The following is a 72,089-nucleotide window of genomic DNA, read 5'->3' on the forward strand; positions in this document are numbered from 1 at the left end:
AACTCATAGTCCTTGACACTCTCTCTCTCTATGTGTCCAAGGCTTACTACAAGTGCCCACGACCTTGACTACAGTGCTCACACATACATCTACCACGTGGCCTACATCATCGGTGGCTCAGAGGTGGTTTTACTTTGTTGGGGCAGGTTACATTGGGTTGTGGGGTCTCTCTCTCTCTTTCTCTCAGAGATTTTCACATGGCTTCTCACTCTTTGGAGCCTCACATCTTCTCTTGTCTTCAGTCTTCTTGTTGTGGCAGTTTCTCTCCACATTTCTATTGCATAGTGTACCTACATGTAAACTACCTCTTGATTCCCTACTTTCTCAAGAAATCATTGAACTCATTGGAGAAATATTCTCCCCCACCATCTGATCTTAGGCATTTTATTTGCATGCCCTTTTCCTTCTCGACCAAGGCTTTAAATCTCTGAAAGTGAGAAAACACCTTACTTTTCTCCTTCATGAAATAAACCCACACTTTCCTAGTGTGGTCATCAATGAATATGTAACATAGTACTTGCAACCTGCAATTGTTGCAGTCTTGGTCGGTCCCCATATATTTGAATGTATGACATCCAATGGCCTTGCACTGACATGCTTTTCATGTGGGAAAGCATGTTTGGCATGCTTACCAAGTTGGTATGCTTCACATACCTTATGCATACCGTCAACCTTAAACTTTGGCAAACCTGCAACAATATTTTGGGCGGACTTCAGTCATATCTTCCTCTTCTTTCAGTCTTCTTGTTGTGGGAGCTTCTCTTCTCGTGTCCATGTCTTCCTTCAATGCTTCCTCTAGATCTTCTTGGTGTGGAACTTCCTCTTGGAAAGAGATGTTCTTCTTCTTTCATGGCTGGGGCCATGAGCTTATCCGTCAGGTCTTCTTGCTCCATGTGAGCAACATGTTTAAATGTTTTGTTGACAGTTCTTTTGGGCTTTTGATATTTATCTTGTATCATTATGCAATGCAAGCCCAAATCTATGCGGGAGGTCTTACCTCTTGCCTTATTTTGGACAAGGGCAGTGTCTGATTCCATTTTTACACTAATGTAATGTGCCCAATACATAATGCATATAGCATTCATTCTTATGCACATTCCCAAATGCAACTCTGGCTGTGAATAATCTTGAATTTGAGTGTGATTTGCAGGCATTAACCAAGGGTTAAATGCAAAATGATGATTATCACAAATTTATCAGCATAATTTTACCAGAAATTACATTAAATCAAGGGTAACCAGTTTGTACGGAATGGTTGGAGTATCAAACCAACTCCGAATTGCAATCTGAAGTTATAGGGATCTGTATCAGATACCTAATGGTTAATTTGAACCCTCAATTGCACCAAAATATAGTGATTAGCACTGATTAATCATTGATTAGCAAATCAATCCTCTGTTTTGTGTGTAAAAAACAGAGTATGCGGGGAGCCCAAATCTGAGGCCTTAGAGTTCAAATGAGCTCAAATCCTTTCAAGGCCATCAATAGCAATTAGTCTAGTAGAGGATTAAGCCAAGAAACACAAGATTTAACCAAACATTGAATGCTTAATCTTTGTTTTACCAAAGTCACCTGCAGATTTGATGAAGCGCTTGGATCTCACTGTAGACTTGATCAAATCAAATTCTGACTTCACCAGCTTGTAGAGCATGCTTGTAAACCCCTGGAGCTATGAGGAATTTGACCAATTTGATTTCATGAAGTAGAAAATTCAGATTTCCTCCAAAAAAATGGTGCCTGCAATTCGTGCCGCCGCCGCCGATGTTCTGCGCTGATTTGCTTCAATTTCTTTGGGCTATGTGTAGGCCCTTGAGTCTACTATGAGTACCTAAAAAGGCTTGGGCAATGGTTGAGCCTACAAGGAGAGGGAGCTCCTCCACTGACTGGGGGTGCAGGGGTTAGTTGAAAAAGAGGTAAAAATAATAATTTTCTGTAAGATAATGGGCTCACAAATTGAGGATTCTAGGCTTGGCTCTGATACCATGTTAAAATTACAGCAATGTGATGAGCTATGGTGGATCAAAAACTAGAATCAACATCATTAACAAAGTGATTAGATGATAATTAAGACGTGATTAGTGAGTAATTAACTAATAGCTTAATGTAGGCATGGATAATCAAAAACCAACAAATTCTCATTAGGACAATGCCTCAATTTATAGAGTTATCCAAGCATCTAATCCCACTGATTTCTCCTTGATTCACTCCACCTCCTTTGCTTGATTCTCTCCACCTCTCCCAGAATATCTCCACACTTCCTAAATCTTCTCATGCTACCCTTTATTCTCTCCCAGTAGATTCTTCTCACCTTTTCACAGATTCTTCTCACCTTTTCACAGGTTCTCTCACATTTACAGATTCTCTTTTACAGCCTCTGACCAAGGGCTTGTTCCCGCACACACCCTATTCACTTGTATATTTCAACACTTACTCCGAGCACACAAGTGGCCATACAACCATTGGTTTGTAAATCAAAGTTTGCAAGCAATAATATTGTTTATTCTCCGCTTCTTTTTGTAATTAAGTGCTTTGTATTATGAAGTTTGCTATTGTGTTTTACACATTGATGCATTTAATTGTTGGTTTATGTCTAAGCCACTACTTTGCTAGTGTTTATAATGTGAGTTTATGTACATGATTGTTGGTTAAGAAGATGCTAACTACGTTTCACGCAATGTGAGCTTACTTCGTTAAAAGCAAGACTATGGAAAGATGCTACGTTTTGTCTTTTAAGAAAATAATAAAGATGTCTTTCTCTTGAGTCCTATATATAGTCATGCTTAGCCCCATTAAATAATATGGATTGTGTTCACGCAACTTCTTTCATAATATTTTATGGATACCTATGAAGTTATATTGTTATGAGGAAACAATGATGTGCCCTTGAGTACAAGATATCAAGAACCTATACAATATATTGTGTCACAAGCAAAGACTGAGGGTTTTAGTACACAAAGTAAGAATGGGTGTTTGTTTATTGTATTGTACACCAAACTTTTCCTTGTATAGGGTTGCATTCCATATGTTCACTCACTTAGTTCTTGTCACATACTTTACATCAGAGCTTACATGTAGAGTCATTTATTGGTGTGATGTCTAGCCAAACATTTGAAGTTTTCATTATAAATAGCAACATTTATTGTTGTGATGTCTAGCCGAACATTTAAAGTTTTGGTTACTAGCTATGTAAATTCCTATTGCAACTTAGAGGACATGACCATGGCAAGAGACCGAGACATGATGTGATGTGTAGCCAAACTACCAAAACAAGGACACCATTTGAAAGGGGCAACTTAGAGGACATGGCCATGGCATGAGATGTGGTCTAATATGTAGCCAAACTACCAAAACAAGTATAGTGTCACCTTAGTATTTTGTTGTCTCGTAGAGGCTCATTTTCACTTTGGGTGCACATTTTTTTTGGGGTTTTCGTGTTAATGGGAATTAAAATGGTTTGAGTGAAATTATCTAGTGCATTAAGCATTTTTTAAAAACTTTTTATTGGGTGTGCAAGAGGCGTGAGTTTTGAACTAAGCATGAGCATGAGCATGAGACTGCTAGGCTAGCTTCCCTGCCCCTGACAAAGTAATTACTAAAAGCACAATTAGCCAATAAAAGAAAAGAAAAAGGAGGCTGTACTTTTTTCGTTGTGCGATAATGGTGGGGGTCCATCGTCTTACTTCCCGGTGCGGCAACTTTATTAGGCCCCTTACCTTGAACATTTGTAGGTTGGAAGGGGAGTCAATGACATGCCCATGAGATGTACCAAGACAGGTTTGGATGTGAGATGAGATTCAAAGGTTGGAACTTGGGGGGGAAAAGAAGGTAGGGCAAAGAAATTAAACTAATTTATTTTATTGGGGTGGTTAAGGTTTGAAAATCTATTAATTTGTATTCACTTGTGTAGAGTAAAAGGACGTTGGAGGGGTCACCATGCTCCCGCCTTCAGGTAAGGCTGTCGCTGCTGCTCGTGAAGGCAAAGCAAATACAAAAAAAGAGTAGCTCTACTCCAACAGCAGCAAATAAGGGCCCCCTCCAATCTTCCTTTGCTTCTCTGCCAGGCTACCCCCTCTTTTCCAGTGCCCTAATTTCCACAGTCTTGCATCTCTCGCCATAGCCACAAGCTTACATTATAACTTCACGCCATTCTGCAACTCGAGATCTGCTCCTGTCTCCTCTTCTAAACCCTAATTTCTCTGTCAAACCCTAATTTTCCTCCCCCCAACACACACACATTGCTTGATTCTCCCTCCGTGTTCTAACATTTATGCTCAGATAGCCATTCCCCCCACCTCCTGCAAAGGACAGCTCGCTCTCATGCGAAATTCGGCCCCTCCGCAGCAGCAGCAACTATGTCTTCATCATCATCCAAGCCGAGAACGATCTCGCCCTTCCGGTTCCAGAAGCCCGCCTCTGTCAATGGCAAGCTGCCCGGGCAGTCCCCTTCTTCGACGACCTCCTTCGGATCTAGCTCGGTCTCTAAAACCCCCTCGTTCTCAGGAAGGTCTTCTACTCCGGGTCGAGGTAGGGCCTTGCCGCCGCCAACCCCTCCCACCCCGCAGAATTTCCACCTGAGCTCCACCTCCTCAGTCGGCTCTGGCAGTCCCAAATCCCCCACTTCGGAGAGAGTGGATCATCTCAGCAGCACCACCAGGTCCAAGGAGAATGTCACTGTTACCGTCCGCTTCCGGCCCCTCAGGTCTGTTCTCAAAAGCATCACATTTTGCTTTCATTGGCCGTTCTTCTGTATTCCAAACCAATAATTTGTGCTTACAATGGTCCATCTGCCTGTGATTCAGCTCAAGGGAAATCCAGAAAGGAGATGAAGTCGCCTGGTATGCAGATGGGGACACCACAGTTCGCAGTGAATTCAATGCAGCTACTGCATATGCCTATGGTAGGTGATATTTCCCTTTATACACGATTGTACACATTGCTGCTTGTTTTTGCTGTGAATTTGCACTCTGTACCATGCTTTTCAGAGTTGCATGGCAACTGCTCAATCAAATCAGATCTTACAAAGGGCCACAAACGGGAATGTGCAGTTAGATGTACATGTTTATTCTCAATGGTAAAAGAACTTATCAATCTGTGATCTCAGTACAAATAGTCTAATTAATCCACATGGTTCTATGTAGAAATTAGGCACTGTGGGGTAGGTAGCTAGCTATGGCCATGTGCTTTCAAGGAACTGCAGGAGATGTGGTTTAGGAAGGCATCAGAGAAGGGAGTAAAACAGGGGGAGAGCAGAGCTGAAGTAGCAAGAATGGTGAACGAAAAATAATCCTAAAAAGTACTAATTCCATACAAGTATGGCAGTGATGATGAGCCAGTGCGTCACATGGCACCTCAATGCATGGGTGTATGTGACATTCCCTCTGGCTTAGCTTGGTGGTAGTTGCATGGCTTCCAAGTAGTCTGCCAATAACCTGTCGGTACTCTTGGAAGAATTCCTTGTCGAGCTGTTTGCCAAACGGCTTCGTGAGTGCCTCCGTCTCTGAACTTGGTATAGAACTGTATGAGTCTTTGAGCGTAACCATGCTTCCACTTGTGGAGGAGGATTTGTTTAGGCTCAATAATTTCTACTTCGTCGACCACTTCAGGCTGCTGCTTATCCGAAATCGATGGTCCAACATAAGGTTTCAACCATGAGACATGGAAGACATCATGCACATTCCAACTGTCTTGCAACTTCAACTTCATGGAGACATCACTAAGCTTCTTTACAATAGGGAACATGCCAAAGCTTCGGAAAGAGAGCTTGGGACAATGCTTGCCCACTTGCTTTAACCTTTGCTTCATGCCTCGGAGAAATGCCCAATTTTCATCTCTGTAGTTAACGTCTCATCTAGACTTGGTGGCTTGCTTGGTGTATGCCTTTGGCTAGGCCCTCTTTCACGGACTCGATAATCACTGAAATGTTTATGTGGTTTTGTTGGCCTCCAATTATGGCGACACCATCTCGTAAGAAGAAGTGAGAAAAACCAAATGCTGCCTCTTATATGGAGTCGTGCCAATATTGGATGAGTGTCATTTATGTATGCTTCTTGTGCTTTGGCTAGGCCCTCTTTCACAGACTCGATAATCTCTGAAATGTTTGTGGTTTTGTTGGCCTCCAATTATGGCGACACCATCTCGTAAGAAGAGGTGAGAAAAACCAAGTGCTGCCTCCTATGGAGTCCTGCCAATATTGGATGAATGAGTGTCATTTAGGATAGTCTACACTGAAGGAAGATATTGTTCCCATTTCGACTGCTTGTCATGGCAATAAGGTTTGAGAACATCAAAGCCCAACTGATTATATATTTATGTTAGACCATTTGTTCGTTGATGAAATGCACTAGCAACTTAGTCCCAAAGTTATTAAACAATGTCCTCCAAAAATGCGTAGTAAACTTGGGATCTCTGTTTGAAGTAATTGTCCATAGTAAACCACAAATGGGGTACCGAAGTCGAATAAACAATCAAGCAATATCTTTTGCTGTGGCCGTTTGCTTGCACTGAATGAGCATGCAAAACTTATTGAATCGGTCAACAATGGTCAAACATTGTGTATTCCTAGTTACCATAGTTGTTGAAAGAGGGCCTACGAAGTCCATTCTGATATCTTGAAAAGGTCCCTTAGGAACAGGAAAAGGTTGAAGCAATCCAGCTGAGGTCAGGAAACCAACTCGAGACCCATGGGGCTTTGGGGGTATGCTTGACCGCGCCACATATCATGCATCTATATCGGAAGGAAGTGTAAGGAGAGGCGAAAAATGGACCCTAGGCACACATAGAACGCACTCACGCACCGGGTAGGCACATTAGGCTTCTCGGGTTGCCGTGGGGGTTACATGGTGCTGCGTGCCTCGGGGGTTGCCCTCCCCACCTTGACGACGATTATGCCGAAGCGGAAATGGAACCGACGGAAGGAAAAATGGTGGAAACGGCGAAGCCGTTGGGACGGCGAGCCATGTTGAGCCGACGGGCCAATGAGGTCGGGCCGGTTGGATCATGGATTCGAGATGGATGGAATGACCCGAGACCACAAGGCCGTGGAGCCGGGCCGGGGATACATGAGATGGGTGTGACCCGACAAGGTCTTGCTTATGGCCGATGGAGCCGAGTTATATGACACATTGGCATGATGGGACGCATGTATCCCATCGTGCTGTGATGCATGATGGAGCCGAGTTATATGACACATCGCGCTGTGACGCACTCAATGGCTGATGGAGCCGAGTTATATGACACATTGGCATGATGGGACGCATTGCGGCCCGATGTGCGGGACCCCGATCAGAAGCAATCCAGCTTGCTTCTTTGAGTGTGTAACCTTCACGTGTTGGCAAATCTAGCATGCGTGGATGATGTACCTTCTCTTCTTTGGCCAATAGATTAACTGCTCTAACTTCTCCAAGGTACAATTGATACCACGACGATCCCCAACAAGAGAATCATGGGTATCATGAAGAAGTTTTCTTTAATACGCATAGTTGGTTCGTGTAGAACAACCAACAGTCTTGCGTTGTATATAATGACTCCGTTCTAAACCGAGGGGCAAATTGTATGGAGTCCGAATTCTATCGAATCCACATACTTTGTGTCTTCATACCATCCAAATCTTTACCTTGAATTTCTAGCATAGTGGACCCTTGCAACATCTGAATGGTGGATTTCTAACTAAAAACATCAACAACATGGTTATTCTCGCCAAGGATATACTTAATCATGCCTCCAAATTGTTGGAAGATTTGATTCCACTTGGCTTACCTATCACTCCATTGGACACTAGGCATGGTTTGCAACCATTTAAGTGCCTGGTGATCAGTCTTCCTGTGAATTTCCTCTCATAAAGGAAAGGTTGCTTGAGAGCTGTGATTACCCCTAATAGCTCCTTGTCATACACCAAATAATTCTTCTCGGCATCATTTAGCTTGTAGTTGTAAGAAGCCACTATTATGGCAAGATTGCTAGGGTCAGTGATAACCTCAAATGGGTCATTCCCATGATGCCAACTTAAGAGCTGGTGATTCTGAGGCCACTTTCTTTAATGTCTCAAGATCCTTGTTCTCGTAACAAACACTTTGTCGATGTGTCTTCATGTCCTTGAACAGAATCCAATATAGCCTGCACCTTTTAGGGTGAAGACAAGTACCAGAAGCACTGATCACGTATCCCATATAATGGATCTCTAATTGGCCAAATTCGCTCTTCTTCTCATTGATGTAGAGCTTTTTGTCCCGCAAAGGTTGCGAGACCTTCTTCACATCTTGCTTATGTTGTTCTGTAGTGGCAGAGAAGATCAGTATACCATCCAAGAAGATGAATACACACTTTTCAATTAACTCTATGAGTACTGAGACATCATTTTATTGAACATCGTTGGTGCATTGGTGAGACTGAAGGGCATCACCACGAACTCATAAAGGTCAGGTTCGGTTTGGAAAGTTGTCTTTGGAATGTCGAGCGAAAGAATCCGAACTTGGTGATAGGCACTCTTGAGGCCTATTTTTGAGAAATACTTAATAACATTGAGACGCTCCAGAATGTACAATCGTGGTCATTGGGAACTTATTTTTAACGGTGAGTTTATTCAATGTCCTGTAGTCCACACAAACATGCGGTCTTGTCTTTCTTTTGCATGAAGAAGATGGGTGTAGCAAATGACGAGGATGGCGTGCGGGATAAATCTAGCCCAAAGTAACAGAGATAACTGCTGCTCTAGTTGACCCTCCAATCCGTTATAAAGGCAATAGGGAAACTTACTGGGTGGCTGTGTCTTGGGGACCAACTCAATGCGATGATCCTCGGGATGAATGGGTGGGAGCTTGGGTGGGAGGTCATCCCTCAATAGGGAAACTTACTGGTTTGCTCTGTCCTAGGCATAGTTGCATTCCGTATCCGTACTCATATGATGTGTACCTTCAGTACTTTCCATACCACTCCATACGTACCGTGCCTCGTACAGATAAGGTCTTCGTACCAAATATGAGGCTCAATGTACAACACTTATTTGGCCCATTTTTTAATTATTTTAGTCAATGATCATTGCTTAGTAGTTAATAGATTAGCTTTCATTTCAATATTACCATTGTCTTTCATGCTCTTTTTGTATGGATGCTAGATATTTCTTATTTTATATACATACATATATACATATACATGTCATAGTTGCAATGAAACGCGTTTCATTCAGTTTGAATGAAACGAAACGTTTTATAAACGTTCAAATGAAACATGTTTCATTCGTGTCCACCTGGAAACTATACGATTTCTTTAGGTTTAACTTGAAAACATGTTTTGATGTGTAAATGATGCATGTTTAATATTGTTTTGCAGGGAAGGGAACATATTTTTTACATATTATAAACTTATATATAAATTTTGGGGCCTGCAACCCCCCCGGTTTTGTATGAAACACATTTGAAACATATGGGATTTGAAAGAAACGCTTATAAAACACCTGGCAACTATGATACATACATACATACATGCATGCATGCATATATATATATATAAAAGTATATATATATATATGTATACATGTATACATATACATGTATATATACATGTATACATATACATGTATACATGTATACATGTATATGTATACATGTATACATGTATACATGTATACATGTATATGTATACATGTATACATGTATACATGTATACATGTATATGTATACATGTATACATATATACATATATACATATACATGTATACATATATACATATACATGTATATGCATACATACATACATACATACATACATACATACATAAGTTGGGTGGTGTCCATTTGTGAGCTCTAGTTGTACGATAGGACAGAGGCCTAGAGAAACTTAAGGATTAAGGATGAGAACAAGTAGATTAGGAGGGTCAGACGTAAATGAGACACAAATTATATGAGAGGTAAATACTATTGCCATGTCCCTCTCCTCCCTTGTGTTTAGGACACCCTCTTCTTCCCTCCCTCCCTTCCCCCTACCTCTCTTTCATGATCACAACCGGGAGATGACCACTCCTATGTACCCGTCTTTAACATCCCCTCTCACATCTTGGTTGTGGGCCAACAACCACCTTCTGAAGTAGATGCTCAAGCTGATCTCATGGCAGTGCCTTCGTGAAGATATGTGCTACATTGTCCTGAGATGGACAATACTCTAGAAAGATATCATAGTCAAAATCTTCTCTCGGGCATAGTAATACTGCACCTGTATATGCTTTGTCCTAGCATGGAACACTTGGTTCTTGGCCATAGCTAAGGAACTTTGACTACCACACTTATAATGGTAGCAACATCTCGACAACATGCTTAATCTTGAGAGCCAAACAACTTCACAAGTGGCAGCCCATGCTTCAGTGGATGAAAGCGCAAATGTCGCCTGCATCTTATTGCACCATGAAATGAGACCAAAACCTTGTGAGAAACAGTATCCAGTAGTTGATCTTTTGGTATCAACATTACCAGCCCAATCCGAGTTTGTATACCCTGACAAAAGTGCTCCTATGCTCTACAAAATGCCATAAGTTTGTGTCACCTTGCTTTGAACACGGAGACAAGCTCTCTAATGGTTTTGCTAGGGTTGAGAAGAAAACTAACTCGAAACCCCCCACTGAATAATTGATGTCTGGACGAGTGTTAGCTAGGTAGATCAAAGATCCAACTAGTTTCCGGTACAAAATAGCATTAGCCAAAGGGGAATCATCATACTTGGACTTCTTGCTACCTGGATCCATAGGAAGAAAGGGGTTTGCACTCAGCCATCCTAAAAGCTTGAAGTACCTCTTTGCAATAGCACTACTGAGAAAGAAAGATAGAGTTGGCTTGCTGCCAAAACTCCATCCTGAGGAAGAAATGCAGAAGATCGACATCACTCATCTCAAACTCTTGATGTAAGCTTGCCTTTGTAGCTTAGATCTTCTTCTCATGGTTCTTTGTGATGATCAAATCATCTACATAAAGTATAATCAATGCATGCATATCCCAAGGTGGAAAGGTATGCAAGGTACGGTACGAATCAGGTACGTAAGGTACACATTCAAGTACGGGTTGAGATTTTGAGGTACATTAAATATGTAAAGTATGTAAAAACATAAAACTATACTATATAGTGTATATATATACACAAAAAATGAATGAAAAATTGCAAACTTTAAATTTGAAAAACAATTCATTTCTGAACAGCAACACAATTACCAAAATGAGAGCTATCAGTAAACAAAAGCATAAATAGGTTTCAGGAAATGGAATCAAACGTTGAGTAGCATAAATAGGTTTCACGAAATGGAATCACTCAAACGTTGAGTACCCATGACTGAAATGCCACGGGTTACATTCTATAAGCAATCAATCAAAATTTATAAGTTAAAAGATAGTTTACTATCTAGAGAAGCCAAAAAATAATAGTTCTAGTCAGTAGTGTCACTATCATTGCACATTGCAGAGCGCTCAATGATCAATCCACTTCATCACCATCAGATGATGAAGAAGATGAAGATTCAAGATCTCCATCTGTCAACATGTTTCCTTCGTTATCATACTCTCAGCACTGGCTCTACAATGGCGGTGACTGCAACAGCTGGCACCACATCATCATCTCTCGTTGTAATGTTTGGATCAATGAGAGGAATGACTATGTTCGCACTTTGCTAAAATCGGCACAATAGCCGACCTAGGATTTTTTTTGGTCCAAAATGTTTTTAAAAACTGCCATGTACTTGCCAATGAGATGATAGCTCAAGTGGTGAAGGTGTTTGCCTAGGACCAAGAGGTCTTGGGTTCAAAACCTCCCTTGGTGCTCCCTCGGCAGTTGGATAAATAAGCGGCTACAGGTGGGTCCCTATGGGCGGTGAAAAATTGGTCACTACGGGAGGATCTTGGGCCAAAGGCCAATTGAGGGAAAAAAAAACTACCACGTACGGATCGGTACCATACAGTACTGTATCGACACTAAAATGTACCTTAGCATAAGGTACGTACTTACGGATGCAACCTTGGCATATCTCCCTCTGAATATACATAGGGGTCTGCGCTGTATCACTTGGGAAATATTATAGCTCTCCCAATGAGGCCTGAGAGTAGGGATCCTATGCATCTGTCGAGTGAGGAGAAGCTTGGCATTCCGAACAGTGAAACTGAAAAAAGGAAGGCTTTTCAAAGGATCGAAGGTATCAATCCACTCCCACTCTCATGGATCCCATTGGAGATATCTGATAGGACTGTCACCATATAGCCACAAATACCAAGAGCCATGATGATGAGAAACGCGGTGCTCATGATAGATCAAGTGTGTGGAGAGGAGGCTCACAAAATACAAGAATAATATCTTGCTTATTAAGTTGCTTATACATACAACTAGGCTTTGCTCTCATGCAAAATGCCTCATGGCCTCACCTTTAAATAGGTGAACAAGTGGACCTCAAGTCCATTCACACTCACACCCTTCTCTCACCCTTCTACTCAACCTTAGTCACTTAATACCCCCCCTCAATACCAGCTATGGAAGGATGGAATAGGTGGTATTGGACATAAGATGCCTTTATAACATTAGGCGTACAAGGCTTGAATATAGGTGTGGTTATCTAGGATTTACAAAAGTGTTCCTAGAGCCTTAGAGGCTATTACATTGATGCCATCTAAGTCTTTATTTGTTTGTCGATGAAGATGTACACCTCAATGATGGTGCACCCCACTCTTTGTGTTTACTTGGCTTCTTGTAGATGACATGCTTGAGAGATACATGCCATTGCTTCCACCATATGCTTTCCACCTTAACCATTCTCACACAATGATCATGACAAGGCTGCCACCCTTGCTTAAGTGGTTTGCTTTTAGATGGTCCTCCAACATGCTTGATGCTCCCTTGAATAGTATATCTCCTCCATGAGTAATGAGGTAGATTTAAATGGGGAAGGGAATGGGAGGGTCTTACCACTTGCCTTATGCATTGGTCAAGGGCAGTGTCTACTCCACAATTACAATAGCTTTTATGCATGTTAGTTAAATGATACCCTTTAGGGTTTGAAGTTACAAGCTTAATGAGTAATTGGTAGAGGTAAATACTCAAACAAATAAGAATTATCATCTTTGGCTCAAGAAGGAGAGGACATGGCTCATAATGTTGCCAATGCCTCTTACAAAAGTAATGCCAAAAAATGCTTAAAATCATGACAACCAATAAGGTAGAGCATTTAGGGATTCTATGCTTAACCTTACAACTCATCTTATGCGATGAAAAATCAGAATATGCAGCGGAATGAAGTGCCTTGGGCTTGGGAAACGAGAACATATGGCTTATGGCTTGCCTATGCCTCTTACAAACAAGGGCCTCAAGGGTAACACACATAAACATTGAAGATGAGCACTTAATGTACATGTGCCCAACTTTAAGAACACTCAAAAATCTGAGTTTTATGATAAAAAAACAGAATTCTTCAACCTCTTTAGCTTATGAGATGAAAACAATTGGTTCATGGTTGCACCATTTCTTTGGAAGAAGCGGTTTGTTGATGAAGACTTGAAATGTAGCACTTATGGTGTGTGCCCGGCCTCCATGTTGATGTGAAGAAGAGCCTCCGTAATGTAGATGACCTCCTCCTTTGATGGTTAAGACCACCTTAGTGTTTAGCAACACTTTAGTTGATGATTAATATCACCATTTGTGTGTATAAAACACAATTAGTGCTAAAAAGCACATTTTTAGTGTAAAATAACACTTATTTTGGTGATTGACTCACCATTAGTGTTTAATAACACTATTAGTGTTTAAGAACACTTTCCCTTTGCTGGATTTATAAAGTAATTAGTGTTAAATAACACAATTAGTGCTTAGAAGCACACTTTAATCACTTTGAAAGTATAAAAATTGGTGTTGATGTTGAAGCTTGATGGGTATGAGGTTTATGGCTACCTCATGTAGATGGAAAACACTTCAAAATCAAGATAAGGACCAGCAGTACTAATGCACTCTCACACTTGAGTGATTAGAGGAAGGGAGAGATGATTAGAGAGAACAAAACCCAAAAAACTCAAGCTTTAATAGAAAGCTTGAGTGAAAATGAAAGAGGCGCCTGGTTTTTCTCCTCCAGCCAGCGCATCCGTGGACGAAATAAGCTGAGATTGCAGCTGTGGAGTCCTCAACCCTTGGGCTACCAAAGCCCTAAGAGGGCTTAGGTTATTATGGCCTACAGCCCTTGTATGGCTGTACGGCCATCGCATGAAGCAGAGAAGGGCACCGGTGGACTGCAAGTGAAATGATGCGGCGCAGCAAGAGGGTTTTCAAAAATTGCATGTACGAAATGAAGCGCCCGGTGCTGCTCTTCAACTTTCATGAAGAATGCGTGGAGTATTGAGCTCTCTACACGCCTGTGGAAGGCCTCCAAGGGCTGGGGGTTGAGCTCCACACAAAGAAGATGAGGAAAAAATGGATGTTTTTGACCTAATCTACACCACAAGTGGTTCAAATCACCTAGGCTCTGATACCATGATGAGAAACGTGGTGCTCATGATAGATCAAGTGTGTGGAGAGGAGGCTCACAAAATACAAGAATAATATCTTGCTTATTAAGTTGCTTATACATACAACTAGGCTTTGCTCTCATGCAAAATGCCTCATGGCCTCACCTTTAAATAGGTGAACAAGTGGACCTCAAGTCCATTCACACTCACACCCTTCTCTCACCCTTCTACTCAACCTTAGTCACTTAATACATGAGTCACTATATCTGAGGAGAAGGGTCAATGAACCAGTGCTTCCCCGAGCGACCAACAATCCTCACTGGACTAAGCCTAGTGTTTGGTATGATCTCCTCTATACTACATCTCCTCAATCTCCCACCAGGCATGATAGAATACATAAGGAAATCTGTATCCTCCTGGCCTGGCAGAGCAATGATCTGCAGAGGTATGCCTATCCTCGAAAAAACTCCCAGCCAACTCGGATGATAGTCTCCGTGAAAGGTCCCAGAAAGCCACTCATGTGGAATAGTTGCATCAATCTGATCAATACGAATGCGAGAGCCCCTAAGATGCTGAGTGGATGCAACTCTTTGATCCTCCGGAAGACTCTTAGAGGTCTTCCAAGAGCAAGAACTGTGTATGCGCATCTCTCCCATCCTGACCATTGCGTATAACGAGATGCACCAAGTGGCCGATCAGCCTCATCCTACCACATAATAGGTTGTCGGTCAGCCTCGTCCAAAGACCTAGGAAGCCTTTGTTGCAAAAAATATCTCATGCTTCTCCATGCTCTGACAATGGCTGCAATAAGAGGGGAAGATGGTGCCCTAATATCAGCCTCTGTGAACAAAAAACGTGTGTTGGGCATCCAGTCTCTCCCGACCCTAGGTGTACATTTGGAAATCCGAGACAAGAAAAAATCCTTCCAAGGCTCAGTGCCTGCTAGGAAACCTCTGACCACAAGTTTGCAAAGCAACGCCCTGCATTGAACATCCGGATTGATAATATTCAAGCCCCCCTCTCTTTTGGGCTGAATAACTGTGAGCCAAGCAACCCTGGCACGAGTGTCTGAGGTGCCATCCAAGCCCGACCAGAGAAAATTGCGGATCAATCTCCGCAATTGGCCAATGCATGCACGAGAGAAGCACCAACAAGAGGCAATAAACCAAGTTGAAGCAAAACTTGATTAGCCACCAAAGTTCTGGAGGCTAAATGGAGGAGCTTCTTCCGGATACTCATAAGTACCGGAGCAAACTGCTGTGCAGGAGAAATATCAATCCCAACTTGGCATCCCAAATATCTAGCAGTACATCCTCTGTCATTGATACCCCTAATGCGAATGACAAAGAGCAACTTTGCTTCAAGATCGACATAGAAACCGCCCTTCAGCTTAGCTTCTCGCTTCAACCTGATGAGATCTTCCTCCTGTTGTCTATACTCCTTGATATACTGCTCGGCTCGCTTGAAGATGACTTTCCTGTTGGCAACACTCTTCAGTTTAGACTCCTGGGCTGCTTCTTCCGTGAGAGGGCCCACTGCTCATCGCGCTTCCTCTTCTTCAGAACCGACTCAGGCACAGTGGCAAGTGGGGCAGCAGCCTCCTCTGAGCTCATGGTGATGCCCCTCTTTTGATCTGATAAACAACTGCTTCGTCGTAAACCCTAACCCCGCTCGCTGTTGAAAGAGTTATTCGGACAGTTCTTGCCCTTACCTCTTCTCAGTGTAGTGGCCAATGTATCAGATGAATGTGAAATTTGTGTTCCTGAATGGTGACTTGCAAAGGAGGCGTATGTTGAGCTCCGTCCAAGCCTTGAGGTTCCGAGATCAAAAGGTATGGTCTACAGGTTACGGAAGGTCTTGTATGGTCTTAAACAGGCTTCCAGGGCTTGGAACCAAAAGATTGATTCTTTCTTTCTTAGAAAGGGTTTCCAGAGATCAGTTGCAGATCCGAACTTGTATCTCTTTCGGGAACATGGTATGATCACCTTGTTTATCCTCTATGTGAATGATCTTATTCTCACTGGCGGTCATGTGCATAGCTGCGACGATGGCCTTGTCAAAGGAGTTTGAGATGACGGATTTAGGCTTATTTCATTTCTTTTTGGGATTGGAGATTTGGCAAACCCAAAGGGGGTTCTTTGTTTCTTAGTAGCGGTATGTTCATGAGTTGCTGCAGGCCTTTGGGATGGAGAACTGCAAGCCTATTTCATCTCCGATGGACCCGAATAGCAAACTTACTGAACATGATTCTTGTGAGCAGGTTATGCCTCCTTGTATCGAAAGCTTGTCAGTTCATTGATTTGGTTGCTGAACACCAGATTGGACTTGAGTTTTCCAGTGGGGCTATTGAGCTCATTTTTGCAGACACCTTTGAAGACTCATCGGGACGTAGGATTGCAGATCTTGTGGTATTTGCAGGGTACGAAGGATCTTGGACTCTTTTATAACACTGGAAGGGGAACGGAGGACCGAGTCAGTGTCCGAGGTTGGAGTGACTTTCATTGGGGAGGAGATCTAGACACAAGGAGATCTACTTCAAGATACAGCTTTACCCTTAGCTCAGGAGCGATTTCTTGGAGCAGTAAGAGGTAGCTAACTATTGCCTTGTCTTCTATCGAGGCAGAGTATCGGGCTGCTTGTGGTGCTGCTTGCGAGGTGGTTTGGCTGCGGAGGTTACTTGGCGAGATTGGGTTTCCACATAAGGAACCCACGGTCATCGAGTTCGACAACCAGAGTTGTATAGCTATTGCTCGGAACCCGGTCTTCCATGCCTAGACCAAGCACATAGAGATACAATATCACTTTGTTTATGAGAAGATTTTGGCTGGTGACATCTTGCTTATCTTTTGTTCGATGGAGGACAATGTGGCGGACCTCTTCACGAGATCTCTACCTCAGCAGATGCTCCGTCAGCACTCTAGCTCATTGGGGTTGGTTCCACATCCAAGAGCTGAGACGGGGTGTTAGCAGTCATCTCCTGTCTGCATCATATTACACTATAGGGAGTGAGGGCCAGTGTTGTGGGTGTGCCCGCCCGTATATGAGTTTCTCCATTTTTCTAGTTGTGGGGGTGCTGTTTTTCCCTGTCAGCCTGTAGGTATGTCTGGTCAGGTGGGGCCCATATTTTTCTGCTGGCCGACTTGATTACTTGCAGGCTGACTTGCATTTTGTGCTGGCCGACTCGATATTATCCAGTCGTGGGCTTGTCCAGGGGCTGTTGGCCTGTTTTGTAGTGGCCGACCAGCAGCCCCAGCCCATATATATGTGGGCCTTGCCCCCCACTCAGTCTTGTACCGGATATAGTGTATATAGCAGAGTTTATACAGTGCTTCTCTCTCAGCAGTTCTGTGTTTCATTTCTCTCAGGTGTTTTGTCTCATTTCCGCTGCCCATTCCGACAATCCAGCATGCCCTACATGCTTGATTGCCTCTGAGATTGTACATCATTGTCTTTGGGGCTGCAGAGTTGCACAGAGGATATGGAGCTCCATAGCCCAGACTGAGAGGTACTATACACATCACCTGAGGCTCTATTGCATGGCTCACTCAGTCGACCACAGGCTCTCTTTGAGGGTGAGGACCATGACTCTGCCAGCATGATCCACAGAGGGATGGGCCAGAGCTGCACACTTCAGGATATTCCTTGATCACATGCCACATCGTCCCTGGGAAGACTTGATACCACCTGGGAGATTATTGCCAGCATCACTGCCTGGCAGTTTTGGAAGGCTAGATGTACTGAGGCGATCGAGAGCACCCAGATTTATGACACTCAGTGCATTTGTACCATTTGAGGAGATATTATTCATACCCTAATGGCCAATTGGTCTGTATACAGGGACCTTCTAGATCACTTCAAGCAAAGAGCGTCTTCCTCATGAAGGAGTGGGTTGGGATTTTCTTCTCTTTGACTCCCACTCTGGACTCTCTTGGCATCACTGCACCCCTGACTGGCTGTTACTACCTTACACTCTGTGTGATGAAGATTTCTAGCCATGATTTTGTAGACTCCCTTTTTCGCAAAAAAAGTTAAACAGGACCATAGTTGAGGTTACAGAATTGAATTGAAGCAAGATGCATAAGAAGTTTAAGGATAGTTGTTTTCTTCTGTATTTTTTATCAAATATTTCTTCCTGCTGTGCAGACCGAGTGTTCGGTCCTGCAACTACAACAAGACATGTGTACGATGCGGCTGCTCAACATGTGGTCAGTGGTGCAATGATGGGAGTCAATGGTAAGAGCTTTTTTTTTAGTAGAATAAGTGTATTGCCTATTTTACTTACTGTTGTGTAATTTTTGGGGCATTTCTAATCAAAATGGATTTCTAAATAATCAATTTTATCTGAAGCAATCATATTTCGATAGCTGGAGCATAATGCTGGTCATGCTCATATCTTCTTGCTTGTGTGGCTAATCTACCGAAACACAGTACCCAATGTTCTTGCTATGTCTTTTGATCAGGTACAGTGTTTGCATATGGTGTCACTAGCAGTGGAAAAACACATACGATGCATGTAAGTCTACCGATTGGACACACCCTTAGTAGAGTAGTGTTGATTTGAACAAGCGTACATCCACCGTGTTACTCATTCTATATTATGACGATGTCATTTTAATGGGATCATGCACGTTGTGTGTTTAAAGAATGGACTCATTAGATTTGTTGTGTTTGATTTACCTTGGCAGGGTGATCAAAAATCTCCTGGGATCATTCCATTGGCAGTAAAACATGTTTTTAGTATAATCCAAGAGGTACCTCTTCTGACCTTCAGATACTCGGTGGCTTTACGAGGGTTACAATTACTAGAGATTCTAGTTCGTTGTGTTATCTTTGTCCGCTTCTCTTGGAAAATAAATAAATACGCAGTCTAATTCCTAAAGCATCATATTAAAAGGCTCTTGCTATAGGGCGATGGAGATCATTTAGTGTGGATGCCTTATTACACATGGGAGTTGGTTTTCCCGTAATGTCACAAACAAAGATCTCTTCGGCTCCTGATTCATGTATTACTGGCTCCTTGACCTCCCTATTTGCCCATTGGATTTGGTTGGTTTCAAACATCGTTTCCGCTGCCTGTCTAAATTTTGCCCTAAGGGACTTGCCTTGAATGTAATAGACCTGTACAACATGCAAGGAGATTTGAACTCTAATGATCAAGTAACCCACAATTAGGTACCAGTTAGTACAAAAACACACCACACTAGAAACCACTGTACTGGTATACAAAAAAGTAACTTCTGGGAGTGACTGGGCCGAACCTTGTATCTCATTCTCTGCTCGGTCAGTCATATGCATCCAAAAGTTCCAGATAATGTAGGGGCAAATATGAGTGTAGTGTGTCTAGTAAAGCCCTCAAGACCACACTTCTTGTCAAGTAAGCTTCCATCCATCAGTGTCGTATAAAAATACAAAACCATCCTCACAAGAGGACTAATTTTGTTTTTGTGTGCATCAAATCGTTCCACTATCAAGGTGGCATTCTTTCCAGCTTGAAAGGTATTAATCCCTTGTAACCAAAAACCTTTAGAATATCCAGCTAAAACCGATCCTGCAGTCTCAACAAAAGAAAACATGGCATTATTTTGACAACATTTCTTAAAAAGTGATCTTATTTGATATCAAAATTCACATTTTACAATCACCACAGCTTGTCTGATGTGACTTATCTGCAGCGGACAACCTGTCCGCTCTGGTCTGTTAACCAAAAGAGGAGTGTAACCCCCCCGCCATTGCCCCCCTCTGCTGTGCCTTCTTTCCTTGCCCGGCTCTTCTTCCTTGCTGCCCTACCTCGGCCTGCTGCCCGGCCTTGGTTTGGGCCTTCCCCCTTCTTTTCCCGTTTAGCCTCAGTGTTGGAAAGTTTTTCTTGGTGTTCAGTCCAGCCTCTTTTCACTCAGATTAGCGTGGCAAACCTTTAATTTTATAGAAGCTGAGCTTGCGAGCCTCTTCGCCAAGATTGAAAAAAGACACTAAAACGACCCTCATTGCCAAAATCTTCAGGTCACATTCATCCCATCTCCAGGCGTGTGGTTGGGTATTTGTGTCAGCATTGCCCTTCGACTTCGTACTCCACTTCAAAGATGTGAGGTTGCTTGGGAGAGGTTTTTCCCAAGTGGACTTCAATGCTGAGGAAGATGTTAGCTGCCAGGATAGCTATCGGCTGAAGTCAGCAGAGTGGACAGCAGCAAGCGCATCAAGAACATGGATAAGATCCAGTCGGGCTGCATTAAAGGGACTTTGATGAACTTGTAACTGGCCGACCAGCAGTCGGCCAGTTCACCATTTATTCCAAGGGGCTATAAATAGCCCCCCTTGCTCAATGTCTTATTCATTCAATCCCACTAGGGGTTTGGATCCTTAGAGGTCCCATAGGGGACAGATTTTAGGGTTAACCACCTTTTTATGAAGGCAGCCCATGGCTGCAGATATGTACCCTTTTTGTACCATAGTATATACTGAATTTCCAGCACTTCTCACTCTCTCTCTCTACTCTCTCTCTACCTGCGTTTTTGCATCAGATGGTGCGTTTTTGCATCAGAAGGTTTCCAAGAGTGTTTAGGGCTGAAAGAAGACTACCCAGAGCTTCCGCATATTGTATTGGTATCAGAGCATCAGGCTCAGCCAGGCTAAACGCTGATTCAGTCCCATATGATGGTGTACAGGTCCAAGGTACAGGATAGTACACGGATTCAAAGCCCAAGGCAAGAACACAGATCGGGAAGAACTCCCAGGAGGTTTGTTGGTGGTGTTCCACAGTGCCAGATGGGGATGGCAGTTCCGTGAGCCAGATAGGTTCTCAGGTAACGGTCCCAAGGGAGGTTGATCCTCCAAGGGTGATGTGAGAGTGCCAGACTCAGTTCGAGGAATGAAGACCAAGACGGTGTTCAGAGTCAGGGCAGGAATGGATTGTGGACTAGAGGAAGACCAGATGCATAGATCTTCATCAGAGACAGAGTGGTTTGGAGAACAGACCGGATTTTCAGAGAAAAAGGTTTTGCCAGGGATGGATGATGACAGAGGGACTTCGGAACAAGATTGGGATGATGACAGTCATCCAAGAGCAGGTTGGATTCCCGTCATCAAGTTTAGCAGAGGGGGATGTCATGTGCATCATAGATGCCATGGACATTCTCAGGGCTAGATCCAGAAGAGGCAAAACAGATAAAGACCATGAACCAGTAGAAGATAGGTAGAACCAGAATGTAGGAGCTTCAGGTGTAGCATCTGAGGTGAGCATGGAGCAGGACAAGTGGGATCATGGAGGGAAGCAGACGGTTGAAGCACATGAATCCAGACAGAGGTTTGTGACCTTGTTGTGTCTCTATTTCGAAAGTTTTATATGTCAATGTGGACATGGACTGAAATTTTATGTAGGTGGTTGAAATTTCTGAGATTTTATGTATTTTTATCAATGGTACGTATTTTTACGTACCTTACATTTTTTTCCGTACCAAACAACGTACAGTACGTACGGATCCGTACAGTACATAACGTTTGGTACCACCTTGCAGGCAACTGTTTCTTTGAAAGATATACTCCAACCCAAGTATACCCACACACACTTTTATTTTTTGTTGTAAAAACCACTATTTTATCTTATATTGGAGAACCCTCAAAATGAGAGGCTCTCACTAAAGTACATCTAAAAGCAGTGGAAAAACACTTCGTAGTTTTGTTGATCAATCTGTTGCAGCTCAAAACTATCATGCAATGACTGAGATAATGATTGACGGAAGTAAATATACTTGGGCTGGCCAATTGGCAGAGTATGTCTTGTCTTAATGTATACCTGTAATAGCTTCACATGAGAAAGAGGTGACTTATCCTGTGCTGTCGGATTTTGTTTTGTAGACACCAGGGCGAGAATTCCTTCTTCGAGTCTCTTACCTGGAGATTTATAATGAGGTTCACGCTTTTCTATTGTGTTTCTATTTCCAATTATTTCTTCATTTACTGATTGTGGATGCAATGTAGTAGCGTGTTCACGGTGACAATGGTAGCATGAGATTCTTAGAGGTCTTATTGACTTGAAAGACATCGAACGTAGTAGTGGATGCAATGTAGTAGTGTGTTCACGGTGAAAATGGTAGCATGAGATTCTTAGAGGAGGATCTGGTCATCGAACGTTTGTCGATTCTACTAGGAAAGCATGAATGAAACACGTCTTGTGCTGTTTAGCCTTCTCATTTCTTTAGAGCTAAATTTTGATTGGTTGTTGTTATTCAGGTTATAAATGATTTGCTAGATCCTGCAGGACAGAATCTAGGAAAGCATGAATGAAACACACTTCTTGTGCGGTTTAGCCTTCTACTTTCTGTAGAGCTAATTTTTTATTGGTTTGTTGTTATTCAGGTTATAAATGACTTGCTAGATCCTGCAGGGCAAAATCTGAGGGTGCGTGAAGATGCACAGGTCAGTACAGCCAATTGGTGTCCTACTAGAATCTAGTGATGAAGATGCACAGGTCAGTACAGCAAATTGGTGTCAATGCATGTTTCAATTGGTGGTATTCTTGTCATGCTTGCACACTAACAAGAAGAACCGTTGCCATGCTTGGTTTCAGTCAAAGACACTGCCTATGATTTCTTGATTTCTCAAAACTTGAAATCATATGGGGCTGTAAATGTGTCCTCTTCATGGTGGTGTAGGATCTGTCACATGGAACCATTATTGTGGACTCTCCTCTTATAGCACTAACTTTTATTGTGCAGGGCACATATGTTGAAGGAATAAAGGAGGAAGTTGTTCTTTCTCCAGCTCATTGTCTATCTTTGATTGCAACAGGAGAAGGTGATGATAGCTTGTTTTGGATGATCTCCAGTAATTTTATGAAGATAAAAGAGTAGTTTAAAAGAAATGGAGTCCATATTCTCTGTCCAGCGTTAAATGTCATGTTTGTATGATCTTTGATTTGTTTCACATTCAATTTCTGGTCTAATCTGCCTAGTTTTCATTTTGTGCTAGAGCATCGCCATGTTGGATCGAACAACTTCAACTTGTTGAGCAGCCGTAGTCATACGATTTTCACCTTGGTAGCACCAAAATTTCTAGTTTTGGTGCTTTTGGGAGATCTATCTAGATTTTGTGAATTTCGTAACACTAGGTTTTGAAGTGTAGCAAGGGTTCAACCTCTTTGATTTCTTTGCAGACAGTTGAAAGTAGTCCAAGAGGGGATTTCTTTAGTGATGAAGAAGTGACCCTTTCACAGCTGGTAATTGTTCCCTAAGCCTTTTCATGATGCCTTTTTTGGGTCAAACATAATTAGGACTCACATGCATTTTAGATGCTTTTGTTGGAGCATTTGCATTGATTTTTCTTGGGATTGATCTCATGCAATTTCTTCATTTTACTAGAATCTCATTGATCTGGCGGGCTCTGAGAGCTCTAAGACAGAAACTACAGGGCTTCGGCGAAAAGAAGGTTCTTATATCAATAAGAGCTTATTGACATTGGGAACTGTAAGGCTGACTTCTTTTGGCCAAAGCATTGGTCTTTTGGTCACATAGTGTTTCAAAACATCCATAAGAGATGCTATGGTTACATAAATGCAGGTTATATCTAAGCTAACAGATGGGAAAGCAACTCATGTACCATATAGAGATTCAAAACTGACTAGGTTATTGCAGTCTTCTTTGAGTGGGCATGGCCGTGTATCGGTAAAATTTTGACCCTATTTTGCAGACTTACATAAAGTGTATGTGGCAGCAGCACATAATTTGTCAATCTGTTTGCCTGTATCAGCTCATATGTACTGTCACTCCCGCTTCTACCAGTAATGAAGAGACGCATAATACTTTAAAGTTTGCTCATAGAGCCAAGCACGTGGAGATTCATGCTTCTCAGAACAAGGTATGCTGCAAGGCTTCTGTCAGATTACTGCCCCTCCAGTTAAAAAATGATAATACAATGATCCTTGTATGAATGGTGAGGCTTGTAACCTCTAAAGAGCTCAAGTTTATCACATGCATGCATGCATGGACACATGCACACATCTCCAAGTTGTATGAAGGCTCAACTCTCATGAATTACAAGATTGTAGTTTCACACAAGGACTTTAGGCAAGGTAATTTAAGATTTTTAGTTTTTAGTTTTTTTTTTTTGGAGTTTTTCAGAAGGTACACTGAAGTTCAATTTGGAACCTGTCTGTTTTCAGATAATCGACGAAAAATCATTGATAAAGAAATATCAAAAGGAAATTCTAAGCTTGAAACATGAACTAGAACAAGTCAAGAGAGGAATGGTCGACAATCCATACCTCATTGGTAGTCAGGAAGATCTTGCATCACTCAAGCAACAGGTTTGGAGTTTGCTTCTCTGTTATGTTTTGGTTTCTCAATTTCATCTTTATCTTCTTGTGAGATCTTTTGTCTCACCTGTATGTGGGTTTTCAAAAGTCTTTTATAATGTAAGTATGTGTATGTTGCATCCTGTAGCTCTATGGTAAGCCAAATACTTAGTCCAATAGCATAAACAAAAGAGGGCTTCCTTGTCTTTGATGTTTAAGCCATTTTTCATCAACAAAAGATATTCCCATGGTGGTCTTGACCTCCTCTGCCCATATTCTTCATTGTAAATGTAGGGCCTGCTACTACGTGTGGGCCTATTTTCTTTTGGCATTTTTTATTTCCATAATTACGATCTTCAGTTTACACGTCTCTTTGAAGACATAGCTCAGGTGTCCGAACCTATGCAATAGCCTAGTTCCCACATCGACTCAAGTAGTTTTTTTTTTTCCGGAAAAGAGGCTGCTAATAAAATATACAAAAGGGAGATTTCAAACCAAACAAGAGGAAATCTCGACCAATCAGATACCTTGTGCCACCAACAAGGTCCCATATGAGTCGGAGTGAAAAAAATGCAATAATCCCACTGTCACTTGGAACATTTTTTGGTCTCATTGACCCATTGGGTTTTTCGTAGACGTTCATGAAATCTTTCTTCACTCCCATCATCTGCAACATGCAACAGCTTGACGAGCTTGGTGGACTTCTTTGAAGTGATCCGTTTGGAATGCTGTGGGCCACAGCTACTTGTATGCCATCGCCCAACCAAGCAGAGTACTTGGGTGCCCTAGCGGTGCTACGGGGTCTCTCCATTGCCTCTCTCTTGGGCACCACTGCAGCCAGCGGTTCTACCAAAGACACACCATGAAGGGTTGTCTTCAACTTTGAGGGGGGAGGGGGGGGATTTGGTGGTCGTGGAAGCCCACTATCCACATCTGCTGTTTGGAAGCCCTCAGAAGGGGTCATGTCCATGAGACCAAAATGATGTACACAGTGTCCATAAATCTCGACATGGATGAAATAAGAAGAAGCAACAGTAAACTAAAACTGAAAACTGAAAGCCTAGATCTCAGACTCTGAGATTATAGAAGATGAAAAATCTAGAGAGTGAGAGAGAGAGAGAGAGAGAGAGAGAGAGAGAGAGAGAGAGAGAGAGGGCTTGCTTGCGACCTGCTCGACACTGCTTGCATGCGACCTGCTCGATTCTGCTCACCTGTGATCTCCTCGACTGCTCGCTTGCACCTCAGACCTGTACATATTGCGAGAGAGAGAGAATCTTGAGCCGCCTGCCTGCGACCTGCTCGACTGCCTTCTTGCGACCTGCTCGACACTGCTTGCATGCGACCTGCTCGATTCTGCTCACCTGCGATCTCCTCGACTGCTCGCCTGCGCCTGTGACCTGTACATATTGCGAGTTGCTTCTTTCGACCTGCACATCTTCTTCTTCAGACCTGCGACTTCTGTTCTTCTTGCAACCCTTTGATTTTTGCCTTTCCTTTCTCTTCTCTGTACATCCCCTTCTGAGTGTGTGTGTGTGTGTGAGAGAGAGAGAGAGAGAGGGTCTGTGTGCAAACAATAAAGGTGCTGAATTAGGGTTTGAGAGAACGGGTTTTCTTTGCTTTTGTACATGGATTTGGATGACCCGGCTGCTGCTGTTGGTGGCATGGCTGCCAATAGCCTTGACATGGATCTTATTGAGGAGATGATCGAGAAGGATGTGGGTTATGCTTCAGATGCCTCGGAGCAACAAAAACGTCAAAGGCTTGATGTTGATGCAAGCTACACTCCGGTGAATGTTGGAGAGAATGCAGAGGAAAGTTCTCAGGTACCTTCTCCGGAGTTTGCACATTTGCTGCAGATCACTGCTGAGCTTCTGCAAGAATATGTGAAGGCAAATAGCGTGCAAATGGCTGCAGTAGATAATGGTGGTGTGGCTGATGTATGCATGGAGACTCCTTTGTTGCTACAACAGCTAGCAGATTTTCATGATCGTGTTGCTATCTTCTTCTTTACTGAGCATATTCCGTTGTTGCCTCGTCTTAGAGCATGGTTGGGCCGCTTGGTGTCGCCTGAGGCACTTGAGGAGATTTATGATGGTCCGAGAGGCTTTTATGAAATACTTTTTCGCACTTCGGAAGTCCGTAGGGCAGTCTTGGAGCAGGTGCCACTCTTTTTGGATCGGCAGTTGGTTCATGTGGTTCCGTGGAAGCCTATGGCAGAGTACCAAGATATGTTGCGCCAGGCTTGCCCATTTTGGGTTGAAGTGAAACAATTCCCATCAATGTTTTGGCGTGTTTTACCAGGTCTCATGCGAGGTATCGGTGATGTCTTGGTGGTGCCTCGAATGACTTCTAGAAACCGAAATCGTCTATGCATGCTGTGGGATACTGGGAGACCTAGGCCGACACATTCGCGTGTCAATATGGCTGGGTTGCAACCTTTAATGTATGAATTGAGGTGGGATACATTTGCTGGCCACTGTTTCAAATGTGGTAAGATGGGCCACTTTGTCTCCGAATGTCCTAAGAAAGAACAAGTTGTTGCTACCAAGGATATCGTTGATGGGCAGTTGCCCGTGGAAGATGAGCATGATGCTCCTTTACATGATGCCCAGCACATGGATGTACATGTGGATGTTCAGAATGAGGTTGAGCAGCCATGGGTAGAAGTACGTGGTAAAAAGACACGATTTGTTGCCCCGCGGGGGGATTTCTCAGATGCTGTTTGGTGGGGGCCTTTGCGTACTCATCAGGGGCCCTTACATACATATGCTCGTCGCCCTTTGGGTTCAGGTGCCCACCAGGATTGAGAGGCCTGGAGGCAAACTTTCTCAGGGTACAGGGGCTCTTGGGGTGGATAGAGTAGAACGCTATTCTATTAGAAGTCGCCTAACAAAAAAAGCACAACAACAATTGCCTCTTGTGTTTGGTTCAAAGGGTGAGGTCATCTCGCCATGGGATGGTCATTACCCTTTGGCACGTGCTCGGGAACTCCAAGGGCAGTCTGAGATCACAAATACCATGTCTAAAAATGCAATGCGTCAAAAGGTTCGTGATTTGGCAGATTGTCCTGGGCCTAGTACACGGCCTTGTTGATTCCTTTTCTGGGAAGGCTTATGAAAATTGTACAATGGAATGTAAAGGGTATTTCTTCGCGCCAAAAGCACTTCAGGCTTTGGCGTACAACTTTTTATCATGGTTGGGATGTTTTGTGTGCAGTTGAACATAAGCAACATAAGTTGGCTGGCAAAGTCTATGTATATAAGGGGTTTCATGTTTTCTACAGCGGACATCCTGCTTCGCAGTCAGGTGTTATGTTTGCTGTTCGTTCGCAGTTTCAGCCTTCTCTTGTGATTCAAGATGTTCATGGAAGATTTCTAGTGATACAGATTGTTTGGGATGATACGCCTTTATGGTTGTTAGGGGTGTATGCTCCAAATAATGCTCGTGTACGCCGTTTGCTGTGGAATGACTTGTGTGCTCTTTCAATCGCTCATCCTGGCTTTGTGATGGGAGACTTTAATATGTGTGTCTCTAGGGAGCAAGCCACGTCGCCTCATTCTGTAATGGATGGCCCAGAGAGAATGGCGTGGGAAGCTTTTGCAGCAAGGTCGCTAAAACAAGACATGTGGTCTTGGTTGCATCCAAATGAAAGGGGTTACACTTATGCCTCACAACAGTTTCGGGGCACTTATGCTAGATTGGATAGGATGTATATTTTACATCAAGATCTCTTTTTGCCAGAGGTTCTTACTATGATGGTTGATCAGCAACAGGTTTTCTCGGATCATTGGCCGCTTGTGTTTGAAAAGGTCTATCATCCTGTGGATGCATATAAAGGCTTGTTGAGATGCTTGCCTTTGCGCTTAAATCACACTTTTTTGGAGCATGAAGTTTTTGATGTTTATATGCGTCAGTTGATCCGACATTTCTCCGCAAGAGTGTCCGTGGCTGATTATCATGCTTGGCCAGTGTTCCTTACTAACACTCGGAAATTAGCGCGGCATTATGGTCTTGCTAATGCCTCTATGCCTCTATACAAAAGCAGCATGTGGCTCTTCTTGAGTTGCTTTTAAAGGGCTTGCAGGCGTTCATGTTTACTGACTCTATGGATGCTGAAGTTGTGGATGCCATAGAATGGCTGAAAAAGGAGCTATCTAGGGTGCAAGAAGCACAATATGTTCGCTTTAAACTACTTGCACGTCTTGATGCTTTGCGGGATGCTAACTGTCAATCTCATCGCTTCTATGATAAGTTGCATCAAAAACATATGCGTGAGAATATTGTTAGGCTGATGGATGCCCAAGGCAACCTTGTTACTCAACCTTCTGAGGTTATTCAGCATTGCATCAGGTTTTATGAAGGTTTGCTTGCCCCTCGAGAGCATGTCTCGCCGGCTGTCCTGGTTGCAAGGGAGTCATTGTTTGCTGAAGTACGATATCAAGTTGACCCTGATGTGGCGGTTCAGCTTGATGCTCCTGTTACTCAAGGGGAAGTGGAAGCTGTTCTCTCCAAACTTCCCATGGAAAAGAGCCCTGGTTGGGATGGTTTGACAAATGAGTTTTTCCAAAAATATGCTGATTAGCTTGCAGAGCCTTTGACGCTTATTTGTCAAAGGGTTTGGGATGAGGGATATATACCTGCCGATTGGAAGTTGGGCATACTTCGTTTGTTGCCCAAAGTTCCTTCGCCTACTTCTTTGGCTCAATGGCGCCCGATCTCACTTATGGGTATTATGTATAAAATCTTTACAAAGATTTTTGCCAATCGCTTACAGAAGGTGCTTCCTACTCTTATTCATCCATATCAATATGGATTTGTGCATGGCAGGAATATTTTGCATAATATTCTTAATGTTCAAATTGGAGTGGATTATGTCAAGGCAAAGAAGCAAGAGATTATGATGGTGCAGCTGGATCTTGAAAAAGCTTTTGATCATGTCAGCTGGTCTTTCCTTTCTCAGTTAATGACAGCCATGGGCTTTGGTCCCAAAATGGCTAATTTGGTGCATTTACTTGGCTCTGGCTCTATCACACTGATTATGCTCAATGGAGGACTTTCGGATGGTATTTCTCTCACCCGTTCTCTCCGGCAGGGCTGTTCTCTTAGTCCTCTTTTCTTTGCCATTGCCACTCATCCTATGTTATCTCGCCTAGATGCTATGGCATCGCATGGTGAAGTGGTTGGTTTGCATCTCCCTCGTGGCAAGCAATTGGTTGCTCAAGCCCTTGCGGATGATACTTTTATGTTTCTGAGGGCCGAAAAAGCCAATATAGATCGAGCAATGGAAGCTTGGAATAATTTTGCATTGGCTTCTGGGCTGAAAATAAATTCAACAAAATCAGCCCTCATTGTATGCACGGAATTTGATCTTGAGGCATTAGGGTGGCAAGGCCGTGTGGTGCATACAGGAGACATTGTTCTTTATCTTGGGTATCCGGTGGGTGTGGATGTGGACCCCCAAGCGCTTCTTGCTTGGATTTTTGCTCGGATCTCGGATAAATTTGTGTATTGGAAAGCTCAAGGGTGGCCTATGCACGTGAGGTTTTAAGGTAGCTCAGGTTATTATGCTTAGCATGATTTCCTATTTTTTGCCTTTGCTACCTTGGACGCACAAATCTCTTCTTCGTTTGGTTGCTCCCATTCGGTTTATGCTGTGGAAGAGGCAAGGAAATATTATGGGTCAAACATGGATAGCTTGGAATCACATTACGACGCCCAAAAGAATGGGTGGGGCTGCTTTACTGGATGTCCGCTTGCATATGGTGGCGCGTAGGTGGGCGCTTTTTCAGGATATGTGTTTGCAGGAGCAGCCTTGGGTATTCATGGCTCGTGACTTGATCGAGTTGGAGGGATTGTCACATGGACGGACACGTGTGCAGGCTTCATGGTGGGACATTGTGAATGCGGCTCATCCTGTCCGTATTCGCTCATCTCACATTTTATCGCATATTCTCCTTTCTTGGCATGAAGTTCTACTATTGGCTCGGTGGGATCCTGGTCATGAAAGACTACTTTTGAACTCTTTGCAGTTCGAAACATTTGTGGAGTCGTGTGTCATTGTTTGGCCAGATAGAGATGCTTCACGCATACGACTCAACCGCATGGTCAGGTTAGGCTTGGTTAGAATCCGAGATGCTGTGATACCTGGTCGTCACAGGCCATATTCGTTTCATCGTATTAGGCAGCACTTTAAGGTTCCTCGGACATTTCAGCCACTATGGGTTGACATCATGCATGTAGTTGAGCCTTTTACTCCATTGCCTCGGCCATCTGCAGATCAGCATTGGCTTGATTAGGCACTATGTAAATCTGGTGACTTGATATCACTTTCAGCTAACCAGTTCTATCATAAGCTCGTATCAAAGAAAGATTGGGTTTCAACCAAGGCCAATAAGGTGTGGAGATTGCACAAGTCTAAATCATGGTGGTAGAAAACTCTTATGCGTGGTTGGCAGTCTAAACTCCCTTACCAAGGTAAGGTTTTCATTTGGAGGATGTTGGTGGGAGGGTTACCTACACGGGATCAGCTCAGCCGTCGTAAAATTACATTGGCCTCTTGCTTCTTCTGCACGACATGCACTGAAACAGTTATGCATCTGTTCATGAGTTGTCCAGTGGCCCGTCAGATTTGGTCTTTTGTCTCTCGCGTTTGGGAGGCAGTAGAGAGGTCTACTGTTTCGGCTCATCAGTGGATATTTGGGATTTGTCCTCAAGTCATTGCTTCGGACAGTCACCTTGTGATATTCCATTTCCTTAGATGGACAGGACTTTGGCATATTTGGACTACACGGAATGGGTTCATCTTTGATTCCTTGTCTGGAATACATGGGCACATTCTATGTATCCGCGGTTTGCTGCTTTGGCAGTTTTCTTCTCTTCTCTCAGCTCAGCTGGATGCAGATGTTATTTCATTATGGTCTATGGCGGCTCGGCTGGCTCATCTTTGATGCTTTTATCTGGGATGCTTATTTGGCTAGGAGGCTTTCTTATTAGTGTACAGGTTTGCATGGTCATGATCCTTTAGAGGATCTTTTGTGGGGGTTTTTTTGGGGCCATAGGTTCTGTGTGAGCCATGTGGCTGATGTATATTTTTTAACATATAATATAAAACACCATTTCACGAAAAGAGAGAGAGAGAGAGAGAGAGAGAGAGAGAGAGAGAGAGAGAAAGATTTTATTAACGTCTTCCAAAAGACTGAACTCGGCCTATGAGACGAATCGGTGTACCTGTATGGGGTATCCTCTGTCATCCCAACAAAATGTATGTGGTAGAGAGAAAGAAGAGCAAGCGTCATCACAAGCTCATGGTGTTACAGCACCTGCAGGGAAGAAAGAGAAGAAAATCTCCATGAAGGTGGCAACTGCAGCAAGGTACAAGTGGTGGTTTCCATGTTTTGCATAACCAGTGAGTAGAAGCCATTTGAGCTTCATCAACAAGCATTGGCGAGCAGAGTAGAAGTGGCCCGATTCCATCTCTTGAAGTGGTGTCCAAGTAGAGAAGCTCTATTTTTCCTTTGTTGAGAAGAAAACCTAGAAGGGGCTTGTGTTAAGAAGGGGTTACTAAAAAAAAGGTTTTGTGTAAAGGTTCAAAACCCTTAGTAAAAAGAAAGAGCTCTTTAAATAAGGGGTTGTTCACTTGGGTCCCATTCACCTGCCTTTATCGAGAACGGCATGGGTGTCAACTTTGGAAGAGTCTCTTCATTGACCTTGAGTTTGTCATCGATGATCGACATCAGCATCAACAGATTGTCACCAACAAAACTTTTCCCAAACAACCAAATTTTACTGAATTCTCCTCAGCATGGTCATATTGCTAGAGATTGCTAGGGGACAGTTAAGGTAACCCACATCAAACACAAGTTAAATGATCACGATAGAATCTGGCTAGCGACTCTCCTCCAAGCCATAGCTTCCTTTCCGGAATCACACCTGAGCTTGAGGTTTAGATTGCTGTGAGTCAAGTCTACCGTGAGAATCCCACATAATAATCATAGGTGAGCCCATGGTTCTCTTTTATAGTCTAGTCTTGGCTATTATTAGCACCCAGCCATATTATTAAGCGACCCAAGGCCGATCCAAACGTCATCCTTGCTAGCCCTTAGCCTCAATGGGAGGGTCCTATCAACCCCCATGCCCGGCAAGAAGCCCTTACCTTGATTATGGGTATCTTTAAATTAAGACTCTGTACTGGATCCAGTTTTCATCATAAAAGGATTTCCTTATTTTCTCACTTTTATGCTAGTTGTCTCCTCTCAACTTTCCTTTGCAAATTTGCTTGTTTTCTTTATAAACATGAAAGTGATTTTGTGTATTGTGAAAGCTTTATCTATGCTTCAGTCTAATTATTCGTTTAACTTCTTAACTGTTCTGATAGCTGGAAGCTGGCCAATTTAAGCTTCAATCGAGACTCGAGGAAGAAGAGCAGGCGAAGGCAGCTTTATTGGGTAGAATCCAAAGGTTGACTAAACTTATACTTGTTTCAACTAAAACCACAGTTCCTCAAAGCATCCCTGAGAGACAAGGGAATCGACGAAGGCACTCTTTTGGTGAAGAGGAGGTATTAATAAAGGGCCCATTTTATTTCGATATATTGTTTATTCCAACAGCAGTTTTGACCTTTGTAATGCAAGCACATGCTTATGCTTGGTAGTTTTTATATGGTAACATATTACAAAGCCTCTGGTTGGCATGCATGTGTGTACATTTTTGTGTGTGTGTGTGTGTGTGTGTGTGAGTGCGTTTGGAAAGAGTACACTTATTACTCCAGAGGGGTGACAATTTTGTGTTTAAAGTTTCTTGTGTATGGAGAAGGGGTGGTTTCAAAGGTGTTTGTAAGGTTGGAAGGATGTTATCTCAATAATGTGAAGGAAATAAGTAGATGTATCTTGTTCTAGTGTTGAGACGAACACACTAACTACATTTTTGGACAAAGTCAACACAGACATGGGAGGATGTTATCTCATTCGTTACACATCCATTTGCAGCTCGCATATTTACCAGATAAAAGGCGTGAACTTATTTACGAAGATGACGATGGTCACGAGTCAGAACTCTCTTCAGATGGAAGGAGTGACAACATCATTTCAGATGACCTTTTTAAAGGAGAGAAGAAAACGAAGAGGCGAAGTATGCTGGCCTGGTTCAAGCTGAAGGTAAATGCTCGAGCTTTCATTGCTTGACATGGAGACATGTTGGATGCTGTTTAAGTTTGTACTCCACTGTTCAGTTCTCATAAACTTTGAGCGCTAGTCTCTTGATGGTAGACTCATTTTAAGAATGGATATCTGTCTGCTTAAAGGGTATGGAAGACTTAGGCTTTGGATAGTACATTTGTAATGCAAATCGACTTTGTCAGATTACAGTTATATAAAAATTCATGGGTTACTGTGCAAATGACTAAGCTTTTTGTTTTACATGTTTTTCAAAGCAGAAAAATGAGCATGCAGCAAGTTTGGAACTAGATAATTCTTCCATTGCATCGCATGCAACAAGTGGATCTTCTCTGGTGCAAGTAGACCATGCTATTGATTTTAAGGGCCGTCGAAAGTCAGTTAGTCGGAGGGTGGATGAGATTGCTCCTGTCGATCCCTTTTTTGAACCTACACAGGCTGGTGAACTTTTTAGTGCTACAGTCCGAGGGCGAAGACTGCCTCCTGTAAGTTGGTCAAAATTTTCCATCACATGAAACCTGGTTTGAAACATTTTCTTTTCATGTAGTTCGTATTGTATAATTCTCCAGTTTAGGACACTCTTACAAATTGAGAAGTAATCATGAATTTCTGAGCATAGATACTATGCACATGCTGAAGAGCATCTTCTGCGAGCTCCACCTAAACTGCCACAGGATTGGAAGTAGATCCTCATGATTAGGGGAAAAGCCCTGCTTGAGTCCCCCTTGGCTTACGAGGCTTTTGGCGCAGGCTTGGATGGGGAATAGTGACAGTCCGCGTTGATTTGCTTTAGGTGAGAAGTTAGAACAGATGTGTGCCTCCAGGTAAGATTACTCAACACTGGTGCAGCACCGAGAAGCCACATGGTGGTCGTCCTCAGAGTGCAAGTAATATAGATCCCCTGCTCTGCTGCAAAGTTGACGTGGAAGAAGACGAAAAGGTGAACTTGCTCTCGCTTCCATGCTGCAAGCTGTCAGGTTCTGTGTGGTCGTGCCAATCGAGCTCAAACGTCCTCATGGCTTGCCGGCTAAGCTTTGTTGATACCAACTAGCTGAGAGAAGCCGATGGCTTGGTTCCAGATGGTGGCCGCCATTGATATACTGTCCTACTCCGTGTCAGAGGCCACACTCTGCGGGAAGGAGAAGGTGGCTGCTGCTACCTCATTGTGAGGGAGGCGAAAGTGGTGCAAAACCATGTAGATGGGGAGTGGGTCATCCACGTGGACATCTGAGCTCGTCTCAATTGGGAAGCACATGAAGCAGGTGGTGTAGTCCACCCAGTATCCCATGATCCAAGGGCTAGGAAGAGAGCTGATACTGGAGGCAATTATCGTCTCTACTGGGTTTGAGAATCGTTGGATTGATCATTGAGCGACGCTTGGTGGGGCTTCTAGGTTTGAAGGTTGTGGGTGGCGAAGGGGTTAAGAGGTACGCTTCCTAGAAGGGACAGTTGGGAGCGACCTCAGTTGGGGAAGTTGGAGCTGTTGCCATTGATTCGTTGGGGGAAGGTGAAACAAGAAGCTACCAGCTAATTCCAAAATATAAGAGTAGGGGTGACCGAGCAGCAACATGGGATGGAGAAAACAGAAGTGGAAAAGGAAAATGTGGGCATGAAATGAGAAAGATGGAAAGATTTCTAAATGCAGACAGCTCAGACACATCGCAGATCCTGGAAGAAAAGAACTAGGCCAGAGTATGGCAAATCATGATGGTTAGGTAGTTGTTTGCGTCCAAGGGGTCTCCTGCTTTATGTATGGGAAAAAAGGAACGTGTGGTCCATGATGAAGAGAGGGTCCTTGGCTCTACAGTTATGCAGCTTTAACAGGGCCTTAGTGACATTGCTTGTGGTAAATAAAGTGGTGAATGTAGGACGGCGGAGGGGATGTTAAGTCAGGTAAACGCTTGATTTGGGAAAAGTTTTGTGAGTCCTATCGGCGGGCAGTATTCGAGGCAGAGATTGGTGACATGGTAGCAAGACATGGACTACTACACACATAATATCTTATCCACCTAAGGGTGGGTTCACACAAATAAGCACACTTACACATAAGTTAGTGTTCACACCCCTTTACACACTTTTTTTTTTTTGGGGTGAAAACACACTTTTTTTTTTGGGTAATACACACACACACACACACACACACACACACACACACACGTACTTTTTTTTTTTTGGGGTGAAAACCACTGTTTCATTATAAATGCAATGTACATTCATAGCTGCCCCAACATGGAGCAGCTACTACGGGAAAACTAGAAACAGTGATAAAACACGTCCAACTGGGCCGTGGAAAGGTCTCCAAGAAAGTGGGCATCTTGGAGAGACTGGAGCAAGGAGAATCTGAAAAAGGCGAAGACATCCACCGAAGTGTGCCCGAACAACTGAGTGTTTCGGGCGTGGTATAAACTCCATAAGGCCCAATAACGGCACCACGAAAAAAGAGAGCACAATTAGGGGTAGAGGAATATCTACCAAACAGCCAAAATTGTCTGCCGAAGGAAAGGCTGGGAACCGGGCATGGAGAAGAACTGTCAAATGAGCCAGGAAATCTTGAGCGGTAGGACAAGCCCAGAGAAGATGTAGGATCGTCTCGCGCGGATGCGAACAAGTAGGGCAAACCGAGGAGGCAATATGTCGAAGGACACCCACTAGGAGGGCCCCCACCTGACATCGCCACAAAAATCACGTGTGCGCGTGCACGCGCATGCGCGCGCGCGCACACACATTTATTTTTTGAAAACAATGATTCTTTGAACAATGAATTATGTAACTAAAGGCAAGTCCATCTTCAGAGTACTTCAGAAGCAGTGGAAAAAACACCTCAAACTGACTAAAAACAGTGTCCTCCAACTGTAAGTAGTTTAACAATGAATTATGTAACTCAAGGCAAGTCCATCTTCAGAGTACTTCAGAAGCAGTGGAGAAAACACCTCAAACTGACTAAAAACAGTGTCCTCCAACTGTAAGTAGTCATGGAGGGATTGTCGCAAATTCATCTTGAAGTAAGCATATGCCTCTGGAGGAGTGTGCCCAAACATAGCATTGTTTCTCATCTTCCATATTGTTCGTAGAGCCCAATTCTAGTCCATAGGAAGAAAACATCAAAATCAGGAGAGTTGGGCACACCAGTCCCAAATATCCAGAAATGCTTTCCATATCGCTTGCCAGGGAAGCGACCTGAGATATCATCAGCCAATCTTCGAAGAAAATCCCTTCTCTTCTTAAAATGCCATAACAGATGTGGAACAATCTCTCTCACGCGTGCGCACGCACGCTCGCACATACGTGTACATGGGGTACCTGCACTTGTACACGAGACTCCGAAATACCCAACAAACATCTACAGCTGTCCCACTCTAATGGGATCTCATGTGATGATCAGGTGATCAGGGGTGGGTGCACGCGCGTTAACCCGTCTATAAAACCAAACAAGCGGAGGTTTGGAGGCAGAAGGAGGTGGAGGGGCTGCGAGTTGTGTCACCTGGGGAGTGCATTGTGCCGTCTCCTAGTGTCTAGGACAGTGTTTGGCAATGTGGCCCTGTTGTTGGCAGACATGGCACTGTTCCGGTCTACCGACAATCTCCATCTCTTGTTTGAATAAAGAACCATCTGGTCCTGGCAACATCACATGATCATATTAAGACAGAGGTCACTGGTGAGTATCATGACTTGTGGTAGCGTGACAGCCGGCCGTTGTAGTCGTGGTGGAAGGTGTCTCTGAAAGGGCGGGGACTTCCAGAACCTGCCTGTCCAAAGGCTGACCCTATGGAAGCCAAAAACTTCCAAAGATCTGAGGCAGCCCAAGGAACCCAAGGAAGATCCGTCAAAAGGTGCGGTCCTCTTACACTGGGTCAGAAAAGGATCGTTCTTTCCGGCCAGTGGTGGTGGAGGATGATTGGCTTGGGCAGAAGTCATAATGCCAATCAAAGGGTGGGCGGATGACATGAACACGAGAAATTTTTTTCCATATGTTGTAGACGGGAGAGGCAGGAGGAGGGGCTTATCTGTGCAGGAGAGGGGAGAAGGTGAGAGGCAGACAGAGAGGAGGGCGAGGTGAATGACGGGCAGGACAGAAATGCACAAATAAGAGGGTTATGACTTGCAGAAGGATGGGTTGAATGGTGGGCACGTTACACAGTCGACTTGGAGAATCAATCATCTCGAGAAATGCACACTCTAGATGATCCACCCAGCTATAGAGCCGAGGGTGATTATACTGTCTCACTGAAGCTCACCCACTGAGCCATAGCTGAGACTTATGTGATCGAGTCCATGATCATGCATTGAACCTCTCCCTAACTGGAGCTCATGGGCTGATTAATCCTTGTTGACTAGTTAAATCTGCTGTCCATCATGTCATAGTGCCTAGACCTGTTCATAAAATATTTCATTGCTTGTGGGGCGCGGATATGTCATCAACTCGCCTCCATGGTTGCCTCCAACACTGAAGCTTTTCTAACACAAGATTCTGCTTTTCTTGCCTCAACTATCCAACAGAGGGAGAGTGAAGACCTATTGTACCTCTGTATGCTAGAGTTCTGAGCCTAGGATGCTTCTCTATCTCCAAGTCCTGCATGCTATACACTACACAATTTGAAGCTATGTCTCAACATTCTCATGTTCATGTGGCGTGAAAACTCCCAAGTATACTGTGGATGAAGTCTTTGTCTGTAAATGCGAAAAACTGATAGTGGTTGAAGCTCATATTGGATGAGTGTTATAGTAGTGATGGGACACAATACTATAACACAAGTGTCCTGTAAAAGCTTTCGCTGTAAATTGTGATTGATGGGTTAATTGTGGTGGCTTTTTAATGGGCTTGTGCTGTCTTGCATTTAGGCAAGTAAGCATTTGATTATTCTGGTCCATATATTGGTGGCTTCAGCATTTTTTCTTCATGAAAACTTATTGATAGTCATCCACTGCAGACAGGGACAACCATGGCTGATCAGATGGATCTATTAAGGGAGCAAGTGAAGATGCTTTCTGGGGAGGTTGCATTGTGCACTAGCTCTTTGAAAAGATTAGCAGAACAAGCTGCCACAAATCCTGAAGATTCCCAGCTACAAGTGGGACACCTTTTCTGTAACTGCAATTTTGTTTTTTCCATGAACAGCAAGTGCCTCTTCGTGAGATACTACTGATGTGGGTTTTCTGGGGTTGGGTACACTGCAGGTGCAGATGCAGAGTTTGAAGGATGAAATTCTAGAGAAGAAAAGGCAGATGCGTGTGCTTGAGCGGCGTATAGTTGGAAATGGAGAAGTTGCATCTAATAATGCTGCCACATTGGAGTTATCACAGGTATGAATGTACTTTCTTCCACTGGCAGAGAGAGGGGTATAGTTATGGAAGTGATGTGATCAGGGTGTTATCTGCTTGATGAGTTTTTGTATTCAGCTTTATACTGGACAGACAATTATAATGGCAAGGCCTTTGAATGTTGGCTATGCAGACCATTTCTAAGCTGACTAATCAGCTCAATGAGAAGTCATTTGAACTTGAGGTACATGATGGGAGTCTTAAGCTCAACCTTTAACGATCTGATTCATGAGTTTGCAACAAAAGTTTTGCCGAGAAATTTTCTGAATCTTTGCTTTGACGAGATTCTGACTGTTGGTTATGATGAACACTAAATTTTTGCTCTCTTCTGAAGATCAAAAGTGCCGATAACAGGATTCTTCAGGAGCAGTTGCAAGCAAAGGTAGGCTGATCCCCCCTTCCCCTCTTTTCCCTTTAAAATGAAATGTTTATTTGCATAAGCAGGCCTGCGCATGTGTGCGCACGTGGTGTGTGTTCTCTCTAATGCTAGCCTTCATCATGGCTGAATCAGCCCTTTAACTCCTGAGAATTGATAGAAACTCAGTATGTTGGTTTATCTATAAAGATTTGTCCACTAAGGTTGACATATCTTCAAGCATGAACCTGCACCTACTCTTGGACACTGATGACGTGAGTATGGATTTCATAGCAAGTAGTCTATGCATGATGGAGTTGATAATTTGAAGCTCCGTGACTAGGCTGTCATGGAGTTATTATTGAACTTTGGTTTTTGTTAAGTTTAAGAAGTAACAGAAACTTTCCATTCGTATATGCTAGGCCTTAAGGGCTTGGGAATTGGTTCCATCACTAATATTTTAAGGGCTTGGTCCATCACTAATGTTAACAAGGCTTTGTGTATAGGGGTGGTTCGTGTGCACAGGTGATTGAATTGTAAAGAAGCTTTTTGCTGGGAGCTTTAGCGAGGGTAGCAAAAGAAATGTAAAAAAGCTCTTTGCTGTGAGTTTATTGAGGCTACACTCGGACCATCAAGACTTTGGGCTTGGTCTTGCACTCAGCTTGGTTAAGGGGGGCTTAATCCCATTCCACTTTTCTCAGCATAGCTTATGAAAAGAATGAGTGCGAGCTTGGGGGTGAGTGTCCACGCATCAAATAAATTAAGCCTAAGAGGGTCATCGTATGAGAAACGATTTTAAGATCTTGCAGAGAATTCACACATGTTTGAGGATCTCAAAATCGATTCAAAATGAGACCGATTCGCGGTCAATAAAATTTTGCCAGCACTTTGTCATCATGTGTGCAGCAGTAGAGTGTGGCAGGCAAGTCGATGTTTCTTGACATGCTTAAAAACAGCAAGGACAGGTAGAGGGATAAAACAAAGCGGAGTCCAGATGTTTCTTCTCAGCAGTAACTGTTTACAATTTGTCCTGTGCAGGTAACAGAGAATTCAGAACTTCAAAGCACCATTGCAGCTCTTCGTCAACTGCCTGCTGCAACGGGAGAGGGGTCAACACAACAATACGATGTGTATACAAGTTCTGAAAGGGGTGGCAAGCCAACCGCTGCTCGGCAGGTTAACGAGGATGTGGATGGCTGCTTGAGCAGTAATGTATCTGGAGAGCTTAGGTATGCTGAGGGAGCAGAAACTGAAGCTGGCATCTCTCGAGAGATCAGCCGCCAAGGAGAGTTGAAAGTATCAGATAAAACATCAGGCCTGCAGTTTCAAGTTCTTCAACAGGTGTATTGATGAGTTTTGATGATCACATAGTCGTTGACCAAGGGTGCTTGATAGTTTTACATTGCAAGAGCTCTTTGATACCGATCAACTGGAAAGAAAGAAGGGAATGTTTACTAATGCTTGCATGTGTCCATGCTCTTAGCATCTTAAGTATGCTGTATCTTTCATATGGTCTTTCTTTGTAAGAATTACAAGATGTAAAATGAACCATGTGTGATGCCACTGCTACATAGTAACATTCTACCAAAAAATTGTGAGCTAGAAGATTTCGAAATGTGTATTCTAGACTAGGGACTCCAGACATGAAGAACATACATTCTAAACAACCTTTCCTCACCCATTGTGCTTGGAAGCCAATTGGAATTCTGGCAAGACCTACATGCATGGGAGCTACAGTGACAACCTTTGCAAGTGTGACTAGCTCAATGCCTGTATAGATGATAGGGCTTTAAGAAGCTTGGCCTTCCATTAAGTACATTTTGGCCTTCTTTAGGCCCTTCAAACAGCATAGCCTATACACCTCATCTAGTGCTACCCTCTAATTACAGACTTGGTGCAAGCAGGGAGGAAGCAAGAAAGCAAGGGGGGGGGGGGGGGTGGGGGGGTTGTTGTGGAGTGGGGGATGCTTTCCAATCTCTGGATCGTGTAACTTCCCTCACAGTGAGCATAGAGTGGTGGTATTCAGCTTCACAAAGTTTTTTCGCATCCTACCTTTCCATGTATGAGCCGCTTCATGTACTGTGCTTGTAACTCATGGTGAATTGAGGCTCAGATCTTTGGTAGCCTTGCTCCAACTGTTGGTATATTTTGAGTTTTTTGTCTGAACTCTTCTTTCTTTCTTTCTTTTTTTTTTGGGGGGGGGGGGGGGGGGGGGGGTGTTGCTGTTGTAAATCAGGCAGTGGAGATTGAGAAGCTTAAACAGGAGAAAGACCGGTTGCTTGAAGAAAAAGATGCGCTTCAGATCCAAAGCTGTAAACTGGCAGAGGAGTCATCTTATGCCAAAGAACTAGCATCTGCTGCTGCAGTAGAGCTGAAGAATCTAGCTGAAGAGGTAACAAAACTTTCTTATCAAAACACAAAGCTGGCTGCTGAGCTTGCAACTGCTCAAGAGTTGGCATATGCTCGGGCTGGACCAAAATCTGTCTTGAATGGAGCACATGCAACACTGAACGGTATTGGAAGACAGCGCATGAGTGCCAATAATTCAAGAAGGTTAGGAGAAGAAGCCATAGCAGAGGATTTAAAAAGAGAGTTGCTGGCTAGCAAGGAGAGAGAGGCTGCCCTACAAGCTGGGTTGGCAGAGAGAGAATTGAAAGATGCAGAGATCCAAAAGAAGATGGAGGCGGCGAAGAGACGTGAAACAGATTTGGAAAATGATCTTGCTGGCATGTGGGTCCTTGTGGCGAAACTCAAAAAAGGGAGTGGCAACAATGACGGCATGACTGCTTTGGATTCCCAAGATTTAGGGCTTTCTGAAGAAACGACAAACATGGATATCACAGCATTACAAAATTCTTTAGAGAAAGAGAGACACTACAGTGCAGAACTTAAGACGCTGGTCTCTCAATTGAAGGTAACTTCTATTGCACTTTCTGTCAGTCCTTTAGTGTGCTGCTTTTGAAGTAAAAAGGGCTCATATGTATTTATTATAAATCATGAAATTATTAGTCAGAAGAGGTAAAGAAGGGTGTAGGTGCACTGTAACCTGCAAACATTTATTTCAGGGAGGAATTAAATGGTGAGTAGATAATAATCCACCCAAGCAAAACTCATCAACAGTGTTTTTATTAATAGAAAATGATTATCATCGAAGTGCCTTTTATTGTCTTGTAAAGTGTTTAAATCAAGGCTGATTGATGTGTAACTAGCTTGCATTATTTCAGAGTGAACGCCTTGATGGGCTAGATCTTGCTGCTTTGGAAGATCTTAGTGCCCTTCATGTTGAAGCCTTGACCCGGTTGTGTCATGCCAAGGTTTGTAGCTGCATGAAGTTTCTTTGTGTAAAAATTTGATAGGGTTAGATACAGAGGTAGTGGTGGATGCTTTTTTGTGGGACATGCTGAATGGTGCATGGTAATTTCTGATTTCAGCATAGTTTATCACGATTGATTTTCAAGCAGGCTAGCATGCAGGAGCTTGAGAAGGGGAAAGATAATGGATCCATAACAACGGTAGTGGAGCACATCAAAGAAGATAGAAGTGGACATGTCTGCAAAGTGTGCTTTGAAGCACCCGCTGCGGCGGTTCTGCTTCCTTGCCGCCATTTTTCTTGTAAGTAGTCTCTTAGTTCTTTACCAGTCTCAAAGTCGATGTTATCCATCGTCCTGAACTTACAATTTTCAGTTTGTGGGATGATTGCAGTGTGCAAATCTTGTGCAGTAGCATGTACAGAATGCCCGCTTTGTAGAACTATTATACAAGATAGGATCATTACATTCACGTCTTGATGATGGCCTTATAATCAGCTTGAGTTTACCCCTTAGAAGGTGAACCACTAACTAGCCTGGGAAGTCACAGGCTGAACAATATATACAGTTTTTGTTTCGTGTTGCTGAGGTTCCTCTATGGTCATCCGATGCAAAGTACAGGTAATATACAGTTTGTTTTTCAGTGCAAAGTCGACAAAAAGAGAGATTGATATCCATTGTGGATATCTGGTCTCGGTATTGCTTTGTTGTGTCATTGACTCAAACATTAGATGACAATTGGGCATCTTGGAAGAACTCCAGGCCTTCTTCAAGCGGTACATACAAAGATAACCCTGTATATTATACATCTGTGTATCATTTTTATGTAACCATACGTTACATGCCATTGTAGAAGCCTGCCTGCAACTGGAGAAAGCGTGGTAATCGCCATACATTTAATCTTATGTATTTGTTGAAAGGAGGCTGCAATGAGCTCGAGGGATAAATATTCAACGTATCGTTTTCTTTGGCCGCTAACGACTAGTTTGCAGATTAGCTATATGCTCCGCTTCATGCTTGAAGTTCATGTGATCGTGGCAAGTGAAGGCATTTTGAAGGCTTGATACCATAGTCAATGAACATAATAAAATCTTCAAAATCTGCCCAAAAATATTAAGGTTCGGTCTCGTGTGTCTGTGTTCTCTCTCTCGTCCTCTCTGTGTGCAAAGAATCGTAATGGATGTCATCCTGGGAAGTTTAGTCACACACACACTCTCTCTCTCTCGCATGTTGTGTACACAATAGTCAGTTCACCTCTCTACCTCTCGAACCCTAAATCAGAGCACGAACCCCTTCTCTCTCTCTCTCTCTCATGTTGTATACACAATATAGACCGTAATGTAAGATGAGATAACATCTAACGAGTTTCTCTCTGGCGATTTAATATGGTTGCTCCACAGCACTATGGAACAACATTAGAGCCAAATATCTGTAATGACTGGTTATAAATGATGCCACCTCCTGACGTAGACGGGCTTGGGTATCACAACATTCTTAGTCGTACCAGCTATTCTGTGGGACAATCCCTCTTGATGATGTAGGGGTGGCTTTGGAGTGCGAGAAGGTGGTTGCAACGGATGTATGGAGGGTGGCTGTGAGTTGTGTTGTAAGTTCATCAAGGACGTGGGGGTCGAGGTCGAGGTAGGAGAGGATGCACTAGACGTGATCAGAATAGATGGAAGAGGTCTCTCTGGTGAAGTGGTATCTTGGGCGGTGATGGGGTAAAGTAGGTGGTTGGGTGGTGTATCGGCATGTGAGGGAGAAGGCTCTGAGACACGGCCCAGACTCCGTAGGGAGTGGTCGGTTGCAACACCAATGGGGCGAGGCGAGATGGTAATCTCTAGAATGAGTGGGATCAAAGAGAGGGATACAATTAGATAGTCCATTGTACTGGCTCCATGTTCAAAGGGGTTTTGGAGGTGAAGGAATTGAATCCAGGCCATCTGGCTAGGCCATTAGCCTAAAAAAGTCTAGAACCATTGCAAGCAAGAATTCAAGGGCTTCATGCAAGAGGAGTAGAAAGTGGTCCATCCACAAAAAGTCCGCAGGCAACTCCATGCATGAATAGGAAGGAGTACACGGTAAAATTAATACAAAATTTTTATTGCCCTGGATCTATCAACCTTGTTGTAGTGTGAAGATTTTAGCTAATGTATGACCGCAGCTTGGGACAACCAACCTTGTAGTGTGAAAATCTTGCATAGCTTACTCGAAGAGAGCGCCTTTGGAGAGAGAGAGAGAGAGAGAGAGAGAGAGAGGGAGCTTTGCGTATAGGATTGTAATGCGACAGAGAATGAGAGATTATCTGCAATGTTCTTGGAGGACACATGGGCTACATGGACAATTTTTTGTAAAATACCTTGAAAATTGAAATGCCGCAAACTCCATTTTAAGAGAGCGACTCAGACACCAAAGACAAAATTGCTGCGTAAAAACTAATGTACTAGACAACTATGTTGTCCTCAAGCCGGTCCTGCTAGATGCATTTGATCAGGTTTAGGAAATCATCTTTGGCTGTAAATAATTGAAGAATATGTATTATGCATAGTGTATGAAGCATTGCGCATCTTGACTCCTACTTAGATTGCTAGGATCCACCACTCACTAGTAACCGCGAGTGATCTTCCGATGTCTCACATGCAGGAAGAAGAGAACCTACCTAGCCAGGCTTGAGCAAGAGCTATACCAACTATTTCTTGGGAGGGATTGTATAGAGGCCTAGAGGATTTTCCAAGATTATCGCTTGCCGACTCGGATTACTCCACTCGACACTTGGCACACCTATGCCACCTCTCTCTACCATGTCCTCGAGCAGCCAGCTCTCTCCCTTCCACCTGAACCTCGTCCTCACCGAGCATTTCTTTCATGCTAGGGACATGCTAGCCCCTTTATTGGTTCACAAGTTTAACAGGGTTCTATGTGAGGGCTTCCCCGCATTGAATACTATTGTACCTATCTTGAAAGTAGGTGGACCCATGGACTCTACAGGGCTATCATGATTGATCACACTTTGGCCAAGATTTATGGTTCGATTTTGGAGCATGAGCTTAGTGGATGGTCCAAGGAGCAGAGACTTAAGAGCACCGGGGCAGGTAGGCTTTAGGAGAGGGCACTCCACACTAGATCATATCTTTACACTACGGGGGATCATTGAGGAGGGGAGAGCTCATGAGCATCGGATATGCTGTTGCTTTGTGGATTTCCGCGAAGCGTTTGATACCGTCCCTTGGGCCAGAATGATGAGGAGACTCTAGGATATGGGAGTGCCAGCAAAGATGCTTGGGGGGATCATTACACTCTGAGTCTGTCATAGGTAGAGTATGGGATCCAGGAGGTGACTTAGAGATCATACACATCACTATCGGTGTGAAGCAAGGTTGTCCCATGTCTCCCACTCTATTTGGTCTATACATTGACGAGATCTTGCATAAGGCTTAAACCTCCTTGTGTATCCATGCTATTCACACTTTTAGGGTTTTGTATTACGAAAGGTGCAGTCTAGAGCTAGAAAGTGTTGGATGCATCAAGATCGAGCAGTAGAGGTGCAGTGCAAGGCAAGAAAGTGTTGATAGCACCAAAATGAGGCTACAGAGGTACTTTTGGCGCATTTGTCTCTAGAACCCACTAAAAATTAAAAAAATTGGGTGATTTTTCCTAAATTGTTTATGGTAAAATAGCACAATAATATCAAAGACCCCTACAAAGTAGCCCTTAGGCTGAAAATAGCTTTTAATTATGTAGTATAAAAAAACAATAGGTTCCAAACTCGACCCAATCTTGGATTTCCCAGCTTAATCACTTCATTGATGAAATGGGTTCCCCTATTGCTCACTATCTCTTATGGACAATTGTATCTTGAGATAATGTACTCATAAGCAAATATGGCTTTTCTTCATGTATCGGTTGTGACAATGGCTTTTTCCTCTGTCCATTTTGAAATTTAGGATCCCTCTTATCCCAACAAATTGTTAATTATAAAAATTGCCAAACTATGCGATTATGTAGAGAGGGAAAAAAAAATTTATTTGTTTTTGTTCTCAAGATCTTGATAGAATAAAATTTATTCAAGAAAAAATAGGCTTTTCCAAGTGAAAATGGTATCCCCCATGTGAAAAAATATTGAGAAAAGATGCCCTCCGTGATCCCCAGGTGCACATGTGCACATTTTTTGCACTAATCAAGGGTCAAGATATTGAAAGATAAGTAAATATAATTAATTAGAAAAAAAAACCCATGCCTAGCTAAGTAAATTTTTTTTGAAAGAAAATGGTTTCCATGGTAAAAGTTGATTTAACAAAGGCCATGTCTAAGGTGTGCACATTTTTATGAATTTAATTGGGCTAAGGTTATTCGGTGTAAGGCTATAAACCATGGTCTTTAGGAATACCACTATGGATTTAGGAAGGTGGGAAATGATAATCCACCCATGGGATTGGAAAAGTGAAAAGTGGTAAGAGGTTTTTGGCAAAACAAGTGTTGTGCACCTTGCATAAGTTAAAATTGATATTTTTGGCACATGCATTAGACTAAGGTTCACTCTAGCCACCATAAACTAATGTTTGTCCACATTTTAACTAGAGTAGCCACCTTTTTAATTGGTTCTCATCCATTCAAACTAAAACTATACTTTTTAGCCTATAATTCATTTATTCGAGTCCATAATTATGTCTAGTTACAAACCTAAGTTAGCATGCATGCATAGAGGAGATATATGCCTATAAAAACCCAACTAATTATCTTGGGAGAAACAATTGATTGTCAATATTAGGGTGATTAGGGTGTCATAGAGAGTACTTAGAGTACTAGAGCTCAACATTTTGGGAAAAGTACTTAAGGGAAAAGAGCATTGGGCCGTGCCATCAAATTCAAGATGCAGTAGTGACCAATGGAAGCTCCAATTGCCCTACATCAAATTAGACATTGTTTTATGCATAAAGGAGGAGGAGGATAGTCAAAGGAGGGCACAAATCCCCATTTAAAAAACTCTACTACTTTAAGAGGCCCCAACCATCTCATATTTCATTGAATAATAGATCAAAGATAAGCCTAGAACCCTAAAATGTCATATTATTTAAATTTGCATAGTTTGACTTGAAAATTGTCATTATCATCAAATTCTTTTGAATTGAATAAAATACATCTTTTTTGGAATATTAAACTCTCTGTAAAAAAGAAATTTATAGAGAATTAATTAAATAATAGACCTCATGCATGTGAACCTTAGGATATTATTTTAATTGGGAATAAGGTTCTAGAGTAAAAGCCTTTCCCTTATGCAAGTAAAATGTCCTTAGGGAAATCTAAAAAATTATCCTAAGCTGAGAACTATAGTCTAGTTAATTTAAAAGGATGTGCAAGTATAGGGTAGCCATCCAAATTAGGGTAGATACTTGAAGGAATACATGATGCCAGGTAGATGTCATTTGAGTGGTGAGTCATGTTGCAAAGATGGTCATTTGAGACCTTGATCCATCTCGATGGTTGTGGGTTTTCTCTTGGCACAGTTGGTGTTGTGAAGGATAAGACGTGGCTCCTGTTGTACTACTGGGTAGAGGTGTATGGGCACTTAGACCTGAGGTGTTAGTGAGTTATGAGCTTTTTTGCATTGGTTCGCTAGAGTGTTGGTGCCTTGGGAGTGGTATGGCATATCAGAAGCGGCTCAATGTGATTTTGCATGATTTCAAGATCTAGGGCATAGTGGTCTCGAAGTGTTAAGGCTCATTACTACATACCTTCGTAGTTCGAGGATCACGGTCGTGGTGCTAGAAGATATTTGATGGATTATGATGTAGTGATGTGTAGTGTTATTTTCTCATGTATTTGAACAATGCTAAGAAAATTATTAAGTCTTAAGAAAATAAATGTTACCTTGGAGTGCATGCGTTGGCTCTGTCCCCATGAGATTTGTGAGTAATATGGGTGTGTGAATCTACACGTCGGCTCCATAGGCCGTGTGGGATCATATGATATCTACACACTGAGTTTGTATATCTGGTATATGAGTAGATAAAGGATAAACCATTGGAAAGATAATGGTAGGGTGTACCTTAGAATGCGGGTGCTTTCCAAACGAAATCAAGAATTATAGGAGTAGATAAAGGATAATATTCTCGGTGGATACGCTAGAGTGTGTACTCCTCGTTATGTATCCTTCATTTGCATTTATGCAGTAGCCCTTTAAATCCTTCTTCTAATAATTTGTTCAATCTCTAAGACTGTTCTCCTCATCTCTACGTCATCTCTCTTGTCTCTCTTCTCCTAGCTTCCCTACTACTTTCACCACTCATCCATTCTAATTCTAACTAACTTCCTTTTCAACTCCATTCTATCTCTTCATCTAAATAACTATGGTAACAACATGGCGACTTCACTCACTAGCAACTATTGCAAAGGTTATACTACACTTGGAAAATTCTCTATGGATCCTCTAAAGTTTGTTAGTCTTCCAATTAGACTTATAAGTTCTACTTAGTGATGGGCCTATCCATTTATAAACAAAGTACTCACTTCAGAGATGAGAAGCAAGTTCGTCCCACGTAGTTTAAAAGTCTTCTAATTCTTTTTTCACTTTATGTTTGAGGACAATGACCCATAAATAAATTACAAAATAAGAATTAACACGACATAGTATAAGAATTGCATATAACATAAGATTGGGTTCAATTTTCCTCTACACAAGATTGGACGCAATCTTGTGTTATATGTAAATTTTACATATAACACAAGATTGGCTTTACTGGCAATCCGGGCGATAGTAGGACCCAATCCAGGTGATAATAGCTTACTTTGCACGTATGCGGGTGATTTTATACATGCATGAGAGTATGGGTTACATCATCTTGATTTGTTGAGTGTCGGATTGGGTCCAAGCTACTCAAAATAGGTATAAACCTCAAACTATATAAGTGTGTATAGTAGAATTAAATATACATAAGGGAGCTTTCACGTGTCCAAATAAATATATTCGTTGTTGCCAAGGAATATGGACACTACCAAAAATGAAATAAATGGTGCATGTTGTGCACAAAATCAAATAATAATCCACTGACACCCAAATTGAGTATCTCAAAATCTTCTAACCTCCACCACTAGCTTGCATCCATTATCCAACCTAAGGATTTGCACTTATGTCAACTATGCTAATCAATTAATGAGTTAATTGATTAAAAATATAAATTATCATACTAAACTCAACAAATCAAGATGATGTAAGCCATACTCTCAGGCATGTATAAAATCACCCACATATGTGCAAAGTAAACTACTATCACTCGGATTTAGAAAGGCATCTCAATCTAAAATCGTATAGGAGAATTTATAAATAATGAGAAATATGGGAATATTAAATTCTATAAATTTACTCCTCATAACATGGCCCGAGGGTAAGAAGAAACTATTCTTAATTGTCACAAAATCTAAAATAATCATGGGGGAGTATGAATAAAAGGATGGATAGGTGGCGAGGGGACGATGAGGAAGCCATTGAGCCTCTTCAATGGGATGGCCTTTATAATTTACTAAATCTCGATGATAAATTGTTTCTCTTTTTGTTGTGGTCTGTTCATGGTCTAAAATAATTTCAAGTTCTGTGATCTCAGAATCTTCTTTAAGAAATGGAGGGTTGTCATAGATTGGATATGCAAGAAGAGTGCCTTAAAATGGTTGCAATAAACTAATGTGAAAAGAGTCATGAATACCCCAATGGGATGAAATATCCAAACAAACATCATTATCCTTAATATGCTTAATAAAACAATGTCTTTTTTCATACAATAAAATATGCTTGCTCACTAAATCTATCAACAATAGTTTAAAGAATATCATTTCATGCAGAAGTAACAAGGAAACAAGTGATAAAATCCATAGAAATTTCTTCCGAAAGGCCATTAGGAATTGGCAATGGCATGAGTAAGCCATGTTGCTTCCCATGATGTTACTTAACTTGTTGACAAATAAGACATTCAAAAACAAAGTTGGAAGCATCATTCTTTACATTAGGCCAATAAAATCATCTAGTACTACTTTCAAAGTAGTATCTATGTTGGTAGGATTATGCAATTCTTCTAAAAGCAATTGTCTAAATGGAAGTGTAATGCATGAACGCTTTTTAAAGAAAAAAAAATCTATCAGGCAAGTAATGATTAGAGTGTAACTTCAACTATGCATCATGAAAAGTAGGATCATTCTCATGTATCATGCATATCATCAAAAAATGCATATCAAGGACAAAAATATTTACAATGGAAGGACGCCTAGTCAATGCATAAGCTATAACATTTTCTTTACCAGTCTGATATTGAATGAGAGGATGAAAACTTTGAATGAATGGTACCTATTTAATGTGACAAGAGAGAGAGAAAAAAAGGTTGGGTAAGTAGATGTCGTATACTTTGATGATTAGTTTTGATCAAAACTCAAAACCCATCCAATATACAAAGTGCGTGAACAACAACAAGAAGTTCTTTATCATAAGTGTTATACTTAGTTTTAGAGGGTTTAAGCCTACAGCTCTCATATGCAAGAGGATGACCATATTGCACCAATGCTTGATCCACTAGCAGCATCAGTGAATGATAAGGAAGAATGGTCAAGAGAAATCGGGTAGTTAAAGCACAAGAGGATTTGTCAAAATATCATTAAGCATGTCAAAGGATTTTTGTTAGTGCTCACCTAAAAAAAACACTTTGCTTTCAAAGAATCATAGTAAAAGGTAAATCAATCAAAGAAAAATAACGATCAAAGTTCTAGGAAAGAACAAACCTCATTAACATTCTTTGGAGTCAGTCGGTCGTCTTACTAGTCTCTAAACATTTATGGGGTCTATCCTAATACCTTCAGTAGTTGAGATAATGCGACCTAAATATTCTATTTCTTTTTGAAAGAAAGAGCTTTTCTCAGGATTAGAAAGAAAATTGGTTTTCATTCAAAAGTTTGAAGATAAAGGTTGTTTATATTTTGCTTAAAAAAGAATGTCATCAAAGAATATAATAATGAAATGTTTATGTCTCAAGAAAATATGGTTTATCATTCTACTAAATATGGCAAGTACATTGGTAAGATTGAAAGGCATAACAAGAAATTCATAGTGATCTCTTTAGGTACTACATGAAGTCTTATAAACATCAGAAGTATACATACAAACTTCATGATATCCAGATTTTGAATCAATCATGCTAAACACACATGCACCTTGAAGCTTATCTAACATATCATCACTACTACGAGGGATAGGATATACCTTATTTTAATAGTGATCTTATTCAATGCTTTATAGCTGATGCACATGCGATATGTTTTGTTCTTTTTCTAGACTAGAAGTAATGGGGCTCCAAAAGGCGAACTACTAGGTCGTATGTGGCCATGATCTAAGAGTTCTTTGATTTGCCATTAAATTTCTTTTTGTTGGATTTGATTTTATCTATTAGGGGCTCTATGAGGTAGTTGACTATACCAAGGAGAATCTCAATGGTATGATCTTCTGGGTGAGATGTAGATAGTCCTAGGGGTAATTCATCTATAAAAGAATCTTTAAATTGATCTGGAAAATCTTGTTGACTATGTGACGATTTGTGCTCGATTGCTTCAATTTCATTTGTGTTCATCATGTAAGCTTTCTCATGTTTCCTTAGTGCACATCTTTCTTGAGTGTGTGATTATAATGGATAGAGTGCATGCACATCACTGAAGAGTTAAAGTTTCATTATGATGTGTGATCCACATCGTGTGTGTACCATAGTCGATTTGAGGATTTAACTGATGATGAAAAGGCATGCCCCAACTATCTAATTTTCTTAGTGTCATTAAAACGTGTACCTTGAAACGCAGACTTGACCTTATAGAGAGATGAATGTGTCTCTAATTGTAATTTCTTAACAACATGTTCAGAGATAAAATCATGGGTTTTTCCGTTATCATGTCACACTACAACATCATGATTATTAATTTTACCCTTCATTTTAAGTAATAAATAAGTTGAAATAGGGTTACCTTTTCTGACACATCGCTTTGGTTGCAATTACCATGATTGTCGTGTAGGATATCTTTGGACTAATCTGAAGCATATTCACTATCTTTGTTAGGCACCTCCTTGATGTTATGTAGCTAAGCAACTGGTTGTTTAGAGATCTTCTAATATTGAGTAGCAAAGTGACTTGGTTGATTGCACATGTAGCATGCCGGGCGAGGTTTTTTGGTAGTATTAGTGTTGTGACTCTAATATGCTTGGGTTGGATTACATTTCTTTGATCATTAATAGGGTTTACATTTTGATTGGAAATAGTGGGTGCATTACTAGCTACTATCAAGGCTTCCTATTTGCATTAAAATGAGTAAAAGAATGTGATCCAATAGGAGCACCATAATGATGAGGAAAATGTTGTCAATTATTGTTGAAGCCCGAGGTTTACCGATTATTTAAAAGAGAAGCATTGAATTGACTAGGAGGCATGTGCAAACCTATTTTGCATTCTGCATCATGTGCGAAGGCAATAGCATCATCTAGTGTAGTAGGCTTGAACTTGTTTACCTCCACTTGAATAGTTGCTTTAAGAAGAGATTTGTAATGATGTTGACTAGTATCTTTGTGCACTTCTTCGAGAATGCAAAGTTAAAGTAGATTTTGCAAAAACTTCTTATTGTATTGAGGAATCATCTCATGGTCGGACATAGACAAAGTGTCCCATGCACAATGAACTTTGAGGGTAAATTGTAGTGGTAAAAAGTTGGCCTTCACTTTATGTTGGAATTCCTCCCCAAGTAATAGGTTTTTCATGGCTATTACAAAGAAAATTCCACCATAATGATGCACGATCAATCATATGGTTGGTAGCACATTTAATCTTATCCCGTTCTAAAAACGTCTTGTTAGAGAAGCAATCATCTAGTCGACTTAACCATGAAAGCACAAGATAAGCATCCTTTTTAACATCAAATTTGATAAAACAAAAAGTACAATGGCTATCCTACTATCCTTTTTAGTTGTTTGAGCATCAAAAGTAGCCTTGATGATCTTAGTGATACGTGTATCTTTAGAACCAGGAGAGTAGAAACTTCAGTACTACCAACAAAGTGTTGTGCTTGAGGACAAGGCGTTTTTGTTACTCATCTTGGAGTAATTTCTTAAGGAGTTAAATTTGATCTTTAGGCCAGTTATGTAAGTGGAGAATTGGAAAATCCACCATCTCAAATATTAGTAGCCTTAATATGGTTTCATCGCTCGGCTGAAATCAACACACCCGAATCCATTAGTTTAAAGTGAAGATGTTTGATTCAGCTTGGTTAAGTGGTTGAAAACTAGCCTAATTGTTTGCAAAAGCTGAAGAAAAAAATTAAAATTTTCTAAGAATTGTTTTGGATTTGGGTAAATTTTGGGGCACTTAAGGCTCAAAAATGGTAATTTTTGGATAAAAATATGGAATTTGGAACCCAAAAATGGCTCTGCAAAATTTTGGAATTTATTGGCGAGGAAAGATTTTGTAGAAACTGAAATTGTGGGTGGATGAAAAAAATGGTAAGCTTTTTAGCTTATTAAAGCTTAAACTAAGCTTTTAAAGCTTATTAAAGCTTAAACTAAGCGTTTTAAGCTTTAAAGCTTTAAAGGAATAAAAATAGTGCCACTAAAATGAAGAAAAGGCATCACCCTACTTTGCCGGGAGAGCCGTTGATGAAGATAGGAAAATGGATTTGCACTCCAAGACCTACAAATAGTGGAATTCAAGGCTATCCATGGGCTCCGATTTGGAAGAGGTGAAGAATTGAGAAAAATCATTTTTGTCTTTTGGGTGGTTTTGGAGAGTGGTTTTCAAGTTGTCTTGCCTTGTGGGTAAAAGAATCATGGGATTTGATTATGTAATGGGTAAAAGCAAGCCCTCCTTGGAACCTTAGTCTTCTTCTTTAAAAGGTAAATGAATTTTTACGCTGCCTTGGCTTCCATATCTCCTTTGCCTTTTGGTTCCTCACACTAGCTTCAAGATTTGCAATTATCCTTGGCTTTGATACCATTGTTGGAGGATAATGATCCATAAATAAATTACAAAATAAGAATTAACATAAGATAGTGTAAAATTCACACATAACACAAGATTGGGTTCAATTTTCCCCCACACAAGAGTGAGCCTACGCTTCCTCCTAGTGTCTTTTAATCATATTACTTGAAAATTACTTATGAGGCTCCAAATAACTTCCACTTTTACAAAGATGTTGACTTCAACAAAATAAGCTTGCATTATTGAACGCGCGCCAAACTACCCAAAATAGGTATAAATCTCAAACCATACATGTGTGTATATGTGTTGTAGAATCAAATATGCATAAGGGAGTTTTCACATGCCCAAATAAATATATCCACTACCAATAAATATGGATGGCACCCAAATGGAATACATGGTGCATGTTGCACAAAATTAAATAATAATCCGTCGACACCCAAAGCCGAGTATCTCAAAATCTTCTTGACTATCACCAGCTCACCTCCATTATCCAACAAAAGAATCTACACTTATATCAACTATGTCAAGAAATTAATAAATTAATTGATTAAAATTATAAATAATCATACAAAACTCAATAAATCAAGACAATGCAATCTATACTCTCATGCATATATGGAATGACTTACGTTTACTTGCAAACTAAGCTACTATCACCCAGATTTACCCCAATCTAAACCCATCTTAGAGAATTCATAAATAAATTCCATGAATTTACTCATAACACTTAAGGGTAGAAATCCACTTTCATTCCACTACAAAGGATAAAGTATTTACTTATTTCTTTGTAACATACTTTCTAGGGAATGTTTCTAGGGAATGGCTGTCATTGGCCTAGGTCCTCTCCACAATACCCACTATAGTTGGAACAGTGAATAGTTTCTAATTCTATCTTATCTACTTAACCCCAATGTGTGGCTAATTAAATCGCTAAAAGTAACTGTAAGGGTCAACGTCTTTTATATATTCCACATCATATACGTTTACACACAATGCTAAGCCCTTTCCTTTGATTTTGTCTTCACTAGTTTCTCCCTTATTAATCACTTGCTAACCTATCCCTTCTTCTTGGGTTTTCTCACTAGAATCTTCCCCGTCTATCTTTCTTTGTCTTAATGGCTTTGAAATAAACTATAGGTTTCCTTGATTAAACTATCTATGAGTATCCTCTTTACGTTTTCTAGGAGATCATTTACCCATCCTAGATCGATATCACTCATTAACCTATCCTTTTAGTAACATTGCCAATCTCTAGAGAACGCACGAAAAATTACCCTCTAAACTACTATCACATCAACATGCTTATTGACTAACCATGTATTAGGTTATTACATTACTTAAGGGTTATTTAGAGAGCTAACTTGCCATTGTTAACATTGTCTTCTTTATTTTCTTTCTATTGCCTTTCCATTTATCTCCCTTACTCTCTTTTGTAAAAATTTACTTCCTTCGAATCCATATCACATTAACTTAACTATTTAATAACTATCTAAATCATATATATAATAACCTCTAGAAAGGTAGGGTAAATAGCGCTTCATTCAGTATATAGGTTTCTGAGGACTTCCCACACTCCCTCTTTACTAGACACTTAATTGTGGATAATCGTTCCTACACTAACTTGATAATTAAGTAACATTACACATTATCATTCACTAAGCATAAATCATCACAACTTATAAAACTTAAGCTTTATTGAACCAAACATTCACATTTGAGTCAACAATTATCACTTACTCATAGTTTTTCTCATAAAAACGACCCAATATTGCAAAGTAAATAAATGAAACTCATTTTACTTCATCTTCCACACACCCACTCTTCACAATAAAACATTCATTTTCTCTTATCTTATCATTGCCTAATTCTTTTTATTTATGGATCTATCTTATCTTATTTATGGATTTAACAATTAAGCTCATTTAACAAAGAAAGTATATGAAATATTCATTTTTGGTATAAACCCTTTTACACAAGAAAATTAAAGCAAAAATTAATCTTAATCTCTTTTCAAACCATCTTTAAACTCCTTCCACATATTGAGTTATTAGTTTTATAAAAACGAGCTAAAAAAATAGCTATTAAATTCTAAAAAACATTTTCAACTATCTCAACACTCCATCACACTAATCTACCATATCATGAAAATATACTCTTTAAATCACATCATGGTAAGCATTAAACAAATCATAGACTTCCTTCCTTCATTAATTGGAATTCTATCGTGATTAGAAAAGTGAGTACTTAAGCATTTAATCACATTAAGTTAAGAGTGTAGAGTATGCATTCAATCACTCTTGATGTAATTTAACTTTGATAATGAGCATTCCATTAATTACATATAAAATTTCTTAATATTCACTAATTATCAACAACTAGTTAAGCATAAAAAAGGAATTCCAACCTTTACAAAATGGCTTGATTTTTACAAATTGAGAGTTGGAAATGTGTTGTCAAGCCTTGGGATTTATCCTTGCGCCTTCTCCATTCTTTATTCAAGTTTTTCCTTGATTAATCCTTCTCTATTTCCCTCTTCTTGCCCTCTTAATGAAGCTCTAAAATTATGCACTAATCAAGAAGAATTAGGATAAGAGTATGGCAAGAAAAGAAGGCACTATGGAAGGCTACATCATTCGACATCATCAAGAAGCACTAATCCCTCCTTAATTTGTCTAATCATCCCTTCCCCCACCCATGTGAAGAAGGTGTCGCTTTCAATGGTTGTAACTTCCCCAAAATCCCATGAAATGATGCCCATCCACTCATTAATGTAGCTCTTCACATCCTTGATTATCGGGTCTACCAAAAAATGGATTTTTAAATTTTTCTTCCATTTTCTCTCGGTATTAAATACACCTTCTCATCAGCTTGGCAACACATTTTCGAGTTGTCTTCATTTTATTAAAAACATGAAAATTTTGATTGAAAATACATCAAAATAGGCCATATATGACCTTTACATCCTAAATAGGCCAAAATAGGCCATATATGACCTTTACATCCTAAAAATAGGAGCAAATGGCTAAAATGATAAAAATTTAAAAAATATTCAGAATATTCTTTTTTGGGCTAAAAATAGCTATTTTTCTAATTTTTATCCTAAATATTTACTAAAAAATAGCTAAAATTACCCACTTTTGCTCAAATAAATGCTAAGAATAGCCCCAATAAATAGAGGTTATAACCAAGGTATCCCACATATATTCATGTTAATGTGTATTTGTTAATTCCCTGATGCTCATGGTGGACATGATTATATTTCATAGTATGGGGAAATTTAGAGGCAGATTTGGACTTAATTTTGAGGTCCTACAAGTGCCCAGAGTCGCTTGGGACATGCACTCATGGATGGGACATCTTTTGAGCATAGTGTGGAGGCCAAATATGACTTTTTGGACATTATTATGTAGGTCAAAAAGGCAAAACCGACTTGAACAGGACTTTCCATCCTTCTATTCCTATTTAAGGAGGGCAAAGGGCATAGAAAGGTAGAAATCACATAGATCTCTTGGGCAAAAGGGCATGGAAAGGTAGAAATCAGATAGATCTCTCATGCATCTATTTTGGTAAGAACCCCCCCATAGAGGCAACTTGAGATAGCTTTAAGCAAGAATGCAAGCATCTAGGCACGACTAAGCTTTGGAATCAGCAAGCTTTTGTATACATGTAGATTAGCATGCACGAATTGGATCTAGGTCAAGATCCAACATCATTGTACATGTTCATGTTTAGAATATACATTAGATTAAGACTACATTGTCTCTTTTGTGTGTTTTCTAAACATAGGATAAGCATTGATGTCTTTTACTTAGCGTTAATCATAGACATGCTTCAACAATGCATATCACACTGGTATCAAAGCTTAGGTCATCCTAGGGTAGTCCTTAGCGTTGCATTTTTTGTAGTGGGTTTCTAAAATTGGGGTTTATGTTTTAGGATTTGCACCACGTGAGAAAGAAGCACATTAAGTAAAGTTTCACGAAGAGGCATGTCAAGCCCAACTCATAGAAAGAGGACCGTTGAGGCACGTTAAGTAATGCTTCACGAAGAGGCATGTTAAGCCCATCTCTGTACAAGCAAAGTTGGGCACATATTAGGGCAGCATGGGCATAGTTCATGGCAGCATCAACAAACAAAGTCCAAGGAGGAATCACCAAGGGTTGTGAAGTTGACCAAGACTAAGAACGTTGACCCAAGAAAGGAAGAGCTTTCAAGGTAGGAGTTCTCAAAGAGCCAGAGCTAGAACCAAAGCTAGAGCTAGAAGCCTAGAGCCACATATCGAGTGGGTGGATAACCACATATCGAATGGGTGGATCTCTCCAAATCTCATTTGGAGGAGGATGAGGTTATCCCATTAATTCTAGAGAAGGTGGCATCTCCAAATCCTATTTGGAGGAGGATGAGGTCGGCCCTGACAGTTTTCGAGGAGCTTTTGAAAAATCCTATCTTAAGGATGAGGTCAACCACCACGACAGTTTTTGAGGAGCTTCCGAAAAATCTCTGCAAATCTTGTGTGAGGAGAATAATGAGACTATATGCGATTCAAAAGGTCCAAACATCGAGAATTTGAAGACCAAGTTAGAGAGCTTGGGGATTGAGTCAAAGGACATGAAATGGAGTCTTCAATTGGATCGGAATGGAACTGGAGCGAGGCATTGTCTCCACCATAAACAGGGAAGTATCAGGTAAGTCATCATCAACTCCCGTAGGAGCCTCACCATTAAGTATGCGAGACAAATGATCAGCCATAACATGTTTTTTGCCAGGTCTCACAATAACAGTGAAATCAAACTCAAGAAGAATCAATAGCCATCGTGTGATTCTTCTTGTGGAGCATGGTTTGTTTACTAGATACAACAATGCTTGATGATCCACATAGAAAACAAACTTGGTGGCAAGAAGGTAATAACGAAATTTCCTTACTGCATATATCATTGTTGCCAACCCTTCTCGCTCCGTAGTGGTGTAGTTCATCTCAACATCGTTCAACTAGTGACTGGCAAAGCTAATGGGGTAGTCTAGTTTGTGTTCTCTAGGTTGAGTTAACACACACCCAATAGCAAAGTTTGATGCATCAATATGCACATGGAAGATTAAATCCCAGTTAGGCATTCTCAAGATTGGAGCACTCGCCAAGGCCTTCTTTAATAGCTCATAGGTACGGCCACATTCTTCGGTCCAAATAAACTCGATAAGAAGCTTATACAATGGTCGAGCTATCTCGGCGAAGAATAGAATAAACCTTCGATAATAACCAACGTGGCCCATAAAGCATTGGACTCCCTTATAGTTGGTGGGTGGGGACAATTCCAGAATGACCTTGATTTTACTCTCGTCAGTGGAAGTCCCATTTTTGGACACTATATGCCCTAAGATAACTACATGTTTAACCCAGAATTGGCATTTGAAAGGATTCAATGAGATGCGATATAATCTACACCTTTCAGATATTTTTCGTAAACACATCAAGTGCTCGTCCCAAGAGGAATGAACACAAAGATCATCTAAGAAAGCTTCACAAAAGTCCCTTAGATATTCCTTAAAGGTTGTGTTTATCAATCGTTGGAATGTTGCAGGTGCATTGGTCAAGCCAAAAGCCATGACGCGAAAGGCAAACACTCCAAACTCCGTGATAAATGCTGTTTTAGCTTGGTCCTCAACTGCGATTGTGATCTGATTGTAACCAGAGTACCCATCTAAAAAGCTATATGCCTCCTTGCCTGCCACTCTTTCAAGCACATGTTCAGAATAAGGCAAAGGGTAATGATCCCTTCTGGTGGCTGTATTAACCTTTTTGAGATCAACGCACACTCTGAGTTTCCCATTCTTCTTTGGTACGATGACTATCGGAGAAACCCATTCTGAGTGCTCAATAGGGTATATGAATCCACATTTTACAAGCTTTTGAATTTCCTCTTGTACAATCTTTGCGTACTTAGGATTCATTGGGTAGGGACGTTGCCGGACTGGTTTAGCAGTGCTAATCATTGGAATCGTGTGCTGCACCACAGAGGGTGGAACACCCTTCATATCATGATATGTCCAAGCAAATATGTCTTTGAATTCCTTAAGAAGCTTCTTGAGTGTAGCTTCCTCTGACTGGGTGAGGTCTTGAGCAATAAAAACTGGTTTAGACTCCTCACCCGGATCTGCTAAGTCTATCTCCTTAACTACCGCTGCAGGGCCATCGTAGTAGACACCGCTACTCCCATTGGTAGGCGTTCATTGGGCTTTTGTGTAGACCACTTTACGTTCCCCTGTGGTAAATGATTTGAAATGCTCGGGTGCGGGGTGTAAGTCTACTGGTTCTTATTGTGCCAGGTTTTTTTCTTTTAATTCCGCCTCCTTTTGTTGCTGAGCTAACTCTTGGTTTTGCTGCCTTCTGGCAGTACGACTTAGTTTTGGCTTCTCTTCGATTTCTAATTGGGCGACATCATGAGGTTGCAGAATACACCACATGACACTTTGTAGGTATTGTCCCCAATTATCCGCTAACTTCCCCGATGAGCGTCAGTGGCTCCTACATAACTAAGCCATTCTGCAGTGGATCTCTCCTTGTTTATTTTGCAGTGCGTACATTAGCTCGATAGCGTTGGCGCTTATGTCTCGTTTTCTTCTCACCAAGTTTTTGATTTTTGTTTCTATCAGATTCGGACTCACTTGGTCGATCTTCACTTGTGTCCCCCTCACTTTCGGATGAACTGCAGGAGGTCACTGTCCTAGGCCTTGAGCACCTTGCTTCCACATTTGGGTGAATATTTGATTCATCCCCCCCATCAGGCTCAGAGTCAGTTTCTTCTTGAGATTCATACTCAGAGTTGCATTGGTCAGAGTCTTCACTACTTTCAGTGTCAGTGGAGTTTGCCACTTTCTCGCCATCAGGAGTCAAGTGCATAACACCTATCATGTTTATTGGCACTAGCGGTGGCATCTCTTGCCCCTTAGGTGTTACCCAACTTGTGCCTCTATTTCCCCATGTGTCTATGGTTGCCGCTAGGTGTACCCAATCCACGTTATCCGACTCAGTCATACCCGGTAGGACATCCATATAAGGAGAATCTTTCCCATCATCAGTCTCTTTTTTACATGTATAGCAATACCTTAATGGGGCGGAGTGAATAGTGGTATCCGATCGATTATCAATGATAACCTTGCTTCCTAAAGGATGCGCGCGACCATTCTCAAGATCAACTCGAATGTCAGAGTCCTGGAATTGTAGATAGAGATGGTTTTTTGACCAGCCATGTACCATTTGTGCTTCCCTCATGAAAGGATGTCCTAAGATCATTTGATATGACATAGGATGCTTAGAGAAATCCATTACAATGAAGGTATGTTTTACCTTGTATCCCAGGACCTTGATCTTAAGGTCCCTTAACATTCCAATAGGTTTAGCAATAGTTCTGTTTGCCATCTTAACCACTATGTTTGTGACTTCAAGGTGAGGTCTTCCCATAGATTCCCAACAGTTTTTAGTCACAATGCTCACTCCAGCACCTCCATCAAGGATTCCCTTTAGAGTCAATCCCTTGGTAGTAATGGGGAGGGTTGCATTAGATTCGTCACCTTCAAAGTACTGTCCCAACTTGTTAACAGGTATTTCAACGACCGAGTCTTCATCCAGGTTGGGTTGTAGATCCCAATGTTCCCCTTCATCTTGAAGCGTGTCGGGTCTATCCATATTTGCAAATTGTAGTAACCCCGCCTTTAGTTCTCCATTGAGAAGAATAGCTCAGGATCTCCGTATAACTTGGAGATGATCGTGGTTCTGATTTAGAGGACATGAAATCCATTAGCTTGGACACATTCAACGGTACTTTTCGAGATATCGCCCCTTGACTAGGGACTGGTGAAGATGGAATCACTTCCTCTTCGATGGGGTCAGGCCTTCCCTCACTAAACATTCTTTCCAGCAAAGAAGGGTGGTTGCCCACTTCCTGATGTCCTATCCTCACTTTCTTCCCGAATGATACTCGGTATAGCTAACGGTTTATGGCTCCTGTGAGGCTGAACTTGTGTAGGAAACACTGTGTCTGGAATTTTGATTCTTCTAGGGTCTGCTGGCTCCAGTTCTCTTTGTGTTTCTTCCACCAAAATCATAAGTGTTGCACTTGTTCAATTTTCTCAACTGGGTTTGGGTAAGTTCCAATCTTTTTCTTGAGGGTCTTTGGCCCACGTGGCTTGTCTTGGGGAGTCTCAGTTAGTTTGGGTGGTCGAAAGGGCATTAGTTGACTTGGTTGTGGGGCCGAGGAAGTTTCCTTCTGTTTCCCTTGATTTATGTGTTCGCTTGATTCTCCTTCGTTGAGCTCCCGAGTGGGTTCCTCCCCTAAGGTAGTGGCTTTGGTCCCCATCGTTTCTATTGAATCGGAATCATCTTCAGGATCATTCATATACACGGGGTCGTCTCCTGTCCCTATGTTAGTCTTTGAACTAGGCTTTGAGCTCGTGGCATTAAGTGATCTCTTCCGTCGCGTTTTCTTTTTCTTTGCTCGAGCAATTGATGCAGTATCCCTCTCTTCAAGAATGTAGTTTTGATTTTGAAGCATTGACCGTGTAACTACATTCGCGGGTACAACAGGCATGGTTCCTCGTGCCTGGTTGGTGACCTCAACCAAATTCAATGGCGTAATCTTGGGTGCATTAGGATTATGTGGACATTGAGCAATCAAATGATCTATGCCACAACGATTACATGTAAGTACCGGCATTCCCGATGTGCTCCCTTGATTTGGTTGCATCTGAGTAGCGATCTTCTGTAGCCTATTAGGGCACTCCGCTACACGATGCGGTCCACCACAATCGTAGCATTGAAGAGGTGGTCTCCTTGCCAAGGTATTAAGGTTTTGCCCTCTTGTGGCGAGAGCAGCCGCTTGATATACAGGCTTGACTTGCTCGAAATAATCCTCCATGTAGTACTGGGGAATCATTTCAAACGTATCAATCCCATATGAAACAGTGGGGTCTATCTCCTCTTCATAATCCCCACACGCACTATGTGACTCACAACCCAGCTGGTTTATAGGGGTAATCCTTGGATGTGGAGGTTGTGGTCCTAGCATTGGCGGTGGTAATGGCACAGACTGGACTACATTCGGGTTCCTTGGAACTATGTGCTGTGACGGTTGCTCGACAGGAGGTGCAGGCATCAGCGCGGGTACTTGAGGTGTGTTTGACTAGGCTAGTGGTGCCTGATTTGCCAACATTCGCTTAAGTACTAGGCAATCCTTGGATTGATGGCCATACTTACCACATGCATTGCAATTCCCATTGAATTTGACTCTGAATGTGGGACATTCACTCGTGCTATGTGGTCCTAAGCAAACCGAACACCATTGTTGCTCTCTTCTTGGGTACATATGGCTATTTTGAGGAGCTCGATTACCCCTAAAGTATTCTTGGAGAGCCTTAGTAAGGTTGGTCACAGACATTTCGGATATCTTGGGCTCCTTGGCAATAGGTTTTACCATCACTGGCCCAGATACTTGTTTGCGAACTAACGGATTTTGTCTCCGAAGACACCTTTTTACTTGCAATCATCAAGTTGTCTTCTAACTGGATTGCATTGGCAGTGTGACTGCTTCCCATGTTGTAAGACCTCTAATGACTAGGCCATTGTATATGTCCTCGTGGCGCAATCCTTGGATGAATCTATCAAGCAGTTGGTTGTTATTGAAGTGTTCACATCGGGAGTGCAGCGAGAATTTAGATGCTTCAATCGACTAATAAAGTCCCTCACTGACTCCCCTTCCTCGCGTTCAGCTTTTTGGAGTTGAGATGCTACTCCCCAAAGCACACCCTCATGTATGTATTCTTTCAAGAACAATCTCTTGAGAGGGTAGTGAGTACGCTCTTCAACCCTTAAGGTTCAATACCAATCTCCGGCCTTCCCACTCAAGGTTAAGTCTAAAGCTTTACACTTATGCAGCTCATTGTGCTCTTCCAAGGAATCACACGTGTTCAAAGACTTCAATGTGCTTCCTAACATCTTCGTTACCACTGAAGTTTTGAGTGAGCTTAGCCACTTGGACCGCCTTGCTTCTGGGTTCTCTCTCAGGCATGCCCCGCATGTTTTCCGTAATAGATTGTCCGATCGTCTGAGCAAACGCTGCGAGATCACCTAGGTGAGCATGCATAGCTGATGGAGGTACTTCTGGGATAGCCTGGTTGATAGGAATTGGCGTTGGTCTTGGTATGTAGGCAGCCGACGTAGGATATGATATGTGACTAGGCCTAGCTCCTCTTGGATAATGGTTATGATAAGGCGGTCGTGGAGCATAAGCCATTGGCATACTAAGAGGCGTAGGAGCTACATGAGCATGAGTAGCGATAGGTACATATGGTTGATAGGCACTGGCACGCACTGTTATAGGTACTGTTCCACTAGGTAGCGGTGTCGTACTAACTACAGTGGTAACAGGTGCGCCTTCCGTCATGCTCATCATCTCGGAGTAGGCGTTGTGGATTCCCTAATGGAAAGTTGAGCCAAGGTTGGAAAGCTAAAGTTACTGCTGCTCGTGGGCTCAACCTGCATTGAGACTCCAGGCAAAACAACATACGAAGGGTCTATGGGACTCACCGAGGGAGTCTCCAATTGTAATAGGGTTGGTTGTTTGGCCTTGCCCGTATCCAGAAATCTCATAGGGCCAGTGGAAACTAGGTTCACTCCCCTATTTTGCCTCTCAAATTGGATAATTCTATGAATAACCTCACATTTCATTTGTTGTTGCTCCTCTAGATAAGTGGCGCTAGATGTAGATCGTATGACTTCTAACCAACCTACATGGTATGTGTAACCCGTGTATAGGTCAGTTAGAGTCTCTGTGTGTAGATCATATTCCCAATTTTCATTGAGAAATATCCCATCCAGACTTGGTGTGCCAAAGGGTTCTCTTGAAGTGGACGCAATGTCACTTCTTATGGATTGACTTCTAGGGACCTCTACTTTAGGAAGCGCGTCGGAAGGTGGTAGCTCAGTAGGGCCCTCATTAAACGAATTGGGTAGAATATCCACATGGACACTCTTTGGGAAGGTAGGGTCTACATGAGATGTGAATGGCGAATCCACTACCCCTCCTTCTTCATTTACTTCGCTTGTCGCATGTTCAGAGCGTGTAGCTCTACTAAAGGTCTCTATTAGACGACTAAACATGCTAGATCCGGGTTGTGGGGCCCAAACTGGTATGTTTTGGCTTGTCTCCTCAGGGTTCTTGGTAGGGTGCCCTTCCATGGCTTCTGAGTCAGAGGACGAGTCACTAGCCGCTATTCGTGGATCTTGGGTTGCACGTCCTTGGGTTCCAGCGGAAGGCCAAGATGCTAACGTGGAGGGATGGTGTGAGCCTGCGTAAACTGAAACGCTTTCTAGTGGCTCAGACTCTAGCACCCGACCAGATGCATGTGACGTGGGTACCCTACGTGCGTTGGTAACTACCCTTGAAGCCCACACAAGTGGTTTCTTGGATATTTCGCACCCCGTTTTTACTTGTTTTTAGATTGTTTTCAACCCGTTTTTTTACCCCTTACTTATGGTCGAACCTGAACTAGGGCATGTGATAGCTCAAAACGAGCATATCGTTTAAAGGGTCCTAGCGTGCTTTATAGCACCGTGTTCGCCTATCCAGAGCTCCTGTGGTCCTCAAAACAGTCTGTTTCCTTGTGGGGGAAGGGACGAAGGCCTATTTGCTTGTGGAGGAAAGGATGAAGGCTTTATCCCACATGCTCACTTCACTCCTTGGGGGGTGAGCTACATATAGAGCTCCACTTCCCTTAAGCTCTCACTTGAAAGAAAGCTATGGAGCCTCACTCTCGTATATATATATATATATATATCCAAAGACCGAGACTGAGGTCGGGGTCGTTTGGGGGTTTTATCTTTTCAAAATTTTTTTCTCCAAATAAAAAATCTTTCCTCTCCACACGTTTGTTTAATTTTTTTTTTCTAAGAGAAAAAAAAATTTATTTTTTTCCAGATTTATTTTTTTTCCTTTTTCTTTTCTTTTTTTTGGGAAAAGTTTTCTAGGGTTTCTTTCTAGGATTTGGATGTGGCCGTTGCGCTGCTCGCACACAGCCTCGGGCCTAGGGATTCAGAAATCCCCTCACAAATAGCGTAGAAAACCAGAAAACAGAGCGCGGTACAAGAACATAACCACGGAAACCAGAATTGCAGAAACAAATTACAGAACACGAAAAAACATCAACAAAACACACACAGTCGCCTTTCCTACAGTGCAAATTTCACTTCATGTAGCAGTCCGAGCTGCAATCTGGAGCTTGGTGCAGGGCATCTCCCCGGCAGCGGCGCCAAAAATGTGCGCTTTTGCCGCACGGGTCGTAGCTGGGGACTTGCCGAACACCGTATGCGAGCCACGAATGGCTGCAAGCATACAACCAGGAAAGCAAGCTTAAACAGAATGCAAAGGTGTGTCACTCACCGCTCAAACCGCCGCCGTGAAGGATTCCCGCGTCGCAGTGAAGAAGGAGCCGTCGCCGCTGCTCTATCGCCTCTCCGTCGCCGTGCCGCTACATAGTGCTCGATCGCTCTCTCACTCTCTCTCTCTCTCTCTCTCACACACACACACACGCAGGAGAAGGAAACCAAGAAGATAATGCAAGAGCACTCTTGTATTCAACACATGAGAATGAGAGTTTTAGGGTTACATTTGACTCTTATAGGTGACTTAGCCATTCACACATGGGCGCCCATACATGGCCGGCCAATCCTAACCCTTATCCTGCTGATATTCAAGGTGCGCCTCTCATCGGCGATCACCCAATCCCTTTATCCTTTACATATGGTGCTGACAAGCCCGGCCCATGACTCAGGATATTTAAATTAATTACATGACGTAAAACATAGTACGTCTTAATGTCCGTCATAGGTTAATAATACTTCTCTATTTTCCTCTTATTTCTTGATGAAATTCATGGATCAAGCTCCCTAATGACAATCAACTATCTAATTAGATCTTACTCTTGATATAATCCTACACTAATGACAACACTAATCTAAGGTGGATAAAAATGAACAATACTCATGGTGATGAGTGTGTGATAATCAAGTTTAGACTCAAGTTCAGTTAGGTTACAAGATGGAAACTTGTACTCATAAAAAGACTTGAGATGTTGTGCTTGTATTCCAATGCTTCAAATGTCCTCATTTTATATGAGGAAAGTAGAAGAAAGCTATGATATCTCATGTGGGATAACCTAGTTAGGTGACTTGGCACTCTAGCATCACTCATTTCAACACTCATTCGTCCTTTGAAATCTCCCACCCTTTGTATCCAGTGCTTGCTCACTTGAATGTGATTTGAATGATTCTTTATCTTTGAATTTGGATTCTTGTTCAAGTAGAGATCTTGAAGTTTAGAGTTGCGCACATTTTTAAGTGTAGCAACAATTGATTCATAAGGTTCTTTGTCAACACAATATAGCAATACAGCAATACATTCATCTTCCTCAATGACTTTCTTTAATGCACTAAGTTGTTGTTTGATACCTTTGAATTTATTGATGTGTTGTGCCATGGTCTCTTACTCCTACTTGTCGAGCTTGTAGAATTGGGAAGGTTGATCTTTGAGCTCTTTGAGTCGGTGCCGAAAATCTTGTTAAGTTCTTGCCATGCCAACTTAACATCCTTGATGCCAGCAATGTGACTAATCACATCATCACCAATATTTTAAGCGATGAGGCCCAATGCTTTGTTGTTTTGAAGTGGCTCAACCTCCACTTCTTCATCCCAATAAGGTGCCAAAGCCCCTTACGCATAAGCAAGTACATGGTCTTGCTTTGTCCCATGTGAAAACACCATCACCATTAAATCTTGAGACGACTTCTACATGCTCCATGATTGGAAGGGGGGTCTTACCTTGAGCCTTGATTTTAGTGCTCAAGCAGTATCTAACCCTTTTACAAGTGATTGCAAATTATATGCTAGAGATAAACTCAATGCGGTAAAAAAATCACTTAAGTTGAGAAATGCAAGTGGTTAAGATGGATTTTGATACAACAAAGAGTTTTCCACAATGGAATATCACTCTAATTTTCTAATTTTGAATTTTGGTTGGCCCAAATTTTGCTAATACAACACTAATAATAGTGATTAGTGCTTAATTACTGTGATTAAGTGAGCTAAATCTTGGAGCTTCCAATTGAGCTTGTGAAAGTGATTGTGGAAGGGGCTTTTTATTCTGACTTGATGCCCTTGATGAGGACAAGAGCCTTATGTTGAAATTTCACCTCAAAACCTTCATGAAATAACGAAAATCGTCAATTTTAGGCGACTGGTTTTTCACTTCCCTCGGCCAATATACATCAGCTATGAGATTTACGGTGTAGAGACCTTGGGGCATAGCCAAGCCATGGCTCAAGGGGTTTTTCTCAATTTTGCGTATGGGCGGAGAACAAGGTAAAAAATCAGTCACACCAATCTCTGCTTGTAGAGGAAAAAATGGTCTAATTCCTCTTAGCTGTGTTAAATGCCTAGGGTTGAGCAACACTCTCCTAAGATGACTTGGCTAATGATTGAGAGGAAGAGCAATCCCAAGCACTTGAAGTTTGGGCCACAAAGAGGAAGAATGGGATAATGTGAGATTAATTCTTCTAATGATATGATTAGTGAAGAATTATGCTAGAGCTAAGCTAAAGGGGAGCTTAAACCAAGCTCTGATACCATGATGAAATTCATGGATCAAGCTCCCTAATGACAATCAACTATCTAATTAGATCCTAATCTTGATCTAATCCTACACTAATGATAACACTAATCTAAGGTGGATAAAAATGAACAATACTCATGGTGATGAGTGTGTGCTAACTAAGTTTAGACTCAAGTTCAGTTAGGTTACAAGATGGAAACTTGTTCTCATAAAAAGACTTGAGATGTTGTGCTTGTAATCCAATGCTTCAAATGTCCTCCTTTTATATAAGGAAAGTACAACAAAGCTATGATAGCTCATGTGGGATAACTTGGATAGGTGACTTGGCACTCTAGAATTACTCATTTCAACATTTCCCTCATATTGAATCATTAATTATGCACGCATCACGAAGAATTAGGGCAAGAGAATGGCAAGAAAAGAAGGCACGATGGAAGGCTAAAGCATTCAACATCTTCAAGAAGAACTAATCCCTCCTTAATCTCTCTAATTAGCCCTCCCCCCCACATGAAGAAGGTACCACTTTCTTGGTTGTAACTTTCCCAACATCCCCTGAAATGTTCACTCATTTTAATGCACCTCTTCACATTCTTGATGTTCAACCAACCAGAAATTGGGATTTTTGTTGATTTTCAACCCTTTTTCCACCTTTTTCTTCCATTTTCTCTCACTTGGAATTAAATACACCTTCTCCTCAGCTTGGCAACACATTTCCTCAGCTTGGAAATTTTGATCAAAAATACATCAAAATAGGCCATATACAACCTCTACACCCTAAAAATAGGAGTAAATGGCTAAAATGAAAAAATATTCTAAAATTGTTGATTTTCTCGCTAAAACTAGATTTTGTTTGTAATTTTTATCCTAAAAATTTAATAAAAAATAGCTAAAATTATCACTTTTCCTAAAACAAATGCTACTAATAATAGAGGTTATCATAGCTTAACAAAGGTATCCAACACATCTTTATGTCAATGTGCATCCATTAATCTCGATGCTCATGGACATGATTATATTTCCTAGAAAGTATATGGGCAGATTTAGAGGTAGATTTGGACTTGATTTTGAGGTCGTACAAGCGCTCAGAAGTGTTGGGAACATGCACCCATGGATGGGACACCTTTTGGGCACAATGTGGAGGACAAATATGAATTTTTAGAAATTATTATGTAGGTCAAAAAGGCAAAACCGACCTAAACATGGAAAGGTAGAAATCAAATAGATCTCTCAAGCATCTGTTGGCAAGATTCCCTCCTGCATAGAGGCAACTCGAGATAACTCTAGCCGAGAATGCATGCATCTGGAGAGTACGACCAAGCTGTGGAATCAACAAGATTTTGTATGCACGTAGATTAGCATGCACGAATTGGATCTAGGTCAAGATCCAAGATCATTGTACATATTCATGTTTGGAATATACATTATATTAAGTCTACTGTGTCTCTTTTATGTGTTTGGTAAACATAGGATTAGCATTGCTGTCTTTTACTTAGCATGAATCATAGACATGCTTTGACACAATGCATGTCACATTGGTATTAAGCTTGAAGCTCAGCTTCTATACAAGCAAAGTTGGGCACATGTCAGAGAAGCATGGGCACAGTTCATGGTAGCATCAACAAACAAAGGCCAAGGAGAAATCACCTAGGGTTGTGAAGTTGCCCAAGACTAAGAGTGTTGACCCAAGAAAGGGAGAGCTTCTAAGACGAGTTCTCAAGAGATGTGATCACATAAAGATATGTTTGCAGGCTATTACTAGGATGCACATGCCAAAGTCAGAGCCAGAAATAGAGCCAAAGCTAGAGCTAGAAGCCAAACCACAACTAGAACTGCAAATCAAGTGGGTGGATCTCTCTGAATTCGGTTTGGAGAAGGATGAGGTTGGTCTGATAATTTTCGAGAAGGTAGATGTCTCCAAATCCTATTTGGAGAAGGATGAGGTTGGCCCGACAGTTTCTGAGGAGCTTCCAAAAAATCTATCCAAATATTGTGACGAGACGAATGACACTACATGTGATTTTGAAGGTCTAGATACCGAGATAGAGAACTTTAAGACCAAGTTAGAGAGTTTGGGGGATTAAGCCCAAGGATATGCATTGGAGTCTTCAATTGGACCGGAACGAAATCAGAGCAAAGGTGTATGGATTACCCCAGTGCTCCAAGCTTAGCTGGAGGGAGGATATACAAACGGAGTCTTCAATTGGACTGGAATGGAATCAAAACAAAGGTGTATGGAGTACCATAGTGCTCCAAGCTTAGCTGGAGGGGATGTCATGTGCATATGTTAATCCAATGCTCATGACATGATTATATTTCCTAGCAAGTAAATGGGTAGCTTTGGAGGCAAATTTGGACTTGATTTTGAGGCCTTACATGTATGCAAAATTTAACATGCACCCATGGATGGGACACCCTTTGGGCACAATTTAGAGGCTAAATATGACTTTTTAGACATTATTATGTGGGTCAAAAAGGCAGAACTAACCTAAACATGACTTTCCATCCTATCCCTATATAAAGGAGGTCAAAGGGTGTGGAAAGGAAGAAATCAGATAGATCTCCTA

The 72,089-nt window shown here is 41.7% G+C and overlaps 1 protein-coding gene across 4 annotated transcripts; it reads left to right on the plus strand.

Moving 5' to 3' along the window:
* The first annotated feature begins 3,716 nt into the window (after window positions 1-3,716).
* Window positions 3,717-43,862, plus strand: LOC147612203 (kinesin-like protein KIN-7C, mitochondrial). Of its 4 annotated transcripts, XM_086784095.1 has the most exons (27): window positions 3,717-3,825; window positions 3,908-4,699; window positions 4,800-4,897; window positions 18,594-18,683; window positions 18,911-18,963; window positions 19,136-19,201; window positions 22,299-22,352; window positions 22,800-22,859; window positions 23,159-23,237; window positions 23,412-23,479; window positions 23,596-23,658; window positions 23,801-23,905; window positions 23,999-24,103; window positions 24,189-24,296; window positions 24,601-24,744; window positions 33,107-33,289; window positions 33,717-33,884; window positions 34,163-34,387; window positions 38,831-38,971; window positions 39,078-39,203; window positions 39,355-39,405; window positions 39,556-39,603; window positions 40,615-40,917; window positions 41,813-42,490; window positions 42,801-42,890; window positions 43,050-43,188; window positions 43,279-43,862. In XM_086784095.1, the coding sequence occupies exons 2-27, from the start codon at window positions 4,353-4,355 to the stop codon at window positions 43,362-43,364; spliced, it is 3,678 nt and encodes a 1,225-aa protein (XP_086640221.1). In that variant the 5' UTR covers window positions 3,717-3,825; window positions 3,908-4,352; the 3' UTR covers window positions 43,365-43,862. The 4 variants fall into 4 exon arrangements, with proteins under 4 accessions (XP_086640221.1, XP_086640220.1, XP_086640222.1 ...); XM_086784094.1 differs by lacking the exon at window positions 3,717-3,825 and having other exon boundaries at window positions 43,038-43,188; XM_086784096.1 differs by lacking the exons at window positions 3,717-3,825; window positions 42,801-42,890 and having other exon boundaries at window positions 43,038-43,188.
* Window positions 43,863-72,089: the final 28,227 nt, after the last annotated feature.

The sequence above is a fragment of the Cibotium barometz genome, chromosome 46, assembly GCF_041138505.1.
Source record: "Cibotium barometz isolate CiBa-2024 chromosome 46, ASM4113850v1, whole genome shotgun sequence".
NCBI lineage: Eukaryota > Viridiplantae > Streptophyta > Polypodiopsida > Cyatheales > Cibotiaceae > Cibotium > Cibotium barometz.

What these genes read in the sequence shown, in the direction of transcription:
- LOC147612203 (XM_086784094.1), top strand. Translation starts at nt 4,353, where the DNA reads ATGTCTTCATCATCATCCAAGCCGAGAACGATCTCGCCCTTCCGGTTC. An exon ending in GTGGGCATGGCCGTGTATCG is followed by an intron (nt 24,104 to 24,188) that starts GTAAAATTTTGA and finishes TGCCTGTATCAG; the next exon opens with CTCATATGTACTGTCACTCC. An exon ending in AGTTTCAAGTTCTTCAACAG is followed by an intron (nt 40,918 to 41,812) that starts GTGTATTGATGA and finishes GTTGTAAATCAG; the next exon opens with GCAGTGGAGATTGAGAAGCT.